General features: G+C 39.6%; 5 protein-coding genes and 1 pseudogene across 6 annotated transcripts in view; 5 read left to right on the top strand and 1 right to left on the bottom strand.

Moving 5' to 3' along the window:
• Positions 1 to 877, top strand: part of LOC146380126 (homeobox protein ceh-31-like) — a 1613-nt gene extending 736 nt beyond the window's left edge. The window contains exons 2-4 of the mRNA XM_084939927.1: positions 1 to 128; positions 220 to 303; positions 444 to 877. The exon at positions 1 to 128 is cut by the window's left edge and continues 231 nt beyond it. Of these exons, the coding sequence (XP_084796053.1) occupies positions 1 to 128; positions 220 to 303; positions 444 to 707 (476 nt within the window). The 3' untranslated portion in view covers positions 708 to 877. The remainder of the gene's footprint in view (positions 129 to 219; positions 304 to 443) is intronic.
• Positions 878 to 7545: 6668 nt separating this feature from the next.
• LOC146380125 (homeobox protein NANOG-like) lies at positions 7546 to 8739 on the top strand. The gene is made up of 4 exons (XM_084939926.1): positions 7546 to 7576; positions 7939 to 8288; positions 8379 to 8462; positions 8608 to 8739. The coding sequence occupies exons 1-4, from the start codon at positions 7546 to 7548 to the stop codon at positions 8737 to 8739; spliced, it is 597 nt and encodes a 198-aa protein (XP_084796052.1).
• Positions 8740 to 17917: 9178 nt separating this feature from the next.
• tm9sf1 (transmembrane 9 superfamily member 1) lies at positions 17918 to 27562 on the bottom strand. Of its 2 annotated transcripts, XM_084939014.1 has the most exons (10): positions 27434 to 27562; positions 27051 to 27320; positions 25716 to 25927; positions 24925 to 25056; positions 23703 to 23825; positions 23236 to 23594; positions 22205 to 22359; positions 21786 to 21971; positions 19452 to 19725; positions 17918 to 18969 (listed from the first exon to the last, which is right to left on the bottom strand). In XM_084939014.1, the coding sequence occupies exons 3-10, from the start codon at positions 25920 to 25922 to the stop codon at positions 18576 to 18578; spliced, it is 1830 nt and encodes a 609-aa protein (XP_084795140.1). In that variant the 5' UTR covers positions 25923 to 25927; positions 27051 to 27320; positions 27434 to 27562; the 3' UTR covers positions 17918 to 18575. The 2 variants fall into 2 exon arrangements, with proteins under 2 accessions (XP_084795140.1, XP_084795139.1); XM_084939013.1 differs by having other exon boundaries at positions 27051 to 27562.
• A 95-nt stretch (positions 27563 to 27657) lies between these two features.
• fen1 (flap structure-specific endonuclease 1) lies at positions 27658 to 33560 on the top strand. The gene is made up of 12 exons (XM_084939015.1): positions 27658 to 27790; positions 28216 to 28310; positions 28463 to 28565; positions 28718 to 28820; positions 28979 to 29042; positions 29381 to 29490; positions 29827 to 29963; positions 30213 to 30279; positions 30527 to 30658; positions 30754 to 30905; positions 32948 to 33062; positions 33305 to 33560. Exons 2-12 carry the CDS (start codon positions 28229 to 28231, stop codon positions 33380 to 33382), a joined length of 1143 nt encoding a protein of 380 aa, XP_084795141.1. The 5' UTR covers positions 27658 to 27790; positions 28216 to 28228; the 3' UTR covers positions 33383 to 33560.
• A 9323-nt stretch (positions 33561 to 42883) lies between these two features.
• On the top strand, positions 42884 to 50831 carry LOC146380122 (B-cell receptor CD22-like; annotated as a pseudogene).
• Positions 50832 to 51423: 592 nt separating this feature from the next.
• Positions 51424 to 55864, top strand: LOC146380121 (B-cell receptor CD22-like). The gene is made up of 8 exons (XM_084939002.1): positions 51424 to 51549; positions 51852 to 51911; positions 52432 to 52815; positions 53126 to 53431; positions 53551 to 53811; positions 54044 to 54119; positions 54712 to 54754; positions 55574 to 55864. Exons 2-8 carry the CDS (start codon positions 51869 to 51871, stop codon positions 55805 to 55807), a joined length of 1347 nt encoding a protein of 448 aa, XP_084795128.1. The 5' UTR covers positions 51424 to 51549; positions 51852 to 51868; the 3' UTR covers positions 55808 to 55864.
• The last annotated feature ends 15544 nt before the right edge of the window (positions 55865 to 71408 follow it).

The raw sequence follows: 71408 nt of genomic DNA, 5'->3' as shown, positions 1-71408 counted from the left end.
GAAAGGCCCGGGTGGTGTTCACAGAGAGACAGTTGAATATTCTTGTCCATCACTTTAATGCGAAACATTACTATGAGCCAAGAGAGATGAAACAGCTGGAAGAGATAACAGGACTGACCTACAAACAGGTGAGTGTTTTTGAAACGTACTGGAACATAAAAAATTGCATTTTGGGTCCATTGTACTCATGAAATGTTTTCTGTCTTCTTCCATCTTTAGGTAAAAACTTGGTTTCAAAATAGAAGGAGAAAGTTTAGGAGGAGGTCACATCCTCAGCATGTAAATCAGGGCGTCCCACTTCATGTAAGTATCTCCTATTAAACAGAACTGTTTCTGTCATTATCTGGGGAATTGATTATTTATTGAAATGTAATTCCAATAATAAAAACAAGAATTACAAAAGTATTCTGATTGTACTGATAATCCACCTATCTGTGATTCAGTTTCAGGGAGAGGGACAGCCCCCACTCATGAACTTTATGAGAATTAATAATCAGGCACACTATCCTCATTCTGTGGCTTTACCTCAATGGACCTTCCCCAACTCCCCCCAGATGTTTGGCTGGTCGATGCCACTTGGCAACAGCCAGTATGAATTCAGCCCCGTTATTTTAAACACTGGTATGAATGTAAAGAACTCTGGAATTCCCAATGCACGTTTTGAAGGAGCCAGTGGAGAGCCTTGCCAGCAGCCAATGCTCTTTTAATTACATATATTGTTACATTAGTTGTTTTTTTTGTTTGTTTGTTTTTTTTTGTTTTTTGTTTTTTGTAATAAAGTTTACATTTCTTGTCTTCATGTACCTCAAGATGACAGATTGTCATATTTGAACTCTTTCATTAAATGAAAGGAACGGGGTGAATTTCTGGCCGTTTTATTGTAATAATTGGACTTTAGAAATATTTGAATTCAGTCAACTCTGACTATTGTGAATATTTTAGTCTATCCAAAATACATCCTGGGAAATCAGAGAGAACACCATCAGAAGTTTTGTATAGTTGCATAACATGTAGTGAACGCCTTATGTTGTCCACTGTTTGCCTTTGTTAGATGAAACCACACTGATCCAGGTCTATTATGTCAGGTAAATATTTTTCAAGTCTCTGTGCCAAAATTGCTGTAAATAGTTTATAATCCAGATTTAATACACTAATCGGTCAATAACTGCTAGATTCCGTGTTATGGAACAAATAAACAGAGATGGCTTTTGGTGGGACTGGATGCTGAGAAAGCCTTTGATTCAGTCAGATGGCTTTTTCTTTATAGGGTATTGAACACTTCTGGTTTTCACAATAATTTTATCTCAATAATACAATCCCTTTATGATATACCAAGGGCTTGCATGAAGGTCAATGGAGATCTATCTGAATCCTTTACTCTAGAACGATGGACCAGGCAGGGCTGTCCAGTCTCACCACTTTTATTTGCACTCTATATTGAGCCTCTTGCTCAGTTTATAAGGAAACGATACTAAAATTAAAGGTATCGCAATTGCTGGGGACGAACAAAAGGTTGCAATGTTTGCAGATGATGTTTTTTGAGGGAACCTGAAGAATTATTTCAGAAGTTGATGTCCTCTCTATCTGACTTCGGAGAACTGTCTGCTTATAAACTAAACCTAAACAAAACCCAGGTAATGACACTAAAGTATACAGCATCTGAAACTTTACGAGATAATTATAATATAAATTGGGAAGCTGAAAGACTTAAATACTTTGGAAATATTCTTAGTTAGAATTATTCCCATCTATCACAAGTAAATTATGGTCCCTTGTCCCAGGCCATGAAATCTGATTTAGATAGGTGGAATCTGGTGCATTTCTTAAATTTAAATTCAAGGATATCAGCAGTGAAAATGAATGTACTCCCAAGATTCCTCTATTTATTTACAACTTCACCCGTTGAAGTAAGCCAAACACAGTTTGGGGAAAGGGACAAATGGATTTCGCATTTTATTTGGCAGGGGAAAAAACCAAGAACTAAATTTAGTATTTTACAGTTAAGCAAAGCAAATGGGGGGGCAATGCTTCCATGTTTACAATACTATTATTATGCATCTCAGGTCATACCCCTGTTGCAATGGTGTAACCCTGATTTGAAAGCTAAGTGGAAATCCATAGAATTTAATACAACCTCTAAATTTCAATTACCAGCCTCAATTCCGGATTAAAAAAACAAAACAAAAACTGGCAGACCATTTAGAAGGTAAAGGAACAGGGATAAGCCACACTCTAAAAATATGGAATAAAGTGATTAAAATATGTGGTAGTGAACAAATACTAAAAGAATTTAGATGGTGTGCTCATGATACAGATTTGAAACCAAATGAAAGTGATAAAAGATTTCAGTCTTGGATAGAGTGGACTAACAACATTCCATTCCTTCACACATAAAGGGACACTGCAGAGCTTTCACTCTTTATAAATAAGAAATGGCTTAAGACAAGTAGATTTCTTCAGGTTTTTTCAAATGCGGGATTATTTTAACAAACATTGCAATATCCCAAACTCGGTTGAGTCAGAAATTTTTAAGATGGTTAAATTAGCATATGCTGGTACTCTGAGACTATACATCAAACTATATAATGTGCTACTTCAGGCAAGGAAGGATAACACTCAAAACATTAGATTAAATGGGAATTGGAATCAGGGATCGGTATAACAAACGAGAACTGGGAGACTATTTGTAACTTTCATTGGTACAAGTTCATTATCTTGGAGAGACCACTTCTGGAAGAATATTATTCGATTTTTTTCAAAACCCTGATCAAACCAGATATAAAAATGGGACAGCGGAATGCTGGAGAAGAAGTGGATCAGAAGAGGCACATCATTACCATGTCTTTTGGGACTGCCCTAACTTAAAAATTACTGGCTGGGAAATCAAAACTCTGTGTGAGGTTTTTAAGATAAAAATTTGATATTAATTTTGTAAATTTGTGCTTAGGCCTGGTTGCTGGCTCGGGCCGGGGAGGGGATACAAAGCTCTTACAAGCGCTATTAGCGGACAGCAAAAAATCAATAACCAAAAAATGGCTAAATCCAACTCCGCCAACACTTGAGGATTGGTTTAATGTGGTTTTTGAACTATTTAATATGGAAAAATTAAAAAAAGACAAATTCTATAAAATATGGAATAAATGGATTAGCTTTGTGTCCCCCCTCCGCCCTGAATTTAGGTAAGACCAACCCTGAATTGGTGTATCTCCCATGTATTGTACAATGTCAGGTCGACCCTCTACTTCATAATATGTACTGGATGTACTTTATGTAAATAAGTTAAACATTCTGCGTTATGTAAACACTGTCAAGCCACCGAGTTCACTTTTCGTTACCTGAAGGTAAAACAAAAGGAATAAGAAAGTCGTTCTTTATTTTATTTTATTATTATTATTTTATTATATTATTTTTTTTTTTTGGACTAAATAAAATCAGTGCACTATTGTAATAAGTCTTTTTTTCATTAAAAATTTAATAGTAATAATAAAAAGAAGTTTTGTATAAAACATTAGGACATTAATTGATGAAAATGTTTTTCTTTATTTTGTTGTATCATCCAGTATTTGTAAATAATGTACACAAAGGTTGTCCAAGAAACCCCTCAAACAACAACCCTACCTCAAACTTACTTAATTTTTAGAAACACAAGAGATAAGATGCATTGGGAATTTTTTTGCCTCTGTGAAATACAAAGTGAATACAGATTAATGAATAACTCATTACCTGAGTGGCCGTGGATTGATATTGTACATTCAGCTTATTAGATGATGATGATGATAATACACCAGACTTGCCCAACCCAATCTAACACTATATATCTGAAACTATGACAGGCAGGAAGCCATTCATGCCTGCTGAAAATACGTTGAGTTTATCATCTAAATGTTAGAAACAAACTTGGTAGGTTCAACTACAGTGCTGTCAACCTCTTAAGACATTACAGCCAAAATGTCTGCTGTTGATGTCTGTTACGACCCAAGATCATGCAGGTATTATGTGTGTTTATGTTTGACCCCTCCCACCAGAGGATGGCTGTGGGATTTTTTATTATTATTATTAATTTCATTAAATTAAACTATCTGATAGGGGCAACTGAAATCAAACCAATGCATTTTTAAAGTGTTTAAAATATGCCAAATTATACCAATATTACTAATAAATAATGACTTAATTTAGATCTTTTTGATCATGTGGAGAACATTACTGAGTTTATAAGGTAGCAAATGGTAGTTTTCACCTTCTTTGAAATGCACCTCTACATTGTAAAAGTCTCTGACACTAAAACACCCACATAAGTCAATGTAAACAATAGCAAGGCTAACGATCCACACCAACGCTCGTCATAAACCCCACAGACACATGCATCTGGCCCCCTCTGGCTCATTCAGAATCAGAGACGCACCCAGTTCACCCAGTGACCAAGTACTTTCAAACACACAGAAGTCATATTGTTTGCAGATGACACAAAGTTTAACTAGAAACAGAGAATGAATTTAAGAAATTGATGACTTTTTCTATAATTGATGAACACTGAATCTGAGCAAACAAAACTCATACTGTTCAGGAGTCTGATGATAAATAACATAAAAGTAAAATAAATTATGTGAAAAAAAAACTTACTCCAGTGATAATGTATCACAAACTATCGTGGTCATCCCACATTACAAATATATCGATGACCTATAAAACACACACCCATTTTCTGCAACAAAGAGTAATAAGGAATTAAGGATCATAAATAAAACCACTTCAACAGAACCACCAAATCCACTTTTTAGCCTTTTTATTAAATACTCTTAAATTTAAAGACTTGGTTGACCTCAGAACTCTACACATAATTTATAAAGCAACAAACAAATCTTTGTCCCACAACATTTAGAACTTGATCAGGATAAAGACCAAATCATGATGACCTGAGAGAAATCCTTATGTTCAGCAAAGCTTCAGATGAGGATTTCTTCCACCTTGGTCTTGCCAAACCACATGCTGGTGGTTTTCACAAAGATTTAAAAGACTACCATGTCATCTGCAGTTTTTCAACATGAAAGCTACATACATGTTTTATCCTGTTTTAAAGGTTTATTTCTTGTAGATTTTGTTTTCTTGCCATTTAAATATAAAACATAGGCTGTTTTGACAAGACTCAGTGAATCTCAGTTAAAGTAAAAAAAGAAAGAAAGAATTAACATGTAATGTACGTCTGTTTTTGCTTTTTTCCTCAGAGTTGGTGCAGTAGATCAAGGCTCATGCAGGAGACTGATAAAGTCAACTTTTTATATGTTGTAAATGTTTCAGTCAGTGCCATCCATTTTCTTCCAACAACGACATTTCTAGGATTACATACTGGCTGCATATTTTGTTTTGCTTTCATTGAGACTCTAACATCATAATCTACAATATTTGATAGGATGTTAAAAAGTGCATGCTTTTTTCACTTTGGAAGTCATGAAATCTTGTGTTTAGCCTCTGACCCAGAATGTCACAGCAGAAATGGTGACTCATCAGACCAGGAAACATTTCTCCAATCTCTTATTGTCTAATATTTGTGAGTCTGTTTCCTCAGTTTGCTGTTCTTAGCTGACAGCTGTTGTAGCCAGTGTGGTCTTCTGCTGCTTCTAGCCCATGTGCTTCAAATTCTGACATGTTGTGCTCTCAGTGATGGTCTTCTGTATAGTTTGCTTTTAATGAGTGGTTATGTTTAGTCACTCCTGCTTTCCTATCAGGATGAAGCGTCTGGTCTTTTTGCTCTGACCTCTGACATCAAGAAGCTTGTTTCATCCAGAGAAGTGCTGCTCACTGGATGTATCGCTGAGTTTTACATTCTTTTGTGCACTTTACATTAAGTTTATTTAATTTCATCTCTTTGATTCACCACTCACTCTTTCAAGTTGTTTTCTATCTCGGTTTTCCACACAAGCCCTGATCAAGTCCTAAATGTCCTAAAGATTTGTTTGTTGCGTTATAAATTACTTGTAGAGTTCTGAGGTCAGTCAAGTCTTTAAATTTAAGAGTATTTAATTAAAAGGCTGAAAAGTGGGTTTGGTGGTTCTGTTGAAGTGGTTTTATTTATGATCCTAAGTCTGTTATTTATCATCAGTTTATTAATGATAGAATTTGTACAACTCCCAAATAGTATGAGTTTTGTTTTGCTCATATCCAGTGTTAGTTCATTATAGAAAAACCAAGTCTTCAATTTTTTAAATTGATTTTCTAGTTCATTCAGAAGTTGTTCCAAGTTACTTCCACAATAACTTTGTGTCATCTGCAAACAATATGACTTCTGTGTCTTTAAAATTACTTCAAATTAAGACATGTTAACACAAACACCTTTACCCTCATTTATCTCTCATGGCCCTGGTGCCATCTGTCTGCATTGACTTGATAATTAATCAGAGGTAGCAGGGTGTGATACAGGAACTCTAAAACACACATTAGCGGATGTTTAGTGGTCACTGGCTGAACTGGGTGCGTCTCTAATTCTGAATGAGCCAGAGGAGGCCAGATGCATGTGTCCGTGGGTTTATGACGAGCGTTGTTGTGGATCGTTAGCCTTGCTATTGTTTACATTGACTTATGTGGGTGTTTTAGTGTCAGAGACTTTTACAATGTAGAGGTGCATTTTACAATGTAGAAGGTGAAAGCTACCATTTGCTACTTTATAAACTCCAAATGTTCTCCACATGATCAAAAATATCTAAATTAGAGGTGTAAGTCATTATTTGTGTGTAATATTGGTATAAATTGGCTTATTTTAAAACATTTTAAACATCAGGTTTCAATACTCACTGAAATAATACAGAACGTATGCAAAAATATATTTAAAGAGCAGCTGTATTTGCTCTGAAACATTTGAAATTATAAACTATGTGCACAAATCTTCTGATAATAGAAAGTAAATTAAACATAGGTTCAAAGATCAAACTGGTTGCTTGTCTGAAACAACCAGAGCAGGAAGTTAAATCAAAATCATCTAACACAGATCTAGTTGACATGAAAGCAGAACAAGCAAAACTGTTCTCAACTCACCAGTGAGAAATATCCATAAAATCATGATTTACACCAGCTGCAGCTCACAGTCAGCAACTCATTAGTTTTGGTTTTCTTTACAAAATGAGAATTTTTCACATTATATAGTCCATCATGTATTTCAAACACATGAGTAAAGATGTGTTTATTTAATTGATTTAAGTGCATTAAGTGTTTCATATTTTATAAAGTGTGAGTTGGAAGGATTTGGTAAAGCTCATTTGTATGGCTGCTTTCTAACTGTACTTTCTTTTTTCAGACCTGAGAAACAGCATTTTAAAGAAATGTAAATGATGCCAGTTGGTAGAAACAGCCTGACTGCTTGTAAAGAGACTCACAAAAGAAGAAGCTCAACCCCCCACATTCCTGCCCACACCCACAAACCTCCTTAAAAGCCCAGGAGAATTGCTCTTAAGTTTTAAGTCCGTCAGTCTTAAGTTACTATCCTGCTTGGTTTGGAGCTCTTTCAGCAGAGATACTTTCTCCAGCTTTCCTGTTTTAATCACTGGGACTTCAAAGATGGAAGATTATGGGATGCACTTTTCTCCAGGTATGTACTCAGCATTGTTGACTGGTGAGCTGATATGAACAGAGTTTGCTAACTTTTAAGACAACATGCAGAAATATTCATTCACTCTGTGTTGTAAGTCCTGATTGCAGAAATCACCATTTCTCCCTCCACAGCTGAACAGAGAGTCCACTTTAAATCCTTTTTGGTTTTAAAGAATCTACAAATATCCGACCACTTTTCTTTCCCAAGTTTGTGTGAAACTGTTGTGTTTAAGACTCATCAATATTCCCTTTTTATTTTTTCTGTTACAAAGTCAGTCGTGCCCAAACATATCAGCAACTGACCCATGTGGACCATATAGACTTGTGATTACTTCTCCTCTTGTGTCTTTACCCTCACAGACTCGTGGAGTTCAGGCAGCGGCCCTGAAGGAAGTCTGCCCTTGGAAGAACTCGCTATATGGGCAGAGACTGCTCTACAAAAGGAGACGGGCAACAAAACCTCTGAGACAGTTTCCAGCTCTGTCTCAGAGCAGAAACAAGATTTTGCTGTCCCAAGAAGCCAGGATGGCAACATCACTGCCACTCTGCACCATCCCAGCACTGCTCCAGAGAAACCTAAAGGAAAGGCCCGGGTGGTGTTCACGGAGAGACAGTTGAATATTCTTGTCCATCACTTTAATTTGAAACATTACCATGAGCCAGGAGAGATGGAACAGCTGGCACAGATGACAGGACTGACCTACAAACAGGTGAGTGTTTTTCAGCTCAATAGAACATAAGAAATTGAATTTTGGGTCCATTGTACTGATTAAATGTTTTCTGTTTTCTTCTATCTTTAGGTAAAAACCTGGTTTCAAAACAGACGGAGTAAGTTTAGGAGGAGGTCACATCCTCAGCATGTGAATCAAGGCGTCCCACTTCATGTAAGTATCTCCTATTATTAAACAGAACTGTTTCTGTCATTATCTGGGGAATTGATTTTATTTATTTAAATGTAATTCCAATAATAAATACAAGAATTACAAAAGTATTCTGATTGTACTGATAATCCACCTATCTGTGATTCAGTTTCAGGGAGAGGGACAGCCCCCGCTCATGAACTTTATGAGAATGAATAATCAGGCCCACTATCCTCATCCCGTGGCTTTACCTCAATGGACCTTCCCCAACTCCCCCCAGATGTTTGGCTGGCCAGAATGAATTCAACCCCATTTTTTTAAATACTGGTACGAATGTAAAGAACTCCGGGATTCCCAATACACGATTTGAAGGAGCCAATTTAGAGCCGTGCCAACAACCAATGCTGTTGAAGCTGTAACCATCTTTCTTTTTTTTTCTATATGTTCCAATAATTGTAATGCCATGTGTATACTGAATATTATCTGTCTTGAGAAGCTGTAAATAAAATGCGAGTCCCACACCTTAAAAATTGAACATTGTACATGTCTCCAAACCTTCTGTCAGAGACAGAAGGTTTGTACCACCAGATTTTCATATACTTAAATTTAAAAGTGTATTCCTCTCCCGCAATTAACTCCTGCTTCATCTGCGATTGTTATGAGAAAAATTCTCCTATATCACCCGCAATGAATCCTTGGATAGGGTGGGCCACGAAGGATATATCCGACCCATCTTTCACATCTGGGGGAAAAAAAAGGACGCATTTCTCACCCCATTTGGAGGACTCTTCAAATTTGGACAACCTTCGTCACGTCACTGTGACATAATTGCCTACAAATGCCGCCTTCAAAGCATGCTACCCCTGAATTTGGACACAGCCACAGTCTGCAGGTTTTACCTCCACCTGACAATTAAAGCACTCTGCTCCACTGAACACAAGGTTGGGGAGCAAAGACTCACCTCTGTGCTGTAGCTTCAGTTGTGAGGGTGGAGTGTAGATTGAGTTTTACTTGCACTTTGAGCTCCAGCCATTGGTCATCTTTAGGACAACAGAGCAGTAAGGTCTGACAGACTGACATACCTGTGTGCACCACAGAAAAAATGAATGTTGATATCCTGATTGTTGCTCTGATATGTATTGTTAATCAGCACCTCAGCCTGACTGGTGGGCCTGTTTGTGCTTAACCCAACTTGTTGTTTTGTTTTCTTTAATCTGCTTTGATTGCAATGTTGGTTAAAGTTAGCACCTAGTTTTCTTTAGATCTCTGTTTTCTCAGGATTAATAAATGGGTATGGTGAAAAATTTTCCCCTTTGGCTCTGCTTTGTCTGTCCTGACTTAGCCGGGCATTTCACTATTCCACCCAGCATATATATTTCTGGTGTGGGCTTTCCCACCAGACACTGCTTCCACGGCTGATGCTGTTTGTTAGCACCTCATAAGGAGAAGCATGTCCTCACCTCACCAAAAGTGCTCTATGACCACTGAATTTAGTTGGGAGCAGAGAGTTGGGGTGATGGAGGTTTACAAGGAAGTGAATTGGAACAGGTACATCCTTTTGCAGTTTATGAATACATCACTGATTATCATGCCTATGTCTTCCACTCACACTGAGCTGACATCAGCATGGTTGGTTATGTTGCAAAACATCATAGTTTAAACAGAAGCTCTGCAGCCTCTGCAACAAACTACCTGCTCCAGCAGAAATACTTAAACCAGTTTTGCCTTTTAGTCTTAGAATTCTGGCAGCAGCCTTAAAGGGAGTCGTCCCCTGGTAGACCTTACTACATGGGCTGAGAATGCTCTTGATAAGGTGAGTTACCATGACCCATCGAAAATGAAAGAGGTGGTAAAGATGGCAGTACTATCCAAACAAACAGTGTTTTTTTTTTTTTTGATGTTTCTAGAATACAAGTGAGAGCCAGCCCCCACTCCAAGAAATTCTACAACCAGCGCATGATAGAGGCAAATTTGAGGACGAAAAAGGGTGGACTAATTAGAGGAATTGTGTAGTAATAACAATAATGTATACTTTATTGATTCCCGTAGGCCAATTACTCACCCAGTGAATTATGGGGCAACCACTTTACCTACTGAGCTATCCCTGCCCCAGATGACACAATCACACATGCACGTCTGTTTTGAAGTCAGACATGCATGAATCACCAATGATTTTTCTTCCAAAAAAATTAGGACTTTGGTAGAATGAAATACTGCTTCATGTGTCTATGTGAAAATCTATAATATTTTTTAATAGTGTTAAAAAGTTCATTAATCTTTCTGATTTTCTCCAGACGCCAGAAACACTCCATGTACATGGACAACAGTGACACCTACTGGTCCAACATTATATAACATGTGTGTGTGGTCAAAGTCGCAGCAATGTCCTCGCTGCACACACATACACAAAATCAAAGCTACACTTGAACAATTAGCATTCTCATTCGCATATTTAACAGGCAAAATAAAATAAAAAGATATTTGATGTACAGTGTGTTCTTCTTGCAGGTTTATACAAATTTTATTTTTTTTATTTTTTAAAAGAGTGGGACTGCCAGCCAGGACAGAAAGAATGAAAACCAGAGAGGAGGTTCATGGATGTAGTGAAGGAGGACATGCAGAGGTTTTGTGTGACAGATGATTAACCATTGAATTCAAAAGATTCCAGAAACACTTCATGTACATACTCAACAGTCCAGTCTAGTGGTCAAACATTAAACAAGTGTGTGTAGTTGAAGTCACAGCAACAACAGATCATCTTCGTCCTCATGGCATGAAAACTCAGTGGGCAGATAAAAGGAGGAAAAGAACAGGAAAAAAAAAAGTCAATGCTTCACTTAGTTCACTTGAACTGTTTCTCATCACACATGAACTGGATCAGGGCATCATCCCATCGGTCTTCACTTCAGCTCCAGCAAGTGAAGGCCGATGTACTGCAGGATGGAACTGAAGTGCAACTCCTGAACGTAGACCCAATATGTGATTAAAACATATTTAAGCTTTAAATTTGCAGTTTGTCAAGCGTCACTGAGCACTTCAAATCTACCTTTAAATCTGTAACATACCAGCTGGACCTCAGCTTGCAACACACTGTGTGACAAACGACACAAAAACATTGTCAGCTCAGACATCAGCAAACGCACAACCTTTGAATTTGAAATTATCTGACTAAGTTTTGATTCATGTTACAGCAGCTCATGAGTAAATGAACATGGTGCATTAAAACGACTTTTAGAAGTACATTTTTCCAAATGCATTTACTTTAATTTACTTTCGTAGGGTTAGGGGTTGCCACCTCAGCGCACAGTCAAGTTTCGATACCATCTGTGATCATTAGCGCCATGTGTGATGTGGCCTGACAAACCAGTTTTAGGTGACCCTAAAACTTAATGTTCATGGAATAAAAATACAGTCTACTGGAAATCCCTATGAAAATCAAAACAATATATTTCACCATTCAGTGATCAAGCAAGACCCAATGTTCTCTCCAAGGGATGGAAGATACAAAATAACATTTAAAAAAAAAAAAAAAACATTGCTGTAGGATGTTTCTTTCAGCCACATTACATTATCAGAAAAAGTCAATAAGCCCCTTTTTCTTCCCTTTGTCAAAACAGACTGTCTGATTCTAATTATGAGCTTGAAAGTGCATTTGACATGCCCACTTTTATTTGTCAACACTTCCATCTAATACCTCACCCAAAGTAACAACTTTTAAAGAAAGAAAAGAAAAAAAAAAAAAAACCCACACACAAAACCCCACAAAAAACAAACAACCCACGATACACAAAAAAGGTTGTACTTAATTTTACTGTGGTCATAAAATAGTTACGTTAAAGACAGTCTCCGTTAAGTCAACATCAACAGAACATTAAAATGGCTGTCAGATAAAATCCACAGAAAATCTGATACACTCAGCTCAGTCATTGTTAGTAGCCGGCGTCATTTACAATAGCTGTGATGTTTAGTGATGTTCCCTCTTATCCATGAGAGTGTAAACACTGGGAGATGTGTATAAACCACCATTTAGGTGGTTGTGTGAGTCACGGGTGAGTAACAGGTGGTACCCCTTGGGGAAGCAACGTAGAGGAAGGAGTGCCAAAGTGGCCAAATTAATAAACAGTTTTGAGCTGCTATTTTAAATAAAGCAGCAAGAGGCCACAAACCTTGTTCTTTTAAGCAATGTGTGGTTATTAAGAGTTTAAATTAAAAGGTCTGGTGGTATTGTAAGTCCCGCCATTTAATTTGCTGCGTTTTTCTTTTTGTTTGTTTGTTTTTTTTAACACATTTCCCCGCAGTTCGATATTCTCAGGTAATTGAATACATTTTATATTAATTTGCCACGCCTCTGTCTTGTCAGTACAGAGTCTGTGTGCCTTTGTTACTGGAAAGCCTTTGCAATGGCTAATGTAATATTTCCTGAGGCATAACTGCACGCCCAAATGGTGTTGTCAGTACCATTTAGTTACCCTTTCCTCTTCTCCTCCTTCAGGCCACCACACTTGGGACAGTAAAAACCTGTTTCTCCTCTGTGACAGAGCTGGAAACAGCTTCAGTTTCAATCAATGAGTCAGATTGACCCAAAATTAAACATGAATTCACCTGTTTGTTGGTCAGTCCTTTCACCTCCTGTGGGTCATAATAACATTCCAGATTAAAGTGATGGACAAGAACTTTTAAGTTAAGGTTAGGGCTAAGCTAGGGCTCATATGTAGCGCTTGTCCTCTGTGGACCATGCAAAGTGGCATTTTTGCTGTGGTCCTCCTTCCTTCGCACAGAGCTGGAAACAGTTCAGCAGTCTCAAAGATGTTGTTCCTCATCTCCTAATCAAGAGCTCTCTCAGCCCACATAGTGAGGTATGCCAGGGGGAGACTACCTTCAAGGCTGCTGCCAGAACTCCACAAGTCTGTGAGGATAGGAAGACACAGGCCAAGTAAGCACAAGTCTATATGGTCCACATGGGTCAGCATGGTTACTGATGTGTGTTGGCATGAGTGACTTTAGATCAGAAAATACAAAAGTAAAACCTCAGAGCTTTAAGGTTTTATTCGGGTGGCACGCTTTAAAACTTTGCCACCAAGTGTCGCTATTTGGGGGGAAAAAAAAAACAAAACCAAAACAGTGGTGGTATAATTGGAAACAGGGATAGACCCCCTTTTCTAGTCTGGAAAGTACTTCTGGAAAAACTACTGAAACATGGCCTTACAACACAGAGGGTATTTTTGTAGCAGGTCATAGGTTAGCTAACTCTGCTAATATTAGTTCATATTACCAAAGGGGGAAAAAAAAAAAAAAAAAAAGTCTTCTTTATAATATAAAGCACCGTGAAGTGACTGTTATTGTGATTTGGCGCTGTATAAATAAAAAATGAACATGCATACATACTTGATGAGCCACTGGCAGACAGCTTGGCCTGGCTTTCCTTTGTGTACACTGGCTGAGTCCAGGTAGTGAAACTGGCCGTCCGTGGTTTGCTGCTCAGGGCTGTGAGATGGGAGCTCTTCCTTGGTTCTGGCAGTAGCAGCAACATTGTAGTACTTGGGTTCCTGTCTCCTGAGCTCCCGTGGTTCTCCTCTGGAAAGATGTGATGCAGGTAGCAATAAGCAGGATAAAAGGAAAAGCTGAACATCATCAGCGTCTTCCAGTCCACCAGCTTTGCAGCCGTGTATTAAAACTGGCTTCCATTTATCTGCTTGCGATCAAGCTGCAGGAAGCTCTGTGTGCTAAATTAGACTTAAGGAGTAGCTTTTGAGGCGTTCAGAGGGCGTGGGGAAAGACATAGTTTTCTCATTGGTCCCTCATTCTTCATTTCAATCAAGCAGATTTTTTTCAGGTTTGATGGGAACCCCCCCCCCCCCCCCCCCCCCCCACCCCCACCCCCCCAAAAAAAAAAACAACCCAGAAAATGAACTTAGAAAGTAGACATGTAAATGGGCTTTATTAAATCTTTCCATCTTAAATTTTTCTGGATGTTAATCTCTGGATGTGTAGAATTTATATGTCAAGCAAGGACAGAAGTGTAATCTCACAGATAATGACCAGTTTGTAGTATTGGGGGTCATCGTTTTCTATTTCTTTATACCAGTGATATCAAAATGTTGGCTGCAAGATTTGTAATCAGCTGTGTAAGATAATAGACTGGTATCACCTGCATATTAACTCACCTCCACATTTGCTGTGGGAAATGGCCACTTATGTGTGAGTGGGTTTGTTTCACAACTGCTGTGAGCCAGTGGCTGTGATTGGGCTGGGTTCATTGAAGGCAGGTGTATTTGATTGCACTCTAGTCTAGTCTAGTAATACACCACACTCCAAACCCAGCTCGTATATTTTCTGTCTGCACAGATTTGTGACCCAGTATCAAGACTGTTTAGATAAAAAAAAAAAACTATGGAATGCATTTCCTGAAAAAAAAGCACTGCAAATGCTGATGCATGATTTTTTTGTTGTTGTTGCTGAAATCCTGTAATTTCTTAAATATTTGGGAAGCTTGTTAAATTTAACTGAAACACACATAATAATAATGCCAGTTTATGGAAGAGGCTGACTGCTTTATGAATTGGGTCACAAAAGAAGCTTAGCCCTCCACATTCCTGCCCACACCCACAAGCCTTAAAAAACCCACTTGGGAGCATTGCTCTAGGTCAGTCTTAGGACACATAGCACCGTCCTGCTTTGTTTTAAGCTGTTTCAGCAGAGAAACTGATTTCAAAGATGGGAGCTTGGGGATGCAAATCACTCTAAGTATGTACTTGCATTGTTGCTTATGAGCTAATATTAATAGAGTTAGCTAACCTCTAAGACAACTCGAAAGTCCTGTGTTGTAAGACCATGATGTTAGCTGTTATTTTCTCTCTCCACTTCAGGTTCCTTTGGGTTTTAAAAGGTGGCCCAGATATCCTGCCACTTTGGTAAATTTCAATTTTAAGGTGGTGACATCTGGTAGCAAATATTAAGAATGCAGTCAACCTAAAATGGAGACAGTTTGTAGGAGCAGGAAACGGTTCTGTTTAAGGCTTGTCAGGCTACTATTTTTGGTTTAATTTTCTGTTCTAAAATCTCTCATGCAAACACATATTAGTGACCATGCTGACCCAGGCGGATCATATAGACTTGTGCTATAAGTCGGGCTTGGAATTCATTGCACCATCCTGCTTGGGTTTTAAGGCGTTTCAGCAGGTACTTATCCCAGGGTTCTTGTTTTAATTTGTATCCCATTCAAAAATGGGAGGGAGATCTTAATAATCAATACATCGAGGATGATTGGAAAGGAGCCATTAGCATAGTTAGGTCGACTTCTACCGCTTGCGAGAAACCCAATACAAACTTTTGCACCGCCTATATAAAGCTCCTAATGTTTTGCATAAGATTGCACCTCTTATTTCCCCTTTATGTATCAAATGTCAAAAAGAAAATGTTATCTTTTTTCATTACTTCTGGGAATGTAAACTAATTAAAAGGTTTTGGAGTTCCATATCTCAAGAATTGAGCAATATTTTTAAGAATCAGATCCAATGGGACCCTGGATATTTTCTTTTTGGTTTAGCCTCAAAAGAAACAACATCAACTTATCCACAACGTAAACTATGTGATAAACTATTGTTGCTGTAAGTGTATTCTTATTAACTCGGTTAAGGATAAACCACCTACTGTTACTTTGTGGTACAGTGAATTGTTTAGAGTTATTCCTGATGAAAGAGTTGCTGCTATCTTAGCAGGAAATGAGAATTTGTTCCTCAATGTTTGATCTCCCTTGCTTATTTATTTGCCAGATGATTTGTCCCAACTGCGAGGGGCCGGTTGTCTTTATGATGCCTTCAGGTAATTAGGAAGTGAGCACAAAGGAGTTCACTTTTGTCTCTTCTTTTTTAAATCTGTGGTTGAATAGTTGGTAAATATTTGTCTTTTTTCCTCTCTCTGTCCTCCCCATATCTGTGATTGCAAATGTGTGTAATTATTTTTAAATGTTTGTCATTCTGTGTTTTTGCTTTGTGCTGACAATGAATAAAAAATTAATCTTAAAAGAATTAACACTACAGTGTGTGTACTTTCTGTAAAAATAAATGTTTACTGAAGTAAAAGTACAAATGTTCTCCATTAAAATATACTTCTCTAACTCTATAAAAAGAGGTTTCGATGTTCTGTGTGTTTGTCTTTGGCGGGTAAAGAGCATGCAATATATTCAGTTTTAAAATTTATATAATATATAATTACATTAACTGTAGTAAGGCTATAATTAATGCTAGCTTATTTTAGTAAACGACACAGTCACTCCATGCCACCACAGTAAAGCCGCTCCGGTTGTATAACGGCTATCATCTGCAGGGAAATGGTTTATTTTCAGTGTTATTTTCAGCTAGCTTTTTGCTTTGAGTTAGACAAAGCAAAAAGCTAGCTGATACACTCCCCTTAGTTAACCTGTGTGTCTTAAAGACCTGGATTACCTGTAATTTCCTGCTTCTAAATTCAGATAAATCTTAGGTTATTGTTATTGTACTCCCTAGAAAGCTTAGAAACAGAAACCTTGATTATTCAGGCCCAGTCTTATCTTAAACTAGTACCATCTCACCCTATTAGAGCACTTCGCTCTCAGACTCCTGGCTTACTTGTGTACTTACTAGGAAATTTAAAAGTAGAATGGGAGGCAGTCTTCAGCTTGCATGCCCCTCTTCTTTGTAACCAGCTCCCAGTTATGTTTGGGAGACAGACACTCTCTCTACTCTTAATATGGGACTAAACATGTTCCTTTTTGATAAAGCATATAGTTAGGGCTAAATCAGGTGATAATGATAATCAGGCCTCAATCCCAAGGTAGGATTGATCCTGCAATTAGCCTAGCTTCTTGTGATGAGTGTTTCTTCTTCACTCACCATGTGTCTTCTGTCCCGTCATCCTCCTCTAAGCTAAACCACTTACGGCAGATGGTTACCCCTCTCTGAATCTAGTTCTGCCAAACATTTCGTCCTCTTAAAGAATAGTTTTGCTCTTCCCGCAGTCACCAAGTACTTGCTCATAGGTGCTTGTCTGATTATTGGGGTTTTTCTCTTTTAACGTAGGCCTCTTACAGTACAAAAAGTCTTTAGGAAACAGTTGTGATAAAATGGAATAATGAGTTATGGATTGGCCTCTCCAGAGTACAGACCTGAACATGAAGGAGTGTAGCATCATCTTGACAGAAAACTGAACACAAGGCAACCAAAATCCAAGAAAGAGCTTTGAATGTCGTTTGAGAAGCCTGGAGAACTATTCCTGAAGACTTCTTAAAGAAATTAGAAGATGGCTCAGTTCCATGTACGTTTGCACTTTTCAAAACATTGCTGCAACCATTTCACATTTTTCTAAAAAGAAATTAGATTAGCACTATAGATTTTGAGGTTATATAGCATTTCTTAGGATCTGGTGTGAGTATGAAGAAAGTTCTACTCAACAGTTGTGACAAAACAAGACTGAAGAGGGAAAAATCCAGAACACTGGCACTATTGTATTAAAAAGAGTTTTACTGTAAAGACTATATTTACATCAGAACCAAAATCACAGTCAATGGAGACCACAGAATACAGTTACAATATTGCCCCCTTCACCACCAACTTCAATCTAAAAGGCATCATTCTTTTTATCCGCTGCAAGGCCATGTGGAGCTCAAACAGGCCAGTGCAAAACAATGCGTTTATTAATAGCTCTTGCACAATAAGCCAAAACTACAGTACCATTCTGCTGGTCTCAGTAGGTAAAGTATATTGTGGGAAATTTAGGACATATAGCTCCAGCATAACTGTGATGGACCATGAAGCGGGAATCAGATGCTGCAGTCTGAAAAAATCCATTCACTCACGTAGCAAATCCAACAATTTACCTATTTATCCCTGATGGGAAGCAATCATCCCTTTGTGTTGAAATATCCCCTTTTATCATAAATCTATGCGATTCCAGCCCCAAACTCATCTGAGCTTTCACCAATCCAGCACGCTGTCCAAGTTTAACTATTAACCCCTTTTAAATCAAGGAAAAGGCCCCTGTTTCTCCTCACTTTAATGCAACAGGTGTGTATGAGTGAAAAAGCAAAAGAGGAGAATGAAGATTGTCTTTGTGTGCTAAGTGGAAATGTCTGTTTTAAGTTGCGTGTTTCAAATTGAATTTCTAGTCCATCTTGAGGCTACGATAGATGTAGCGAATAAATGCCAATGAGGACCAGAAGGACACGCTGCCCAGCATCAGGGAGAAGACCATCGCTGTGAGCAGGGAGTACCCAAAGAACTCAGTGCTTTGCACCAGGCCGCTCATAGAGGACCGGTTCCTATAGTAGAAAACAGAGTAGACAAAGATGAAGATGCCGGTGGATCCCGTGCTCAGCACACTCCTCCACCACCATTGGTAGTCTTCGCCAGACAGCAGGAAGTAGGTCAGTGCCACAGAAATGCAGGCGCCCACAGACAGGAGAATGGCGAAGACACACAGCAGGATACCGTACAGCGTGTAGTGCTCTCTTCCCCAAACAGTGGCAAAGATGTAGTACAGCTCCACTGAGATGGCACTTAGGGAAAGATTGGATGGAAAACAGAGTTAAAAATCCAAAAATGAGAGGGAGTAATTCTAATAGTTTATTTTACGGAAGTCAATCAATCTAAATTCAGCTTCAATGTATACTTATGTAAATGGTGCATTAAAAAAAAGAAAGAAAAAAAGAGTGAAGTGCAACAGTTCCTGGATATTTTCCTGTTTAGTTTTAATTACAGGAAACATTAGTGAATAGTGAGCAGTGATCTATAAAACATGTGAATGCAAATGAGATGACAATTAAAAAAACAAATAAACAAAAAAATTCACTTTTGCAATAACTGCCTATTATCTTCCTAGGGCTCTGGATGATGGGTTTCCCTTTAATAGTTCACAAGTCTGATGTTAATTACTTGTGAGTAAAACCATAAAGTGTTTTATTGTCACCTTTTCTAATCTCTGATCTATGACTACACTTCTACAAATCTCCCCTTATCTAAACACCTGAGGTCAGCTCACCTGAAGGGAAGGAAGCCGCCGATGGCCATGTGCACAATCGTATGTTTGTACCAGGGCTGAGTCGGGATCTGTCTGGGGATGTTACGGGTGCGGCACGGTGCCTGGAAGCTGCCAGCTCGGTTCTTTCCCACAATGCCACCAATGATTGTTAGCGGGAAGCCCACCAGCAACCAAGCGCCCAGCAGCAGGAGCACGGTGGTGGCCGGCAGAGCCTGAGTAGAGCCGCTCCACCAGTGGACAGAGTTCACTACACTCCACGTGAAGAACAGTGGAGCTGGAGGGATGAATAATCAAGTTAATAAAAGAGAAGCATCTAATAATCCATGTAATGTTTCCTTTGAGGGTTGCTAGAAAGCATTATGCCATAAGGAACGTGAAAAAAATACTGCAAAGTAGAGCTGGGCGATAGAACGATAACGATATGTATTGCGAAATAACTTTTTCTCGATAGAAAAATTTAACTATTGCAATAGGCCTCACCGCTCTTGTCCTCTTAAAAAGAATTAAAAAAAAGAAGAACAGCCAATCCAAATTAAGTAGCGCAGAGCCGAACCAATCACAGCAGCAGCGTCACGTCACGTGACTTGTTACGTACAGCACAAGTGCCAAGCCGCACACGTGTATTTGTTTGGGAAGCAGCCAGCCGGGCTGCCCAGGTAATGAAGGAAATGAGTGTGCCGACTAGAGAAAAATCAACCGAGAGTGTGACCGAAGATTACCAAAGAGAAAACAGATGATGGTTCCAATGCCGGAGAGATTGTCGAACGGAAGAGCCATAGAAGTTCCGTAGTGTGAAAGTATTTCGGCTATTTCAAGTCTGACAAAAAACAGAGTAGCGCCCACTGTAAATTGTGCCGAAAGCAAGTCTGGAAATACAATAAACCGGCGCATGCTCAATCTCTGACTGGAAGCGCTAATTCGTCATTCGGCTTTTGTCAGACTAAAGTAACTGTTAAAACTGTTTGAAAAGCTAAGCTATACAACAAGGAGAGATTGAGAATTTCCTTTTAGTTCTCAGTTTATTTGATATTGACAAAAGTTAGTCAATTTTGTTTGTTCTTCTGTAAAACAAACTAAGATTTATTTTTAGAATTAATATTTTGTTTCTAAGTGGAATTGACAATTTAGTAGTCTGTTTAGTTTGTTCTATTTTGAAACTTAAACGCTTTAGCGGCTACCTTTTGTGTAGTTTGCAATATTTGCCTTTATTTATCTGAAAAAGTCTCATGTTCCTTAAGTACATCTACCCTGTTGAACTTATTACGGGAAATAAATATTTAAATCAAAACAAGCTGCTGATTATTTAACATTTTACTTGTGAGCAACGGCACATTTAAATCTTATAGTTAAATGTGCCGTTAAAAATATAGTTATTTGGCTTATATCGTGATATATATCGTTATCGCCTGAAATGAAAAAATCTTATATCGCCCAGCTCTACTGCAAAGTGAACACAGATTCATGAATAAATAATTTACTGGGTGGATTGTACATTCAACTATTACAACTAAGTACCTTTTATTTACTTTGAGGGTTTTTAAGCTTATATTTAACATAGTTGTGAAAAACTGTGACAAAGAGTAGGTTAATGGCATTCAGCACAAAGCCCAACTGGGAAACAAACCAGAGATCAGCTGGTGAGACCATCTGTACCCACATGGTTTATACCTTCACCATCAAGTCATCCCGCAAAATACTATCAAAATCAATTATATTGATTGTTTAAAACAATTTTGCAAAATGCACATGGAAACTGACCACATCCAAGTGCAGATATGAGAATGGAAATATCTCATTATCTAACTAAATCAGACATTAAGTCTTTAACCTGCCAGCTCCTTTGTAAATGGTCAACATGAGGTTTGAGTGCGGCAGATAACTGTTTCGTATTTCAAAAGTGTTGCTACTTGATAAAAGATACGCTGTGGATGTTATGACTTTAGTTAAATATAATGAACTACGTTTTCTAGTAAAGAAACATGAATGCCAATAATGTAGGATTTTATTAACACCCCCAGCTTTCTTAGAGGTTTTTTTGAGGAAAGGAAATGAAATCATAAATTGCTTTAAACATCAGAAATACAAACAATCCAATCTGCTATCTGAATATATTCATGAATAAATTCACAATTAATTTGAAAAATGGTTTCAGGAAAATGCTGTAGATTATGTTTAGAGCTGCAAGTACACACCTGACGTTATGCTAATTTCACTAACTCGTCCTTCTTTATCCAGGAGGCCAAAAAACACGCACAACAACCGCACAGCCTTTGATGAGAAACTGACACGTGAACATGTGCTTTTAAATGCCGGGTCGCTTCCATTTTCACTTACCGGAGAAGAGAGATGATGTGAGGATGATGTTCCACACCCAGCGCTGGCCGTTGATCTGTGTGTAGAAACTGCACGAGACGTAGCCTGACACACAGCTGGTCAGAGCATACAGGACGATGGATGCTGAATTGATGGCGCCATGGCGGTGCACATTGAACATTCCCAGCAATGCCATAAGGATTATCGCTAAAGCAAACAAAGGACATATTTAGGTGATTATCACATGCCCTTTATGTATATACAAGTTTCAGGTTTTCCCTTTTACTCTAATGCTTGGGACAAAGACTGTTGTTATGGGATAGAAGTGCTCAGAAAACCAGAATGCTCCATTTCAAAGGGAACAAAAAAACAAGACACCTCACTGGGATTTAACAGGCCAGTGTTTCATTGTGTTTGTGAATTTGAGAGTCAATACTCACCTGTGGCAAGGGTAAGGAACTGAGCCCCAACTCCCAGCACAGCACAGAGCAAGCTTTTGAAAGGAGGAAACCTAAATACATCAGTATGGATGATTTTCCAACCATTGTCTCCTTGGTCCAGATCATCGCAGCCACCCTCCTCTTCCACATTGTACCTGAAGGTGAAAGCAAAGTATTTTTATGACTGGGAGAACCAAAACGAGAGCAAGAAAAGTCTCTGCTATATTTACAGGTCTTGCAGGTAATAGAGGTCCAGGAATTGCATACAATTTTGCACATTTAGGCCAAAAAGAAACTATATTAAGGACTAAACTTCAAATTAAAGCTTTTATTTAAACATAGTAAAATGAGAGCTTGGAGACAGAAAAGACAACAAAAGCCCTTAAAGTGTTCGACAGATAAAAGGATATAAAATAAAGAAAAGGAAAATCTCAGATTTTCCTGCACACACATCTCCTGGTTTTACAGAAAATGGTCTGAAAAAGAGAATATCCAGTAAGTTGCTCATTGCTTTGCTTTGAGCTGGCAGGAAGGCAACAGTATCTCAAATAACCATTCGTCACGACCAACGTAGAAGAGCATCTGAATAAAAAACATGTCCAACCTTGAAGCAGATGGGCGTAAAGCAGCAGAACTCACTTGTGCTACTCCTGTCAGCCAAGAACAGGAAACTGGGGCTACAATCTCAATCAGCTTACCAAAGTCTGATATGAGAAGACTAGAAAAACTGTCTGGCCTTTTGATTTTGGTGTTAACAACGTGAAAGCATGCCTTATATCAACAAATCAGGCTGGTAGTGGTGGTGTAATGCTGTGGGAGATACTTTCTTGGTCCACTTTGGCCTCCTACAGTATTGTGCCCAAGGGTTCTTTGGCAGGCAGACTGAAGCAGCTGGGAACTGCACCTCCAACCTCCTGTGCTCAGCCAACCCATTATTAAACCACATTAAAGGCACAAAGAGACCTGACATTTTGTTTTGTCTTTTATATTCAAGCAATGCATTATTCACTGTCTTTGCGTCACTTACTCACCTAGCAAAGTCATTCTTAAGGACTCTCATGAGAATGATGATGACGAAGCCAAGAAGCAGCACCACCAGCACCAGTGAGTTAATGATGGACAGCCAGTGGATCTCCAGTGTTTTGGGGAAGAACGAGTAGTCTCTGAGACGCTCGGCTCTCCGGGAATAGGGCAGAGATGATTCAAACCAGTGCACGCTGTAGGTATGGGTCACAGTCAGGCTGCCTCCGCCTACTCCGACACCCCCCACTGCTGCACCTGCCCCCTCCTCTAATGGAACAGGCTTAACGTCTTTTACTGAGACATTGGCGAAGATCACATAGTCGCCATTGTACTCAATGTTGAAATCCAGGTGAGTCCACAAACCCACCTGATAGAACAGAAAAGAGGCAGGAGGAGTTTAGAAGTAAGAGGAATGATGCTTAGTTTGGTTTACCAAAAGCTTAGCATATCCATAAAACATTTCTATAGTTTCTACCTTGTGGCTGTGAGGCAGGAAACCACTCTCCTCTATGTATCCTACAAAACCCCAAATTGGAATATCGTCCAGGACAAATTCAAAGTAGTACAGCTCCTCAATGGCCTCACGAAGATCGTCCACCTACCAAGGAAAAAAAACAAGCACCAACAGTTAACAGATGACATATTTTAAGCAGTAGTTGTTGTCATTATTTGTTCTAATATGATGGGATCACTGTTTTTTGTCCTTGTCGATATACATGGTCTAGAAATAGTGTCTCTGTATGTTGCTATTAACTTGTATGTAACATCAACCTGGCAGAGAGTCTACAGATGGAAATTAGCCAAGGGCTATAATCTAGCACATTTACATTTGTTAAAATATTCATTAATATGTATTGTCCCTTTTTTTTTTATTAGAACAAGGTTGTGGCCTCACATAATGAAACAACTGTGCAAAAGTTGTACAGATGTTTATTATGTGAAACTGCTATTTTACAGACTCCAAGGTTCAGCATACAACAAAGTACATTTGTAACAGCAAATATCAAGAGGGATTCGATCCTGATACGGATACATGTATCCAAGGTAACAAAGGATGAAAGACTTCCATAAAATGCAAAAAAAACCCAAAAGTTTTAGTTTTATTATCTTATCCATGAAAAGAAAAAATAACTGCTACAGACCAGCAGATCTAAAAAGGAAATCCGTTTGCACATAATTTCTGGCCAATTTGAGAATTGCCTTGATTTCCATTAAACAAGGTCCAGGAAACATTCTTCAGAGATTTTGAGCACAGTCAGTGCGATGTTTATTTAAGCTTTGTGACATGGTTTGTTAACCTCCTTGAAGCAGAAGATGGTACACGGAGGTGGTCAGCCAGTTCTGACTCATCAGACCAGGAAACATTTCTCCAGTCTTTGGTGAGCCTGTGTGAACTGTAGCCTCTGCTGTCCTGACAGGTGCTGTAGCCCATCCACTCTACTGTCATTTTATATGTCCAGAGATGCTCTTTTGCATACCTTGGTTGTAGGGGCCATTTTTGGGTTAATACCCCATGTTGCCGCTAGAGGTCACCTTTTTCAGTTTTCTGTATGGGAAACTCGAGTTGAGGAGTAGAATAGCATTTTTGTTTCATTTGTAAGCGGTGCTGGTCAAAGCTTTCAGTGTTTGCAGTTTATTACCAACCAGTTTTCTGATGTTAAGCATGTTAACTATTACAAATTTACTCATGTAAATACCTGTTTTTCTGAAAGAGTGAGCTGACAGAGAATTGTTTTCTCCACATTCTTTTTGAAGCGGATGTTATATAAAGACTCAGCCATTCTGTCACCATCCAGCACTTCTCCCAGGCTCAGAGATTTATGATGCACCTGATGAAAGAAGTATTAGCATTTAATATACAGGATGTTTAAAAAAAGTGCCAGATTAGTTAATCATAATTCTGAGAGCAGTTATTTTAAAACTGCCAGCTAAATAAAAATCAATACAATGTTACTCCTGCCTTTGAAAATGCAGGCTAAACTGCTACCAACACAATCAAACTTCCAATAATGACTTTTCCCTTAAACCTGTGAGCCATTAAATAAACTATCAACTTAAAGAAAAAGCTTGTGTTTTGGTGGAATGTGTGAATTCCTAACAGCAAATCAGTTACACAAAATTATTATTATTACTCTTATGGTTCAAGATGTCATTTTTTATCACATTTTTACAAGAAAATGCCATGATCTTTCTATAAAAAGACACTTCTTTACTCAACATGAATTAATACGTGTTTCCAGATTTTTTGGTTGGGAGTAACACTTCACCTCAATATCACATCCTCACGTAGAAACAAACAGATATGGGATAAAATATAACATAGTAAAGTCTTTTCTTTGGACTCTGAGATAAAAATATGTTCACAGGAACTGGAGATGTAAGCCCTGAGATTTAGATATTATCATTACACTCTCATCTACATGTCTCCAGTTCCTCTGTTTTGTTACAACAGACCAACACCACGCAGTGACACAGAACTAACACTGACCTTCTCCGGCCTGCAAACAGGCAATGTGTAATAGTGATATGTCTCCTGGGGGTTATGATAAGGGCCCACTTTGTTGACATAAAGAGTCACATTGTCTCCAATCTTGTAACCAAGGGCCCAGCCTAAGAACAAGAACAGGATCAAGACAGAGTGCAGCACCATCATCCTCTGACAGCCACCTGACGTGCCTCCTGTTCCACGACACATGGCCCCTGTTGAAAACATGACAGCTTATCAGTTCAGGTTCATTTTAAGCTAGCCTGTCTCTCACTTTTGTGCACTTCAAATGTGACACGTAATTATCTTAACGCAGAGAGGTAGAACTGCACAATTTTATGCAACGTCATTCCTGCGATGCTTCAACAAACACAGCAGAAAATGATGAAACTGGCTCAAACACAGATGCTGTGTAACCACAGTGAATTGCAATGCATTTCATCAGTTTCATCAGCCCAAAAGAGGGTTTGGAATCAAATAAGCACCGTCAATTTCTGTATGTTGGAGTTTACAAGAGCAAAAAATAAGTAACATTGCTCAGAGCTTCAGTTTTCATCCAGGTGCAGAGTTTCAGAGTTGCTTTCAATTTCAAAGTATATTAGACAAACATTAGTGTCCATGGTATGCTTAACTTGCATATGAACATGTATTAAGTTTGTGTTGGAATGGTGACGCATTATGATACAATGCCACACCTCCCCTTTCATTTGCATACTCTAAAAAGCACACAAATGTGTTCCCTATCAACCACATTTCCTGAAAAATCACAATCCTCACATTTTTTATGCAAGTGATAGAAGGAGAACTTCAGAAGGGCGACCTAAAGTTATTGCTGATGTGGCATTAGTGTTGAATTTCACAGCAAAGCAAATTTGGTCTGAGTGGTAAAGTTGCAATGCCTTTGACATAAGCCAGATCACTTTTTGATCGTCCCCTGTGACGAACTACAGAGTAGCGTCACAGCTCTATGCACATCTGAACTTTTTACTAATTACAGGACTACATAAGAAGCCCATAAAGTATTTAGAAAGACTCAAGCCAAAAGAGTTAAATCAGTTGAATGAATAATAGCAGCAAACAGGCAGAAACAGGCAGAAATGACTCACACAGTGAGATAAGTAATAGTATATACAAGAACTGTAATAAGCAGTAAGAGCAAGGTCGCAACACTACAAGCTCTGTCCTGTTTCTGTGGACAGCAGTATGCTTATAATCAAAGGGGGCCTCCTTAAATTAAGTAAGGCAAGCGATTCATCCACATCAACACTGTTTTACTCCAAATAAGCACATGCTCGCTAAAAAAAGACTACAACAACGAAATCAACACAGTCGATCTACCGTTCTCTCCGTCGTCAGTCCCGATGCTCCAGATCCAACAAAATCTGTCTGTCCGCCGGCTTCCTTGGACTTCAGGCCCCAGTAGGCTGCTCTCTTCTCCGCTACACTGGAGCTCAGTGTGAAGATTCAGCCTTACAGCCGAGCATCTTGGAAATTCTTGATACTTTGTGTAAACGTAATATCACTACCTTCATATCCGGGTACACTGAGTACTTTTATTCACACATGGGCCAGTGTGGAAGAAGAAGAAGAGCTCCGACTCCACGTCACCTTACAAAATAAAAATAACAACGACTCGGCTGAGTTTTCCGGATTGGGCGGGGAAACAAGAATACACCTGAAATGTTACCGGTTAATCCCAGCCGGTGACAAATTTCACTCACAAGCAATGTAAAATAAACGTGGAGTATTTACGGTCTTTAACGCCTCGGGAAATTATGAACTAAAAGGTAGGAGTTCGCAGCTTTCGACGGTGTTATTTTTCCCCCTTTTTCCAATAAACCGGATTTCCTTCAACGGTAAATAACCAATCAGTGCCTTCGCGGGTCTTCCGTGTCGGAACTCAGGCCTGATTAATAAACCCTGCACTATCGATGCACGGGTTTTAGGAGTACCTGGACGTGCGGCGCTCGATAGATCGATAGAAAATGCCTGCTATTTGATTTCCCGCGAAACAGTCACAATTCCTCGCGCTCTAGGACGTGGAGTAGCTGCACGAGCTGAGGCGTTTTACTAAATTGGTGAGTCCTTTGTAAATGTTAACATTATATAACCTGAAAGCTAGCTTTGATAATAGATGGCTACATCCTGTGGCATTTTCATTGAGGTCAGCTGGTACACACTAGTAGATCAAAGCCAGGACACATTTCTGCTCTCCAGTTTGCTTACATGAACCCGTCGATTTAAAGATCATTGTAAATTCACAAACCTGGCACACACATTGCTGAGAGATAACAAATGACGCGGAGCTCGTCTTTTAATTGACACGAAGCCTCCGTTAAAAACAAAAAAAGGTTCGTATTTGTAAATAACTTGTACTGTGACCTCATTGTTTTCTCAAGCTTCTGCAGACCTGTACCAGTGATGGGGCCTTTGTGAAATGCAGTTGGGATGGAAATGACACAGCATGTTAATCCGAGAGCTTCACTCTCTCTCTTGTTCTCAGATATTCTGACACAATGGGAATACACGGACTTGCCAAGCTAATTGCTGACCAGGCCCCTGGTGCCATTAAAGAGCAAGACATAAAGAACTTCTTTGGTAACTGTTCCAGAATACACTCCTTATACATAAGTGATGCATGAGTGTCGGTCTACCCTCAGTTTGTTGCAACATACAGTCTGTATGATGCATGATGGAATGCTAACTCTTTATGTCATTGTTGAACAAGCACCTCTTTTCACCTTCTGTAGGCAGGAAAATTGCTATTGATGCCTCTATGTGCATCTACCAGTTTCTGATTGCTGTGCGACAGGATGGTAACGTTCTACAGAATGAAGATGGAGAGACAACAAGGTACTGTTGCAACAATAAACATTTAAAATTGAATAAGAAGACCTAATTGTAGATCCTTTGCAGATGCAGTAGTTCCTCTGTTGAAACTTAGTGATTTTTAGCTCAGGTCTGAGTACACAAGAATGATTTTTGCCTTTACTCCTTTCTTCAAGCCACCTAATGGGAATGTTCTACCGCACCATCCGCATGTTGGAACATGGAATCAAACCTGTGTATGTCTTTGACGGCAAGCCCCCACAGCTCAAGTCAGCAGAGGTGAGTAAGGATTTCCTCTGGTCCTCACCCATCTGCAAATGGAAACATTTGTTTTCAGTGCAGTGGATTTCTGTCACTCATTTATGTCAGCAACTCCTTACATGCTCTGTTTCATACTGACAGCTCTCTCTCATTCTGATCGTGTCTTCATCTTCTAGCTTGAGAAAAGAGGGGAGAGGAGAGCCGAAGCTGAGAAGATGCTTGCCCAGGCCCAAGAAATTGGTAAAGACTTTTTGGGGGGGGGGGGTTGTTGGTTAAAGAGTTTAAAGTCAGCATGGTTTGTTGGAAGTTGCTAGGTTTTAAACCAAACTTGAACTCAGACTATATCACAAGTATTATGGGAAAGTCTGTGAACATGTTTTCCTTTAGGCATGAAAGTCTACCGTACTATAAGCCGCTACTTTTTGCGCAAGCTTTGAACCCTGCGGCTTTTAGTCAGGTGCTACTAATGTATGTACAAAACAGGATTTTCCCCTGATTTTAGCTCGTGCGGCTAATATTCAGGTGCGCTTTGTAGTCCGGAAAATACGGTAATTGGATTTTATTCTCTCTCAAACCAGGGGAGCAAGAGAACATTGACAAGTTCACTAAGCGTCTGGTTAAAGTCACCAAGCAGCATAATGATGAGTGTAAGAAGCTCCTGACCCTGATGGGAGTGCCTTACATTGAGGTGAGATTTCTATTTCTACACATTTTTGTGGCATCAAGAATATTTCCACACTTATTACACAGTTTGGAGACATCCCTCCCATGAATGATTTGTGTTTTAGTGTTTTTACAATATAACAGGCTTCTTATCCTCTTACCCTTACTAAGTTACAGTTACACAGTCCAGCTGGGGTCAATCACAGAGAAAGACAGAAATGTAATGAAATTATGCCTAAAGTTTAAAAATATACATGAATTGGGATTCTGCAGTGCAGTTTGAGGTAGTTGCATTAAGACAGATTGTGTGTATCATTCTGTTAGATGTAATTTTATTTATTTATTTTTCATTTCCTTAAAGGCTCCATGTGAAGCTGAGGCCAGCTGTGCTGCTCTGGTTAAAGCAGGGAAGGTGTTTGCCACGGCAACGGAGGATATGGACGGGCTGACCTTTGGGACAAACATCCTTCTCAGACATCTCACGGCCAGTGAAGCAAAGTATGAACTGGCATCGCCTTTGACATATTAGCAGAGTGGAAATGACTTAAAGCTGTTGCCTTAATTCTACATCAGATTTATGTTTACCATATGAATATATGTGTATATGAGATGGTTTAAAGAATAAGTTCACGCTTAAAATTCATAAATTTGAACCAAGTTTCGAGGTTTTAGGATTTGGTAGTTTGATACCCACTATAGCAGCATAAATAGTAGTCATTAACTATAAGCTGTTCATTATTGTTTCAGGAAACTTCCTATTCAAGAGTTCCACTTCAATCGCATCCTGCAGGACATCGGCCTGACCAATGAACAGGTACATTTTTTTTCCTGACTTTTACAAAGGTTTATATAAATAAGTTTCTCTTTAAATCTGAAGCACTTCCCGTGCTTCTCTCATGATGACACAACTATCACCTGGTGCGTGTCACCATCCTGTGCTGTTTGTTCAAAGATATGTGGTGGTACTCTCCTGGCTATCAGATGTTTGTGCCGTGGAGCTTTAAACACAACATTAATCTCAGTCTTTCTTGACATTTCCTCCTTTCCGTACTCCATCCCAGTTCATTGACCTGTGTATTCTGTTGGGCTGTGACTACTGCGGCACTATCAAGGGGATCGGCCCAAAGAGAGCAATCGACCTCATCAAACAGCACGGCAGCATCGAAGAGATTCTAGAGAACATTGATTCCAATGTAAGTTAAAGGTTGCTGTAGTCTGTAGTGCAGGTCAGCTGAGCGAGGTGCTGGTTCTGATTCTGTGTGTGTGCGCAATGCTTGTCTTTATGCAGAAGCACCCTGCTCCAGAAGACTGGCTGTACAAAGAAGCCAGGGGTTTGTTTTTGAAGCCAGAAGTGGTGGATTGTTCTACAGTGGAGCTGAAGTGGAACGAGCCGGATGAGGAAGGACTGATGCAATTCATGTGCGAAGAGAAACAGTTCAGGTGAACTAAATATTGACTCATTCTTATCTTCTGCTTTACCTATTTACTTAGTTTGACTGAGATGATCTGTTGTTGTTGTGACTTTGACTACACACACTTTTTGTTTAATGTTTGAACACTAGGTGGCACTGCTGTCTCTGTACATGAAGTGTTTCTGGCATCTTTTGCGTTCAATGGTTGATCATCTGCCTCCATCCAATACTATCGTCCTCCTGTCAGACAAACCCTGTGCATGTCCTCCTTTACTACAAACCGGATTCCAAAAAAGTTGGGACACCAAACAAATTGTGAATAAAAACTGAATGCAATGATGTGGAGATGGCAAATGTCAATATTTTATTCAGAATAGAACATAAACCACAGAACAAAAGTTTAAACTGAGAAAATTTATCATTTTAAGGGAACAATATGGTGATTCAAAATGTCATGGTGTCAACAAATCCCAAAAAAGTTGGGACAAGGCCATTTTCACCACTGTGTGGCATCTCCCCTTCTTCTTACAACACTCAACAGACGTCTGGGGACCGAGGAGACCAGTTTCTCAAGTTTAGAAATAGGAATGCTCTCCCATTCTTGTCTAATACAGGCCTTTAACTGTTCAATCGTCTTGGGCCTTCTTTGTCGCACCTTCCTCTTTATGATGCGCCAAATGTTCTCTATAGGTGAAAGATCTGGACTGCAGACTGGCCATTTCAGTACCCGAATCCTTCTCCTACGCAGCCATGATGTTGTGACTGATGCAGAATGTGGTCTGGCATTATCTTGTTGAAAAATGCAGGATCTTCCCTGAAAGAGATGACGTCTGGATGGGAGCATATGTTGTTCTAGAACCTGAATATATTTTTCTGCATTGATGGTGCCTTTCCAGACATGCAAGCTGCCCATGCCACACGCACTCATGCAACCCCATACCATCAGAGATGCAGGCTTCTGAACTCAGCGTTGATAACAACTTGGGTTGTTCTTGTCCTCTTTGGTCCGGATGACATGGCGTCCCACATTTCCAAAAATAACTTTGAATCGTGACTCGTCTGACCACAGAACAGTCTTCCATTTTGCCACACTCCATTTTAAATGATCCCTGGCCCAGTGAAAACGCCTGAGCTTGTGGATCTTGCTTAGAAATGGCTTCTTCTTTGGACTGTAGAGTTTCAGCTGGCAATGGTGGATGGCACGGTGGATTGTGCTCACTGACAATGGTTTCTGGAAGTATACCTGAGCCCATTCTGTGATTTCTTTTACAGTAGCATTCCTGTTTGTGGTGCAGTGTCGTTTAAGGGCCCGGAGATCACGGGCATCCAGTATGGGTTTACGCCCTTGACCCTTACGCACAGAGATTTTTCCAGATTCTCTGAATCTTCGGATGATGTTATGCACAGTTGATGATGATAACTGCAAAGTCTTTGCAATTTTTTGTTGGGTAACACCTTTCTGATATTGCTCCACTATCTTTCTGCGCAACATTGTGCGAATTGGTGATCCTCTACCCATCTTGGCTTCTGAGAGACACTGCCACTCTGAGAAGCTCTTTTTATACCCAATCATGTTGCCAATTAACCTAATTAGTGTTAATTGGTCTTCCAGCTCTTTGTTATGCTCAAATTTACTTTTTCCAGCCTCTTATTGCTACTTGTCCCAACTTTTTTTGGATTTGTTGACACCGTGGAATTTTGAATCAACATATTTTTCCTTTAAAATGATAAATTTTCTCAGTTTAAACTTTTGTTCCGTGGTTTATGTTCTATTCTGAATAAAATATTGACATTTGCCATCTCCACATCATTGCATTCAGTTTTTATTCACAATTTGTTTAGTGTCCCAACTTTTTTGGAATCCAGTTTGTACATCTATGAACCTCCTCTGTGCTTCTCCTCTTTTCCTCCTGCCTGACGCCTCCACTTCTTTAAAAAAAAGAAAAAGATATTTGATGTACAGTGTGTTCATCTTGCAGGTTTATACATTTTTTTGCCTGTTAAATATGTGAACGAACATGCTCATAGGATAATGTGTAGCTTTTATTTATTTTGTGTATGTGTGTGCAGTGAGGACAGGATCCGTAACGGCTGTAAGAAGATTGTGAAGAGCAGACAGGGCAGCACGCAGGGACGTTTGGACTCTTTCTTCACTGTCACTGGGTCTCTGTCGTCCAAGCGAAAGGTACATGTCAGAAAACTATGGTACTGAGTGTGTGTTCCTTTTTTTTTGTTTTGTTTTGTTTGTTTGTTTTTCTGTGTTTAAAATTCTTTCTATTTCCCTTGTAACTATAAAAAGCAGGCAGAAGTGTTTGACTGACATATTTAATTTAGATCTCATTATAAAAACAGGAAACTACTTGTGTAAAGACTCATTTCTTTTCTTAGTCCTGACACTTTCTATACTGCTTTCTTTGTCTTTGTCAGGAACCTGAGATTAAAGGATCAGCAAAGAAAAAGCAGAAAACTGGAGCCACACCAGGCAAATTTAAGAAAGCCAAATAGACTGAATGTATCCATAAATTAATCTGAGATGTTATTGTGATGAGTGATGTTTGGAGTTAAGACAAAAGGAAACTGCTACTGTTACTTTTTTGTAACTTTCTGTTGTATCACCTAAGGAAACCTGAGCCAGCTGTATTTTAATGAGTGTTGGACATTTTTATTTCAAGTGTTGGAAATAAAAAAAAAAAAAAAAAAAAAAAAAAGATTTTTTGTAAAGATCCTCATTTGTTGCCCTTTAACAGTACTGTGCAAAAGCCTGAAACTTCCCCTCTTATCTTTTATATTTTGCTACCAATGAGCTAGCCAATAGTTCTCCAGACTTCCCTAATGTCTTGCAAGTGTTGTTGTTTTTTTTTTTTTGTCCTCTCACTTTCAGTCTACTCCTTGCATCCAACCACCAGGCAACATGGCAAACAACTAATTTCAAACTTTGCAACAAGGTGATTTCCAAAAAAATGCTGTTCTATGGCCATGATACAAAGAGCTATTAGGTGAAAATCTGGCATGGTTCATCCATCAACGAAGTGTCATCAGAAATTGACTGCAGGAGAAAAGGATAAGCTCTGCCAAATTACAGATGGCAATAGGTCTGATGGAGTGATGACACCAAATTTCCAATTTTTGGTTTAAGTATTCAGCATAATCCAGCAGTATCTGTAGACATCTGTAATACATGGTGGTGGCCCTGTTATGGTTTGGTCTATTTTAGCCAGTGGTGTCAGGGATCTTGTTAGAATTGGCAGAATTATGAAACTTAATGTCAGATTTTGATTTGCTATGTAATTCCATCTGAAAAGCATCTGATTGTCAAATCTTAATTTTTCAGCATGACAATGATCCCAAACACACTGCCAGTACATTAAAACACTACTGGCCAAAAGTTTTAGACCACCCCAATGTTTCTAGATATTTATTGCAGTTCAGGTCATACAAGTCCAATTAATAACTTGAAATGGTACAAAGGTAAGTGGACTGCCAAAGGGGAAAAAGAAAAGGTTATCTAAGATTAGCTAAAACTGAAAAATAATGTACATTTCAGAGTTATAAAAAAGGCCTTTTCAGGGAGCACAACATTTTAAGCTGATCTGTAGCAGTGGAGGTTGATCAAGCCTTGAAAGCTGGTGCTATTAATTCCTACAGGTGTTCCAACTTTTCTGGATTACTCACGCCCTCTGTCTGCAGAAAAGCAGTGTTGGAACACACTGTGGTAGTACCATACCCTCGTGAACATTAGTTCAACAGTGTTGTACTGCAGAAAGTAGTGAGTTACTAAAAAAAGGTCAAGAAATAGGCAACTAACAATAGAATTCAAGCTTCAAGCACAAGTTAATAGAGGTCATAGTAAGCAAGTCTCAGCTCAACTGCGAAGAGAAGACTGAGCTGCAGGTTTGACAGGACGAGTTGCAGCAAGAAAGCCATTGCTAAGAATAAGACAAAGATGCTTTTCTGGGCCATGAAACACCGCCACTGGACTAATGAAGACCTGACTGGACTGATGAATCAAATTTTGAAATTTTCGGTTCATCATGCAGGATCTCTGTACGCCAGGGGTAGGCAACCTTTCTGATGGCGAGTGCCATTTAAAATTTCCTCAGAAGTCAGTGTGCCATATGATTGCATTAGCAATAAATTTAATAACGCTCTATATTAACAGTTACACACTATATAGAACCACTTTATAGAATTATATGTTTGCAGATGTTGGCAGCTATCAGCGAATAGTTATCAGCTATTTTGAAACAACAAAAAAAAGACACTTTTTATCCATAACAGCAAATAAACTGTACAACAGAAAATACAAATGCTATTTATGGTCTCCTCACAACAATGATAAGAAAAATAAACTGAGCCAATATGGCATGTTTGTTAATACACATGTTAATCTGATCTCTGGTCCAGCATTCAGATGGCTACCTGAGGACACACAGATATGTAGAGCCAAATACTGTCAATAAGGCCTCTGCAATGTTCTGAAGACAGTCAAACTTGTCAGGTAGTGATGTCCAGCAGGTGAAAATGCAGCTCCATGAACACGCACAGCTATGGATTCCAGCTGCTTCGATGTTGCATTAACTGGCATTAACTCAGGAAGTTAATGCGGGACAAATCCAGCTGCTCATTAAATTTTTCTGGTTTGATTAGAAAATAAAACATTGGTCCATACACCTGAAAGTCCCAAAAATGCATTGTGAATTCTGTCTCGAGTCTACGGATGTATCCGTGTACTTCCGTGGTGCTGATGCTGTGCTGAGTGGAAAGCTCCTGAAGCTTTTGAAGTGTCGGAATGTGGAAAGCTAACAACGACCCTCTCACCAGTAGGCTAAGTTATTTTTAGCCAATTACAAGTTGAATCTGGTAGTTGGGGTTGTTAGCTAAAATACTGTCATAAAGAAGAGGAACAACTAATGTGTGTATGCGAGCTGATTTGCGATGTGCACCGCTGGCGCAGCCATTTATTTTTTGATGCACCTTCTCAGATTATTTCACTGCGTGTTGTGCCCAGGGCTGGACTGGGACAAAAATACAGCCCGGGCATTTTGACTAGAGACCAGCCCACCAGGTATTAAAGCCATAAAGCCTTTGAATGAAAACAAACGCTGTTGTGACAGTAATGTACAATCTTGTTGGTTTTTATGTCAATTTTATGTCAGATAAAAACTTTGGTTGTAAGCTTCAGAAAATTATTTAATAACAGCCAGACATTTTAAATGAGAATAAGAAAGTAAAGTGTTTCTTTGTGCCCCCCTCTCCCTGTTAATGCCCCGCCTGGCCCCCCTGGCAAAACTTTGCTAGACCCGCCCCTGCACAGTTACCAGCTGTCAGCTACTCTCTCAGAAACAGTTCATAACTTCCCTTCAACTCATTCATGTCACCTAAAAGGTAAACCTGTTTCTCCATCACCTGTTCAGCTCTGATGATTCAGTAAAGACATCTCCTGGTTTCATCTTCATGTTTCCCTCTCACCAGATATCCAAACCGATATCATGACCAGCAGCTTTTCCAGCTGTGGCTCCAGCAAACATCTAGAAATTAATATTAAATAAATTCTAACAACAGCTGATCAAGCTTTTCTGGCGCAAAGTGGGTAATAAACAAACAAGAGAGAAAAGCCGATCAGCTGATCATTGATCAGTTTCATGATTGAAGTAGCAACAGGAGAGGGAGGGGGAGAGAATGAGAGAAGAAGAGGCGGCTGCAGCGTAATGACGCAGAATAAGTCCAGCTTTGTCTTTTTTTCTATTCTAGCTGAAGTACGGGACAAATCGCGTTTCTTTTCAGCTCAATACGAAACACGTAATATTTTCTCTGAATACGGGACGGTTGGCAACTCTAATAATTAACCTTATGAATAAAATAAAGTTCACTATCAGTAAAATCATAGCACCCACCCAGCTGTATATAAACTCCGTCATGCTAGCTAGTACGCAGTACAAGTCATTAACTGACTGTAAAAAGTCAGCACAACGAAAATAAACTCCACCTAAACTTGGTTTATATCTGACCCAGATAGACTGCAGGTCATAACTTCTTACCTGAAGTTCAGTTCACCTGACACTCGGACCGGCCCCGCCTCGGGTCTCTGCTCCTCCTGCCTCCCCTTTCCCTCATCCACCTGCTGGCCTCCACCACTTACTAATGTTACTGAATCTGTGGAAGCTCCGCCATAGCCACCACCAAACAACTGAGTTATTTTTACACATCAGCCAGCATCTGGCCAATCCATCACCTCTCATTGTTTATACCGTTACAAAAAAAAAAAAAATCATTGGCCCATAAAAACGAAAATTCACCATCGGCCCACCGAGCAAATGCCCGGTATGCCCGATGGCCAGTCCAGCTATGGTCGTGCCATCAGTTAACCCTTCGCGTGCCAGCTGTGGCATGCGTGCCTAGGGTTGCCGACCCCTGTTATACGCTGTCGAACAGGCGAAAGGATGATTCCACAGTGTGTCGCATCAAGTGTCAAACATGGAGGAGGAAGTGTGATCATCTGGAGTTGTTTGGCTGGATCCAGGGTTGGTGAATTGTACAGAGTGAGAGGTATCCTAAACCAAAATGGCTACCACAGCATTCTGAAGCACCATGCAACACTCTCTGGTCAGTGTTGCCAACTCCTCAGTAAGGAAAATCGCTATTGGTTGTCCTAAAAGTCGTTAGAAGTCGCTAAATGACGTCATCGCCTAATTTGCATAATTGGTCATGCTAATCTAATTGTAACCTATGTTGTTGGAGAGAGAAATAACATCGTGGAAGAGACATAAAGTGAGTAAAAAACGTCCTAAATGCATTTAGAGTTTATTTAGAACTACAAATTAAATTTCTTTTAGCAATTATTGTTTTTTTTAATGTCACAATTCCAACCCTGCTCCTTTACCCGGGCTTGGACTGGCAAAAGTGACCCGAAATAGGCACTCTGGTGGAGTTACTTTGTGTGTGTGTGTGTTTATAAGTAGTTTTAAACCTTGTGATCCACAAAACAGCATAAGAGTAAAAGAGTAAAAGAAGAACTGACTGCGTTACAGCACCCGCTGCTTGTTGAGAGTAAAAGCGATACGCGCTTTCACGTCTTTTTTTAGTGACTTTTTTTAGAAAAAAAGTCGCTAAGGGGTCTGAAAACTCGCTAAATGTAGCGACAAAGTCGCGAAGTTGGCAACACTGTCTCTGGTAAGCGCCTAGTTGGTCAGGGGTTCATCCTACAGCAAGACAATGACCCAAAACATAAGTCCAAGTTATGCCAGAACTACCTCAGGAAAAAAGAACAAGATGGTAAGGTTGAAGACATTCCAGACTGTACTGTCTGGAGTGGCCAGTACAGTCTCCAGACATGAACTGGACAGAAGAGTGAAAGCAAAGCAACCTACAAATGCTACATATTGATGGGAACTTCTGCAACAGATATGGGAAGAGCTTTCTGAAGAATATTTGATTTTTATTATAGAAAGAATGCCACCGGTGTGTTCACCTGTTATATCTGCCAAAGGTGGCTACTTTGATGAGTCAAAGGTTTAGAATACATTTTGGTTTATAGATAACATAAGATAAACCTTTATTAGTCCCAAAAGTGGGAAATTTACTTGGTCATGGCAGAAAGTGGACAGTATAAAGTTAAGAGCAGCAAAAATTAAGAAAAAAACAAACAATCAAATCAATTTAAATGAAATAAAAAAAATAGTTTGTCACAGGCAGTGGAAAATAAAACGTTCAAATGTACAGTCTAAAGAATGTACCATGTAAAATGGAATATAAATATGGACATCTGTATTTTAAGAATATAAATGTATGTATGGAAACTGAAAGTAAGACTAAATGTAGACTTGGCCAAGTTGTATACATGTATACAGCGAGCGTATGTGTATAAATACACAGAGTGGATGTGTAAATAAAACGAGAACATTGAAGATACACACACGCACACTTGCACATTCGAAACTGCACATTCTGACCAAGCAGTAATAGCTTCACCCAAAAATTGCATGGCATTAGAAAAATTGCACTCAGTAATATGGCACATAAGAGAGACTAAGCGAAGGCTACCATAGTGTATTGGAATTGTGTTTGTCCGTGTGTGTGGTCAGCAGTTAGAAGGAAAGTCCTGTGGAATCTCTCTGTCCCACATCGTGGGTGCTGCAGCCTGCCACTGAAGGAGCTGCTCAGTGCCTTCAGAGTCTCCTGCATGGAGTGGAAGATGTTGTTGTCATGGAGAAATATATTCCATGATTTCTTTTTTTAACTCCAATTGCTTATTTGTACTATAATTTAATTTCAGAGTGCAATAAGAAGTTAAACTGGGGTCTTCTTTTGACCAGTAGTCTAATTTGATAAAAATCCAAAAAGAACAAAAAAAAAAAAAACCCACACAATCGAGCACTATCAGTCTGAATTGGCCTCTCTGAAGTTCAACATAACTGTGGGATCAATTGGACAGAGCACAAAAACAAAAGGCAGCCAACATCCAAAGAAGAGCTTCGAATGTCCTTCAAGAAGCCTGGAGAACTATTCCTAAAGACTACTTAAAGAAATGTCAGGAAAGCTGCCGAACAGAGCTCAGGTACTGATGGGCTGATTGATCCAAATATCAATATTGCACTGCTATGTTTAGCTGTGCTGCAGTTATGTGACTCGGAGGCACTGAGAAGAGCAGTAAAGCTTTATTGTTTTATTGGAAATGAAAAAACATTCCTCAAACATGAACAATTTCTGAACTTCTTAATAATAATGTATGCTGATCCCCATGGGAAAATTACTCCTTTACATTTGACCCATTCACTCAGTGAAGCAGTGGGCAGCCACTAAGCAGGCGCACCAGGGAGCAGTGTGTAGGGACGGTACCTTGCTCAGGGATACCTCAGGGTTGTCATGTGAGGGCTGTGTGCAGGCAGGAATGGTGGACCCAAAGTGCAGACACTCGGAGGCAAAACGTGAACTCAAAACAGCTTTAATGCTGAACTCAAAAGTTACAAAACTGAGAATCCAAAAATAAACTCAGGCAGACAGACAGAACACACAGCACGGACACAGAGAAACACAGGGCTTAAATACACAGAGGGAGCAATCAGGGAATGGGTAACAGGAGGGAAACAAACAAATCAGCAAAACCAGATACATTAACATAAGACATGGACCTTCAAAGTAAAACAGAAAACATAACACAGAGACGCAGACTTGACACAGGGATACAGCAACTATGGAACAGAACAGAACACCAGAACACTAACAAAACCCACACAGAAAACCTAAACTAAGATTAAACCTATAACCCATAAGGCAAAGCTAGAATAATGAAAAAAACAAAATCAAAGAACCAATAAAAGACAAAACACTGGGTCAACGGCCCAGGCACCCTAATAAGGGTAGCCATTCAATGGATTCTAACCCCCGACTTTCCGATTATGGGGCGACCACTCTACCCTACTGCGCTGTCCCTGCTTTTTGTGTTGCTTGGCTGGTCAATTTATGTTATATAACACTTTAAAGCCACCGCAGCTGGCCCGAAGTGCTTTAGAGACAGGCATATTTACATTCCAGGACTCTTAAAAAAGCAAGAAAGGTTTGTTTTATTGTGAATTATTATGGAGTTCTCAGTGATTTAGTGGTGATTAAAATGTGTCCAGAATTTGGCAAATTGATGACGATTTATTTCAGAAATCATGACACACATAAGCTGTCTTTATAAGTTAAAAGTAATGGTATTGGCAATACTGGACCTCTGCTTGGTATCAGATCAATATTGAAATTTGCAGTATTACACAGTCCTAAGTTCAGGATTAACAGTGATCATAACAAATATTGACTTTCAAGCTCCTTAGAATTGTACAAAGTCTGTTTTTGCCTTATATCCTCTATTTCTATGCATATATGCATAAAGCCTTGCTTCATGCCTACAGCTGAAATACTTATCATGTGTAAAAACTACATATCAGGGCATCCACACCATGCTGAGTGCAATTTCTCTGCAGGGCATTTGGGTTCCTGCTCTAAATAGAAAAGGGTTGATTGCACTTGCACACACATGTGTTGACAGGAAATCTTATATATTTATATATTAGGTTAAAGAATGCGTAAATCCACATAAAACAAACAGAATGTTAAAAGGAGAACAACATTACAGCAAGAAACACACAATGCGTGTGCTGCAAGTTCCTCCTGAGAATCCCACATTCGTGGCATGACAACTAAAATGTGTGTGAAACAGTACCACTTCCTTTGTGCTTAACCCTGCAGAGTTTAATGGTTTGTTTGAGCTCACCACTTGATGAAATTGCAGATATGAAAAAGTGAGATTTCATTTTGTGGCCATCTAAGCCACAGTGAGATGAAGCTTCTTGTATACTACACTGCCAATATGTCGTTTCATGCAGCAGATTCAATTTTACAGTTAATGAAGTTTTATCATCTTAAATATTATGGACAAAATTTCATGGCTTGCTATTGATATGAAAAAAAAAAAACCTACAAACACGATTGACTTTTATGGCACACAGACAAGTAAACATTTGATCATCTTCAAAACAATACTAATTAATAAGGTGGTACACATAGAAAAATGCTTAAAAGAAAATATGATTTCAAAAACATTTATTCAATAAAACTATAAAAAGCTGCAATGCTGTGAAGAAAAGTGTACCCATGATGTCAGAAGCTCTCATTTCCTTAGCAGTAATAAGTGTTGCACAAGTTCCCAACAGTCTTTGACATCAGCTTCCTTAAATTTATAACTACCGTCTTACACAGGAAGTGATTGTGAACTCAAAGTTAAGTCCAAGGCTGCAGCCTGCACACTGCCTGAGCAGCATAACTACAGCAACCACACAATTTGCACCCACAGCTGCTGTTCAAGACACACATGTGTTATTCTTGACTCTAAACTTTCCTTTGACAAACAAATGTGTTCTGTTGTTGAAGATAGCAAAAGATAGGAAAAAGTCCAAAACTTTATTGCATCTGGATAACTGTAACTCCCAAGTCTCCTCCAATCGCTTTTGACATCGTTGGAGATAGTATGAAATTCAGCAGCAAGACTGTCAATTGACTCCAAAAAAATATAAATACCATTCCAGCCCTGGCCTCACTGCTCTCCATTTTAGAAGTCAGTTTAAGATTTTATTTAGTGTTTCTAAGGCTCTTAATGGTCAGGACCCATCTGCATAGCACCAGTCTCATTCATTTGCATTCTTTACATGTCCTGGGGTCATGCCTCAAACTAAAAGATATCAGAGCTTATGCAGTCACTGCTCCACATTTGTGGGATCAGCTGCAAGTTGATTTTGAAGTCTAGGCACAGAAATCCACCTTTATTCTCCAGCCCACAGAGAAAGGGCATGTGTGTATTAGTATCCTAGATTCCTACAGTTTTAAAAAATAATTTGGTGTTGTTGCTCCAAACAAGGCCTCACCATTTATTTTTACACAGACTTTCATAATGAGACACTAAAAAACATTCTTTAATGAGATGAAATGGATCTTCATCTCAGGGCATGCGTGATGTAGACTGACCAATCAGGCTAACATGTAGCTGCAAAAACTATGCATCTTTGGAACTGATTTTAAAGAAGAAACATAAATAAATGACTAAAAACACGAGTTGACATATTGCAAGATATTTCTAGCACTTGTAGCTGTGCTCTTATCAGAACAACGCAGAAACTGACTGTGGTGACACAGTGACTGTATGACAAACAATGAAAACCATGAGGACAGGAAGATGAAATTGTCTGGTTAGCTAATAATGCACTGGTTGCTTATGTTGGTGTGCAACTTAAACAAAGTTGTTTTTTTTTTTTAATGTATGTATTGTGCCCTACATAAAGAAGGCACAGCTTATAAGACTGCTTTGTGATTTTTTGATTGCTTTAATGCAGAATTACATTCTTTCAGGTCATCATACTGAGTCCCAAAATGGGTTTTTCTTTTACAAAGGGAAATTCGTTCTTTCATTATTTCCCTTTGGCAGCTGAAATCCCAAAGTTGCTACACATTTGCAGAAATATTACAAGACATCAGATGATGAGTGTCATGGCAGCACTGTGTGTGAACATGTTGAGAACCAACATGTCACTGAGTATCTTCATTCTTTCAGGTGAGTTGTTTTTATTTCAGAGACATTACTCCAACATTTGAACATCTGCATGCATGCTAATATTTTCCACATTATTTTAATCTAGACACTAAATTCCTAAATTCACAGGCGCTCTGGCTGCTTGTCCTGAGGATTCAGCTTTACTCGTCACTACACCAGAGCAGATGGAAGCACTGAGTGGATCTTTTCTCCAAATCCCATGTAACTTTAGAGCTAAACCAGAAAAGGCTTTTAATGGGAGAAGAGCAGTTGCTGGAGTGTGGATTAAAAGTGACAGTAGACTTTTAATAGATCCAAACAATGTGATCTACAACAGTAGTGGAGCAGTTAGCATCTATCCAATGAGAATTACTGGGAACCTGAGTCAGAGAGACTGCACCACTCTGTTTTCTGATTTATCCACCAAGTACACAGACACATACTTCTTCAGAGTAGAGAGTGAACCATTCAAGGCGACAGCTTACTGTGATCGTCTTCAAATTACAGTTAGAGGTAAGAGAGTTTATAATAAATAACAAATTATATTATTTATATTGTTATAGAAAACTTTAAATCATCATCATAAATCACAGGGCTGAAAGTTAGAGTAGAGAGAGGGAAAATGCTGTGCTGGAGTCATAACCAAGAAAAGAACTAGGTATAAATGTGGAAATCCAGAACATATGTCTATTTATTTAGATGACACCACCTCAACTTCACAAAGAGTGTTTGTGTTTGTTGTACCCTGTCCCAATGTGCGTGATTGGCTGGAAAGAAATATGATCCACATTTTACAGCCCTGAAATGAGCCCAGAAATGTTATAATCATCAAATCTCAGTTGTAGAAAAGAGGTTGCAGTTTAAAAGTAACAACTGTGGTGGTGTGACAGCCAGTATACTGTATTCCAAAGCAATGTGTCACAAACCTCAGCGTCAACAACTGACAGCAGAAATGTACTCATGTGTTTCAGCACAGAACTTTCTCCAGAGCATGTGAGGTGCAATAATGAAGCTCGATTATATATTTAAGAGTAGATTTAATATGAAATGCAAAACTCTGTCATCTGGGACCAATCGGTTTACTTTAGTGTGCCTAAATTGTTTTCACAGGGACTGAGCACAAGTACTTATTTGCTTCAATTCTAGGCTTATAAGATGTATCAATGCAGATGGCGATCCTCATTGATAGGTTTGTATTTTCAAAAAATCCACAGGAAAATGAAGGTGGTTTGAGTACTTGAGTAAAACGTAGTTTTTGTCAGCACAATAACATCATCACTGCTGAAGATCCAATCACAAAGATTTACAGGGTGAGTTGAAAGAGTGGCGTGAACTGAACCACCATCACTGAGTAGCTTAAAAGTATTTTTCCTCAAATTTATCAGAATTGGTTTATTTTTTCCACTGAGCACAATGCTATTTTTTGAGACATTATTGTTCCCAAGTATAAAGTAAAGTGTGTGTGTATGTCCCCATAGGGAAATAGTTCCTCTGCATTTAACCCATTCACCCAGTGAAGCAGTGGGCAGCCACCAATGCAGCGCCCGGGGAGCAGTGTGTAAGGACGGTACCTTGCTCAGGGTTACCTCAGGGTAGCCGTTCAGTGGAGTCGAACCCCCGACCTTCCGATCATGGGGCCACCACTCTACCTACTGAGCTATCCCTGCCCTATATTATTATTAAATAATGTGATGAGATTACACCTCTATGCCAATGAGTCCTCAAAGCGCAAAGCTTAAAAACTACACACTTGTAAGAACACAACTGTATTTGAATGGTTATCAGCCTTGTGTACTAAAATCCAAATAATACCTGTATTAATTTGATGTGTCTGTTGTGAAACCACAGATTCTCCTTGGAGGCCCAATATTACAATCTCAGGTGATCTGAAGGAGAAGGAGTCTGTCACTATAACCTGCTCAGCTCTCACTCCCTGTCCACACTCCCCTCCTCAACTCACCTGGAATCTCCAACAAGACTCACAACAAAATAGAGGAAAAAGCAGATGGAAGCTTTACAACTAAAATCCAGCAGAACATCACTCTGTCAGACACACATGATGGAAAGAAGATCAGCTGCTCTGCCAGATATCCTGTGAACCAAGGAAAAGACACCAAGACAGCAGAGACAGAAGAGACTCTCAATGTTTCATGTAGGACTTGAAGGCCTTATCTTTTAGAGAAAACCTTAATAAAGAGCCTCCTCTCTCTTTGTGCACCTTTATTCACTCTGAAATCTCTTCCAGACCCTCCCAGGCTGATCAGTCCCACTGGTCCTGTCTCAGTGGGCAGCATGGTGTCTCTAACCTGTTCCTGCCAGGCAAACCCTCCTGTTGACAGCTATGTCTGGTTCATGACCAGTGGTGATAAACTGGAGATGATCAAAGCTGACACAAAGGTTTACAGCTTTGAGGTGACCAAACTCGATCGAGACAAATTGTTTTACTGCAGCTGCGGGAATCATCTGGACATCCAGATATCAGCAGGCAGTCAGCTGTTTGAAGGTAAACACAGGAATTGCATTTGTGAGGAGTCATTTTCCATCAAGGAGTTGACTGTGCTGTCGCATTGCAGGTGATGAACACTGGGGGAAAATGACTGTAATGAAGACTGTGGGAATCATAATACTTGTCAGCACACTGGTCATCTTTGAGTGGTGAGGCAGCTACATACCAGCGTGTAATTTCAAATGTATTTACATGAGTTACAGCATTAATTATAATGTAACCAAATGAGAAGCTTTCCTCCTTTCTAACTTGTTTCCACCTTTTTCTTTCAGCTGGTTTAGATCGAGACGTCCCAACAAACCAGAGGCAGGAAGATAAGCAGAGCTTATAGTCTAACAACTAAAGTGTCTGCAAGTCTCATGAGGAAGTAAAACCTAAGGAAGTAAAAACTTAAAACATCCCTGCATTTACTGCCACGGTTAGCAAGAAACAAAAGCTTGTACAAGTTTCTAAAATTCTCTGTTGTTTTAATGGTAGTACAGAAGAAAGGTGTAAATACTAGTGTCCTCACCAAATGTAGAGCACACAGCATACCGAGCAGCCACATGATAGTAAAGGCAGTTGTTGCTGGTTTTGAAAAGTGCCACAGTGCAGCATTTAAAAGCTAAAGAAATATATATCACCCAATACTGGGTGGCAGAATCCTAATTCCCAAAAAAAGTGTATCACTGATGTGTAAATGCACTTCTTTTTTCTACCATCATGATCAGTTTGATTCATCCACAAAACCACAGAATACACAGAGCGCTGGTCATGTAACACTTGAAACTCTTAAAGACAAATTCATATAATAAACAAAAGCACTGATGAAAACAACAGATCTAACCAATTATATATATTTAGAAAAAGATTCATTACTATAGCTTTAACAATAGCAACAGAGAAACATTATCACCTTCATAGTACCAATGATGAATTAAGTAAATTCCGGACATTAGCAAACTTCTGGATAAAGACTGTGACCTGGATGATTTTGGTTGTCGTGTGTTTGTTCTGCTTTGTGTTTGTCCATGTCATCTTTCAAAAATAAAAACAATCTTTATTGATTTCATGATTTTCGACTGATTGCTGAAACCTTTTTTTCCTCTTTAAAGGTCCACTTTGTGAGTGAACTGGATGCATGTGTTTCACGACATGTAGTTTTAAAGAGAGGAAACTGGAGTAGGGATGGGTATCGTTTAGGTTTTATCCGATACCGGTGCCAAACCGGTACTTTTGAAACGGTGCAGGTGCTTAAACAGTGCTCAAACCGGTGCTTAAAGAATAGAAAACACAAACTTTGTCCAAAAACCTCTCATGTTTAGCTGTTTTTTTTGTAAAAAGATAACAATGTTAGCCTTTTCTGCAGCTATAGGGCATATATGGTATCACTCTTGGCTGGAAGCAGTGCTTAAACAATGGGAAAAAAAACACAAACTTTGTCCAAAAACCTCTCATGTTTAGCTGTTTTCCACTTTTTCTTTGGTCATTTTAGCCTTTTTTGCCAGGGTGAAGGGAGTATCTGCCATCAAACAAGAAGACAGCCGCATGTAACTACGACGGTGTTTGCTAGTTCATCTTACGTGCATTAATTTAATAACGTGGTTAGCCTACTCAACGTAAATTACGCACGAACAACATTAAGCCACTCACTCAGAGAAGAACGGCTGCTGCTGCCATCATCATCCGTCATCATTTCTGCTACACTGGCAGGGCTAGCGGCCAGGACTCTACTCTTCGGGTTTTTGGGGGATGTTGCTCCGGGTCAGATAACAGGCAACCCACCCGCACTCGGTTTGCGCAGTGGCGTGTCTAGAAAGTTTTTGTTGGGGGGGCCAGGTAGGGGCACAGATTTGGAAAAGGGTGGCAGATATAATTGGCAGATGATGTCAAAAAAAAATTCTACCAACTGTTAGTATTTTTACTGACATATAGTGCATATATGTTTTGGGCAAAAACATTTTTGAATATTAAAATACGAACATTTCTAACATACAATTGGCAAATTAGCCAATGCCAATGCAAAACTTTATCTGCCTATTAAAAAAAGAAGATAATCTTCTCACAAACTGGTGTTTGATTTTGAAACAGGAAAAAAGTGGGGAAACAAATGAAAAGACTAACATTTGAATGAAACCTGAAAGCAAGTAAATACTTTCCATGCTGCCTTATGATAAACTTTGGTAATACTGATGTATAAAGAACAACACTGGCTGATGATGAAATACAGTCAGCTGGCATGATGACACTGCCAGTATTAACCTGCAGGGCTGGACTGGGACAAAAAAATCGGCCCGGGCATTTTGACTAGAGACCGGCCCACCAGGTATTAAAGCCATAAAGCCTTTGAATGAAAACAAATGCTGTTGTGACAGTGATGTACAATGTTGTTGGTATATGTGTGATTTCTATACATTTTACATCAGATAAAAACGTTGTTTGCAAGATTCAGATAATTATTTAATAAAAGATAGATATTTTAAATGAAAATAAGAAAGTATTTCTTTGTGCCCCCCTTTCCCTGCTAATGCCCTACCTGGCCCCCTGGCAAAACTTTGCTAGATCCACCCCTGCACAGTTACCAGCTGTCAGCTACGTAAAAAAGGATCCTGGTGTTATTTGTCTCTCAGAAACAGTTCATAACAGGTTGCTTCTCCCCAAGACAAGAACCAACAGACTTAAAAACTCCTTTGTCCCACACGCCATCAGACTGTTTAACTCCTCTCTGGAGGGGAGAGGGAGGGGAAACAGGAGGACAAAGGAGGGGGGAACAACTAAGCTGTAGTGCCTCTTCACCTCACTGTGCAATTACCTTTGTGCAATACTTTTTGTTAATAGTCAACGGTGCAATAGACTCCATACTTGAAATGTGCAATCCACTTGTATTTTTATTTTTATTTTATTCCTATTTATTCTATTTATCCCCTTTGTATATTTTTATCTATATATGTCTTTGTATTTATATGTGTGTGTGTGTATATATATATATATATATATATATATATATAATATTCTGTAACTCTATAACTTCTGTCGGTGCTGTGCTTATTTGGAACCGAATTTCCCAGAGGAACCCACCCGAGGGATTAATAAAGTTTTATCTTATCTTATCTTATCTTAACTTCCCTTCAACTCATTCATGTCACCTAAAAGGGAAACCTGTTTCTCCATCACCTGTTCAGCTCTGATGATTCAGTAAGGACATCTCCTGGTTTCATCTTCATGTTTCCCTCTCACCAGGATATCCAAACCGATATCATGACCAGCAGCTTTACAGCTGTGGCTCCAGCAAACATCATATGATACTAGAAATTAATATCAAATCAATTCTAACAACAGCTGATCAAGCTTAAATGTGCTGCTGTTGTTTAGCACGACCTCAGCTGGTTTCCTCTTTCTGGCGCAAAGTGGGCGATAAACAAACAAGAGAGAAAAGCCGATCAGCTGATCATTGATCAGTTTCATGATTGAAGAAGAAACAGGAGAGGGAGGGGGAGAGAATGAGAGAAGAAGAGGCAGCTGTGCAGCGTAAACGCTCAGAATAAATCCAGCTTTGTGTCTTTTTCCATTGTAGCTGAAGTACGGGACAAACTGCGTCCCTTCTCAGCTCAATACGAAACATGTAATATTTTCTCTGAATGAGGGACCATTCCATTTTTTAAGGAGCCGTTGGCAACTCTACTAACTAACCTTATGAATAAAATAATGTTCACTATCGGTAACATCATAGCACCCACCCAGCTGTATAGAAACTGCGTCATGCTAGCTAGTACACAGTACGAGTTATTGTAACTGACGGTAAAAAGTCAGCACAACGAAAATAAACTACACCTAAACTTGGTTTATATCTGACCCAGATAGACTGCAGGTCATAACTTCTTACCTGAAGTTCAGTTCACCTGACACTCGGACCGGTGGCCGCCTCGGGTCTCTCCTCCTCCTGCCTCCCCTTTCCCTCATCCACCTGCTGGCCTCTGTGGAAGCTCCACCATAGCCACCACCAAACAACTGAGTTATTTTTATACATCGGCCAGCATCTGGCCAATCCACCACCTCTCATTGTTCATGCCGTTACAAAAAAAAATAAAAAATAAGTCATCAGCCCACCGGGCAAATGCCTGGGATGTAGTGATGTACGATACCACTGATTTCCTTTCCGATACCATACCAAGTAAAATTCAGGGTGGTATCGACGATACTGATCCGATACCGATACTTTGTACAATAACGTATTTTATTTATTGTATCTTTTATTGTAGCTTCATCATGATTACAGGACATGAGATTACTTATTCTTATCACGTAATAATGCAGAATTCATCATATAGAAATAAAATGTTGCCTGCCTGCAGCACTAAAGGACTCCACGAGAGACGTCTGTCTCGCCCTAGCAGCACCTGTCCCTGTCCACTCCTCCTCTTCAGTTCGCCTCAACATATGCTCGTCATATTGTGTGATATGATTTACTCTGAAGTGTTTGACAAGGTTAGTGTTGTTGCCATAACACCTCACTTTTTTGCCACATGTATCGCAAACCACGTCTCGGCTGTTTGTGGAGGTAAAATACATCCGCACATGACTCCATTTACGCTCAGCCATTGTTGTGTGCACACGGTAAAGTGCTGCGACACATTTATACAGCCGTATTTCGCACATGACTATGGAAGGCGGAAGAGGAAGTAGACAATCCGAATGATATAGTTCCTTTCCACTGTGTTCCTGTTAATGATAAACTACAAATTTACCCTAAATTACTTAAATGTCGATATTTTAATGTGAGAATCGATTCTAGAACATAAATAACTGGTATCAGAGGAATCGATATTTCAGTATCGATCCGCACATCACTACCGGTATGCCTGAAGGCCAATCCAGCTATGTTAACCTGCAACCAAATCTGCAGCTCAATACAGCAATGTTACGACTTGGATTGTATCTTATAACTTATAACTCTCATGCGCAGGAAAAAAAATAAAGCACAGAAATGTGCGCTGCTTTTCGGTCTGATTACTGTCTGGTTACTACCGTTTATGTCAGAACTGGTGCCATAATGGCACTGGATACCGGTACCCATCCCTAAACTGGAGGTTGAGATTAAAGCTTTCAGTTTTAACCAGTTTTAATCATTTGTGCTCATACATCTTCAGAATACTTGTGTGTATAATTACTGTTGATATTGTAAGGATCCGAGATGGGTGGGGTTTGCTTTTCCTGTTTTCTTGAGGTGGGTGAGTGGGCGTGGTCGCAGTTCTCGGGGTGTTCAGCTTGTGGTGTTTGGCATCGTCAAGCTGGTGATGAACAGCGGTGTGCCAGCTGTGCTTCAGCTCTGTGGTAATGGGCTCATTCCGGGAATCTCCAGCTGTAATCTTCGTCTTCTCGTCATCCCTCTGCAGAGCAACTCCTACTAAGATCACTCGTCTGTTTACTCCGTTCGCCCCCCGGAGAACAGCGTTAGGCACGGATTCCTCACTTCGGACCTTCACGCCGGTGCTTCACCTGCTTACCTGGATTTCTCCTCATCACCTTCCTGCACCTTTCGTCCAGCCACCTGCTACCATTAATCTAACGTTACTGTGTGTGCGCTTATCACCGGTCTTTGTCCTCTTCCTTTCTCCTCAGGTCCTTCCCGTTCCACCTGCTCACCAAGTGTTTCCATTTTTCTTCTTTAATTCACCATAAATCAACTTTTTCACGTGTTTGTACGACTGAGTTGGTTTGCTCCTTTGAATCCACTCTTAGTGAAACATGACAGATATAATTTCATTCATGTTATTAAATATATAGTATAAAAGCACAAAACCTTAGAATAACTCAAGTTAGTAAAGAAGTTCTTTGATGGTTTGTAAGTACTTTGAGACTTTAACGATGTTGTAATCTTTGACTTCCTTTATCACAGGATATTAACAGGAAGGACAGATAAGTGACTATTTTCCTGCTTCGGTCAGAGCATCATGTGATGCCATGCCCGTAGCAGCTTTGCAACCAAGCAGGCTGGCCTTAGGACACTTTCTTAAAGAGCATGTTCTCCTTCTGAACTTCCTTCTTTTTAACAGCAGTCAGGCTACATGGTTCACTGTAACTGTGCTAAAAAACCCTAATTTCTCTGTGAAATCACTCGTTCACTTGGTAAGGAAACATTTCACTGTTACTCTCTAAAACTAATAATTATTTATTCTTTTACTTAAATGAAAGATGCATTAAGTAATTTTAAATGTAATATGTATTAAATTTTACTTAGTTGTGTTGTTGTTTTACATGAACTGTGTGATTATAGATTCAGAGAGATCACTGCTAAGAAAAACTATGTTGTTAAATAGGGGAAGTTCTCTTGTGAAACAACTTTAACAGACTGTCAGTGCTGTTTTAAAACTTCATGTGTGGAATGATTAGATAAACAGATGTCTTTGTGTTTGTGTATTAAAATGCAGGGAAGGAGTTTGTGAACATGGTGACAGTCGGCATGTTATCGGTTCTCCTCTTTGTTTCAGGTGAGCCGTTTGTTCACTTATATTGAAATCATTTAAAATGTGAATTTTATTTGGAAGAAAAAGTGAACCTACAGCTACTTTTTCCAACTGTTATTGTTCTAACTTGAAATTGAAATTCTTTAATTGGTAATTTCTCTTTGGTTTGTTTACAAAACAAGAATTTAAATGATAACAGAAGAAGAAGTCAAATGACTGAAAGGGTGTTGGCTGAAGCTACAGCTTGTAACACCTACAGCTTATACAACGAAAGAAAATAAAGAAAGTATATTAAATCAACTACACTTTTAATGTCTAATTTAAAAACTGAATCATGACAAAAGAAAAAGAAATAATCAGTAACCCTTTATGTCTAATTGAGCTCTAGATGAGCTCTGTTAAAACCTGTGATTGTGTAATATACACACAGATACAAAAATCAATGTAATTGAATCATTTAATCTAAGATTATGTTTTAAGTCTCGCCTGGACTACAGTACAGTATTAATATGTGAATAACTTAATCCATGAATTGTATTTACAGGTGCTTTGGCAGACTGTACAAAAGAACCAGCACTCTCCATAACTGCACCAGAGAAGCTGGAAGCACTGAGTGGATCTTGTTTGCAAATCCCATGTAGCTTCAGACCCAAAGACGAACAGAAATTTATCAGCACAAGAAAAACCTTTGGAGTGTGGATTAAAAATGATTCTAGATTTGGCATTTATCCAAACAATGTGATCTTCAACAGCAGTGGAGCAGTTAGCATCTATCCAATGAATATTACTGGGAACCTGAGTCAGAGAGACTGCACCACTCTGTTTTCTAATTTAACCACAACATACACAGACACATACTTCTTCAGAGTAGACAGTGAAACATTCAAGGCAACAGCTTCTTGTGATCCTCTTCAAATAACAGTCAGAGGTAACGAATTCTTGCTTTTTCATAGTTAAAGCAAACAATAATTTTGTAGTTTTGTTCTTGATTGTTAGATTTTTTTTCTTTGTCTATATCTTTTGAGGATATACTATATTACAGTCACAATTATTGTCTTAATAGCCTGAATGGTGTTTATATTTCCTTATTTATAATGTTTGCTCTGCTCAGGATCTGATTTCTAAAATTATCTATGAATTTTGGATAACGAGATCACAGGATGAAGTTTGAAGATTTAAACATGTATAAAGTGTAGTGTGCTCTTCATTTCTAATATGTTTGTGATTTGAAACCACAGATTCTCCTTGGAGGCCCAATATTACAATCCCAGGTGATCTGAAGGAGAAGGAGTCTGTCGCTATAACCTGCTCAGCTCTCACTCCCTGTCCACACTCCCCTCCTCAACTCACCTGGAATCTCCAACAAGACTCTCCCAACAAAATAGAGCAAAACACAGATGGAAGCTTTACAACTAAAATCCAGCAGAACATCACTCTGTCAGACACACATGATGGAAAGAAGATCAGCTGCTCTGCCAGATATCCTGTGAACCAAAGAAGAGACACCAGGACAGCAAAGACAGAAGAAACTCTCAGTGTTTCATGTAAGACAATCAGAGTTTGTTGTTGGATCCTGTCAACATATCATGATTGACGGGATCCCCATTATTTATCATTCTGTTTATAATGAATAATGGGGATATGTGTTAATCTTTTTCTCCAGATTCTCCTAAAGACACCTCAGCATCCATCAGTCCATCAGGTTTGGTGTCAGCAGGCAGCTGGGTGAACCTGACCTGCTCCAGCAGAGCCAAACCTCCAGTCAGCAGCTTCACCTGGTTCAAGAAGAGCAGAGATGGAGCTGTGAAAGTATCTGAAGGAGAGATTTACAGCTTCAATGTAACAGATGGAGGAGTTTATTACTGTGTGGCCACTAATGATCTGGGTAATCAGACATCAGCAGAGACTCATCTTAATATTTCAGGTAAATGTAGAATGATAGATGAAAAGGCTCAATTCTAAACAGATTAATCAAAAATAATCAGGAATGGGATAAATCTTTTCAGAAAAATGTAGGTAGTCAGCTGTTCATCACGGTTGAACATCTTCGCAAAGTACAAGTGCAAACAGCAGGGGAAAGTAAAATAAGGAGGCTGGACATATATGAATGAACACTGAGTATACCGAGCAGAAAGACTCAACATGTGTTTCCTTAGGAACTGATACGTGGTGGGCTGCTGTTGGAGGGATCCTTGGGATCATCACACTTATTTTTTTGGTTTTCATCATTTGGTAAGTGTCTGTTTCTTAACCTATTTTAATAATTTTTTTTAGCATTGTGAGTAGCTTGTTCATCACTTTGTTTATTTGTTTGTATTAGGTATTTTACAACATTGTCTTATATTTTGCCTAAATACTGTAAATTGTTATATTTTGGGTGAATGTCTCAGACAAAATTAGGATATTTTGGTGTGCATTTTACATTTATATGGTCGCAGAAGTAGATTTTAAGTTAACATGACATCAAAATCAAACGTAAAGTTGGACAGCTACTCAGGGTTGTGTCATTCCTGCTGGTGGCCACAAGGTGGCAACATAGCACAACATGAGTCCGTTAATGAGTCAGATAATTGTTTCTGCACTGAAGAAACTTCAGGGTTGAGTCACTCATACTTGAACGTTTCAGGAAAGTAATTTTACTTTACTATACTTTACTATAGTAAAGTATAGTAAAGTGTATATATATATATATATATATATATATATATATATATATATATATATATATATATATATATATATATATATATATATATTTCTTTTTAGTTCTTTTTAGTTCCGTTTTACTTCTACAGTTAAGCTAAAAGTTGTCTTGTTCCTTTAGGCGGCTGAAGTCAGTCAAACATGGAGCTTCCGATCAGACACAGGTGGGAAAACTGAACTTTACTGTGGTTTTTACATGACTGCACAATAGTGACTGCAGTCTTTTCAATTCAGTTTAATTTTTTTCATATAACGCCAAGCCAGGTTCATGAAGAGCTTTATAGTGTAAGGTAAAGACCCTACAATAACAGACAAAAAACCCCAACATTCATATGAGGCCCTATAAGCAAGCACTTGGAAGGAAAAACTCCCTTTAAACCAGAAGAAACCTCCAGCAGAACCAGGCTCAGGGAGGGGCCACCATCTGCTGCACCTGGTTGGGCTGAGGGGAGGAAGACACGACAAAGACACCCTGTGGAAGAGAGCCAGAGATTAAACATAATTAAATGGAGAGTGGCATATAAACGCACAGTGAGTGAAAAAGCAACATAATGGGAATCATCCAGCAGACTATACCAACTGCAGTGTAATAAGGGAGGATTCAGGGTCACTGATCCAGTCCTAACTATAGGCTTTATTAAAAAGAAAATCTTATCTTAAAAATCTTAGAAAAGTAGAGAGGGTGTGTGTCTCCTGCATCCAAACTGGAAGCTGGTTCCACAGAAGAGGGGCCTGAAAGCTGAATACTCTGCCTCCCAGTATGTAAACCAGCAGTCTGAGGACAAAGTGCTCTAATGGGGTGAGACGGAGCCGATTCCTCACTCACATGAAATGCGATTAAACGTCCTGTTTTTTTGTGTTTTACTTGCTTTCAAAGCATCAAGTTGCTACTCTGAAGGTATCAAATTATATCACTGATTGAGTCAAACAGAGTTTTCTCCCAGTTCTTCATTACATCTCAAGTTTGGTGTGTTTGATTTCAGAGTCTTTCTCTCCAAGAAGCAGCCAGAACAGCAGAAAACGAAGACATCCATTATGGACAGATTGACTTCTCCAAGCAGAGACCCGGACCTTCTTTAGACCGATTGCAGGAGAGCACACAGCAGCAGGATTTGGTGTATTCACAGGTCAAAATGTGTAAGACTCAAAGCAGAGACAGGCCATCACAGACAGCTGATGGCCCAGAGTGTATCTACGCTCAAGTGCAGAAGAAATGAGTGTGGAAGTGTCTGTTGTTGAAAAATGCTCTCTTCTAATTCATTACAAAGAACCCGTTCAGGATGTTCATATATATATATATATATATATATATATATATATATATATATATATATATATATATATATATATATATTTGTAGAATAGCGCTTCCATACAATATTTCTTTTAAAAAGGTACTTTGAAGTGAAGTTTGATTAGCTGTTTATCTCCAGTAAAATATTTATTATTATTTTTTATCATTTCGTGTATTTTTGTGTATTTATCATAAGTTTATCATATATATTTTATTTTTAATGTTCCTAAAATGAAGATGATGCACAGTTATCAAATTTTCTCTTTAATGGCTTGGCATTCAAGTGAAATATACTTTTGTATTTATTGAGCCAAAATATTGTGTTCTTGGAGGAGAAGCAAAACTGCAAAATGTTGCATGAAATTAGCTTCTTACAGTTATTAACCTTCCCAAATTAATTTATCATGTTTTACTCTGAAGTTTTACTTATAACCCACAGTAAATATCACACTAACACCCTCACAATTCCTAATACACTGTTTATTTAAAAAATGGGGATGTGCAATGTTTACTTTATTAGGTACACATTGTTAGTATTGGGTTGGCCTCCCTTTTGCCAGTCTTAATTCTTTGTGGCAGAGATTTAACACGGTGTTGGAAAAATTTTGCTTAATTTTGCAACATTTTGTATCACAGCTGCTGTGGAGGGCATTTGAGTAAAACTCATTCTATTATTAAAAAAACACAATCTGATATAATCTGAATATTGTGACATGGTGGCTTAGTCTGCTGAATATCCATTACACCACCAACAACCTGACCTGTTATTAGCAAGGATCACTCCATTCTTTCACGATGATCTTTATGTTGTGCTATCAGAGATGCTCTTCTGTGGGTGGTTATTTGCATAACTTTCAGCTTTCTGTAAGTTTGAAGTAGTCGACCAATTCTCCTCTAATGTCTGGCATCATCAACATGTTTTTTTCCCCCATCACTCACTGGATGTTTTCCAGTGAGAACCTTAGAGATGGCTGTGTGGGGAAATCCCAGTAGATCAGAAGTTTTGAAATACTTGGAGCAGACATTCAAAGTCACTTAAATCACCTTTCTATCTATTTCTGATGTCTCCATGCATGAATGCTGCTACACAACTGGATGATTAGATATGTATGTTAACGAGCAATACATGGGTTTGTTTGTTAGTGAAAATGAAACACGGTCAGTGAGCCGATGCAAATGTTTTGATGTATGGCTTAACTAGCCAGTACACCTGCAATATCATGATATTTCTGTAAGTGACATCCGTACCCTAAACCTAATTTCAGGTACTGGATGTTAACATGCTGCCATTAGGCATACTCAACTAAGATACTGTAATTGTAATGTTACAGTTTCATAAACAGAGGTGCGTTTTGTGCCTCCATTTAAACTTTCACAATTTTCATGATTGTTACAGTTTCTTTACTGACCTGGTCTTTTATACTCTGCTTTGACCTCTGGTGTGCCTTAACACCACACGGGCGGAAAACAGTTGGTAAGCAGGTTAACAGGTCTGTGTGCTTCATTCTTGTAGACAATTTGTCACATAGTAATCAAGAAGATGTGACAGATAATGATAAAAGTGAAGAGAGGAAATGAGAAAAAGATGATGAGAGGACAGACTATGTTAGAAATGTGTTAGATGACGACAACAAGAGCAGCAAGGCACATATAGCCTTAAAGGTGCAAGTGTTTAACTATAAAGTAGTAGAAGACTGCTGTCCTGCATAAATGTTTAAGAGACTTTGTGAATCACAGTGCCGCCATCTGTCACATGGTGTGACTACATCATATTATTCCTTTACCTTGTTGCCTTGGAAACACTTTGCCTGCCAGTACTGAAATTTAGTTTAAGTTGAATAACTGATACCTGGTCAGATGTAGAGTGACTATATTATATTTTCTGGACTGTCAAATACAAGAAACTAAACCAATAAACTGAACATGACACACACCAGACAGGAGACTATCAAAGTAAAACAAACGCATAAAAACAAACGCACAGAGGGGGACACAGAGGACAGAGATACAAGGGGAACCTAATGGACAAGGAACCAAACAGAGAACAGAAGAACCTCAAAACAGACAAAACTAAACACTACTAATGAGCCTAAGACATAAACCATAATACAAAAATGACACCAAAACACACAAAACTCAAAACACTGGGTCAAATGACCCAGATACATGATAATTCCTTCGTGAAATTATGAACTGTATAAATTACACAACAACGTTAATATTGATATTTTCAATGTTTTCTGATGTTTTACAGAAAGAGGATTATTACTTATGAGAAGGTTCAATAAAGTCAAGATAAGTTACACCTTTTGTTTGGAAAAGTTCATAATGTAAGTCACCTGTCTGTCACGGGTAGGGAGAGGACTCAGGCGCAGACTGGAATTCAAAGTTCAATATGACAGTTAATTTACACAACACCAAGTGCACAATATATACATGTGGGGGGAAAGATCCAGGGGTCCAGGGAGGGAAGGGAAAGGTCCTCTCACACACTTGTGCTCCACCACATAAATCCACACACCAACACGCTCGTTATCCAAAGCAGGAAAGTGGGCAGCAGGTCCAGGGAGACTATTCACTAGTGATGGGCAGATGAAGCTTCATGAAGCACTGAAGCTTTTCATCCAATCGGTTCACCCCAGCGCAAAGCTTCTTGAAGCTTCATTTGCTCTAGTAGGACATCTACTGGACGTAAAAATATTAGTTGCCATGAATTTGAAGAGTGTGGCATTTTGCACACAGCCTGTAAACGTCAACAACAAAAGGAGTGTGTAAAACATCTATATTGTAGTGATGGCAGTATACTGTGTATATTTATACTGGCAGTATGGAAAATGATTATTTGGAAATGCTTAAAATGGAAATGATCATTTACTGTGAGGTGAGGTGTGGTTGGGGTGTGGACAGTGGATGTGCTTTTGTAACGTTGAGGTATGGACAGCTACACACTGAGGCTTTGAGCCTCAGTCCTGCCCACATTTTATTCTGTAAAAACAAAATTTTCACTGCTTTTATGGCCTTTTAGTGGGGAGAACATAGCTAGGATTTAATGATTTAACAAATCTTTTAAATCCTTTGTCCTCCACAATGCTAAATGGCTGGGAGTCCTCAATCACCATGCTAACCAGGTTTTCATCTATTTGAGATTGTTCTCCTGAGGAAAGACAACAAAAACAAAGCACAAATATAAATATCACACACGTAACTTATTACAGTTGTATGATATTGTTATATCATTTAGTAACATTACTGCATGCTATATTATCATGGCATTTGATGGCTCACCTGGTCTTGCTCCACAATCGGTGTTCCCCTTATTCTCATGCAAAGCTCTGTAGTGCCTAAGCATGGATGAGGTGTTGTTGTTATATCCCAGCTCCCTGGCACATAGCAAACACTTCACCTTGTACAAAAGTAAAGACAGCTTAACATAAATTGTATTGCACCATCAGTATTATGAAAATACATCTTCTGTAGAAATTTACATACCTTGTTGGGAGGAATAAAATCAAAATGTTCCCACACAGGGGAGGACATCCTCCTCTTCTTAGCTGGCTCCATTCTCTCCTGACTTTCTCTCCTCACTCTCCTAAACCTCCAAACTCTCACTAACCGCAACTCTCCATCAAACACCCACATTTTGAATGAATTCTGAGGGGTTTATATCGCTGTCATAGCTCGCGGCAAAATTCGAACCACTTCATGAACCAGTCACGTGGTACAGCCGGGCAGCGAGGCTTCGGACGTCATCATTTTCAGCTCCTCCCATAAATGAAGCAAGCCTCGATACGTGCATCGCGGAAACGCCCCCTCAATTACTCGACACAAGCTTTGAAGCCTCGATACAGAACGTCACGTCACTACTATTCACAAAGAGAGATAAATCTCAAAAGGCAAACTCACTCATGAAATACAGAAACTAACACTAATGCGTCTCAAACAATCATCCAGCGATGAGAAGATCCGAGCCCCAGCCATAAATAGCCATGGAGTAATCAGCTGAGGAATTAGAGCCAGGTGCGTGGGCCAAAGGCAGCCTGCAGTGAGCTCCGCCCAGGCAGAGCGACAAGGGGGAGAGAAAACACAGAATAACCACAGCATGTGGAGACATGAGATTTGAAATATGAGTGGATTTCAAACTGTGTAGACTGATGCACATAACAAACATTTTTATTAAATGTGGCGATTGATAGTGATGGCCAAATGAAGCTTTCTGAAGCACTGAAGCTTGTATTGAAAAACGGTTCATTACTCGAAGCTTTTCAACACAGTCCTCTCTGGTGACATCTGGTGGCCAAAAATATGAAGAGCAGCTTGAATCCACAAAATAAAACCAACTGCTTCATAATGACTGCTCACTCTACAGAGTGGAATTCTGTCTGATATTGGGCCGCCGTTGTGTTGCTTTGAACGTGTATTTTTTGGGGTTAAAAAAATGTGGTTTATTTGTTTAATAAATAATCTTGACCAGTAAACTCTCCTTGTTTAAACATGCACCATTGTGTGGTCTTTCTTTGCTTGTGACTTCTTGATGTTGGTAAATACAATAATTGAAAAATACCACATTACATATAATATACATATGATAATGTATAACACATTATGGAGTATTCTTCTGCTGTGAGGTCCTGCCTCCATGCCCTTATGCAATTAACCGCTAGACAGGTATATTAATAAATAATATTATATTAGGGAAATTTTCCCAGACATATTTTTGACCTGGGGGTAGAATTGATTGTGAAATGGAAAGGGAAAATGCTTATGAACTTGCAAATTAAAAACATGATGCATTTAAAGTAGCCCTTTTTCATTTTTATTTAAGAAGAGAATTTGTTCTAGTGTGCGATGGCCGAACCCGTTCCTTTTCGTGGAGATAATTTCTCCTGCCTTAAGGGAAATCCCTTCACATGGCACAGAGGAGGCTGGAGTGCAGAGAAACTGGTAGAGATGCAGTTATACAGTCTACCTGGGCCCCACAGGTTAGAACTAAAATTTTAGTTCTAACCTTTTAGTTCTAACCTTTAGGGCCCTACATGGTCAGGCTCCTCAATATTTATCTGACCTGCTGAAACCACATACATCTTCTCGGGCTTTAAGGTCATTAGATCAGAGACTGCTGGTGGTACCGCGCACTCGTTTTAAAACTCGTGGTGATCGGGCCTTTCAGACTGTGGCACCACGGTTGTGGAATTCTCTCCCACTGTCTCTTCGCTGCACGGACTCCATTGATTCTTTTAAGAAACAGCTGAAGACATTTTTATTTAGAAAAGCATTTGATTAATTTCTTCTTATGCTGTTTTTATAGTTTTATTGTTTTACATTGTTTTATTTACTGTTATATTGTTTTTATATTCCCATTTCCTGTGTTGTAAAGCACTTTGTGATTTTTATCTGTGAAAAGCGCTATATAAATAAATTTTACTTACTTACTTACTACTTACTTACACAAACTATCAGATAAAGAGAATAAATAAATTCAATTGCTGCACATTTGGCAGACTAACATTTTCAGATTAATTAAACAATAAAATATATATTTTTACAACATTACATGTAAAGAGTCAAGTGGAAGTTTTTCAAAAGTTATTTAATGATATTTATATTATGGAAGCAGATTTTTGACATTTTACCTTTTTCCCGTTTTCAGATATAATAAACACGCACAAAACAAAAGCAAACGGCCAGAACACAAAGCTGGAAAACCCACCCGATTGACGAAAATCAACTCAAAATTCTCCCACACAACAAAAACTCCTCTATTCCTCGCTGGCTCCAAATCTCTCAGTGGAATGATCAGTGGTTCGCTATCTGTCACCATCAAAACGCTCCACAAATGATTCGCTTCCTTATAAACCATTGAATCAGACACCGAAGCAGTTACGTTCTAAATGAAGCTTCGGACGTCACTGATCACGTGACTCTGGCCAAACGAATCAAGCTTTGACACAGTGCTTCTGAAGCAGTGTGTTGATTTTTTTGACACACGCACCGGAGCGTCAGCTTCAAGCGGGCCATCACTAGAGATTGAACATTTCTTACTGGCTACCCTAATTACTACAGATTACTGCTAATGACTTAATTATTTACTTAAAAAATCAGGTGATGATTGAGCAGTATGGCTCAAGAAATGAAGGAGTTGAAAAGAGACCCCTTATGTGTATGTCCCACTGGCTTGAGGTCCCAGTGGTGTTAAATGGGGTCTCTGTTCATGTGTTCAGCTGCTGTTGGGGTGAAGAACTGGTTTTCTGCCTGTGTAAAGCTGTGTGAAGACAGCACAGGTGGTTTTGATATTGTTGCAAATGAGTAATCACCAATTTCGTATTGATGATTCAGTATTGATCAGTATCTGAGGTTTTTTAGAGGAAAAAAGTCACACTGATGATGAAGAAGTATCAGAACTTACAAAGCCAAATATGACACTTGGCATTACAGCCAGAAATATCTCACTTCCTCTTTCAGCGGGTTATAAGCAGGAAGGCCAAACATAGTGTATCTCGTGGTTTAGTCAGTGAGTTTCTCAGTGTTTGCTTCTTTCTGATATGATGATCACTAGTTTACAGGGTTTTTTGTAATTCTGCTTCATTTCACTCTAAAACTGTGAGACTAAACTGGGACTTGTTTGGTAAAAAAAAACATTTGATGCTTTTGTAACCTGGACGTGTGTCCCTCTATCTATAAAGAGATGATCTATACTGCTCGCCCAAGTGCAATGTCTGCAATATCCGAATCTAGGTTTGGGAAGGAGATTGGCGGTAGCAACTAGTGATGGTAAATTTGATTCTTTTTACTGAATCGAGTTTTAATGAGTCACTCACCAAAGTGAATCGGGTTTTTTGAGTCATTTGATTCACTAAGTCAGTTGACCAGAGAGTGCAAAAAATGTACATTTTCACTCAAACTTAATTTGTTTCTCTTTTCATGTAAATCCCACTGCTAAGATGAATGATTCTAAAAAAAAAAAAGTATTTTATAGAGAAAAAAAGAGCAAAAACATTTCTAAAATTAAGCAATTTCCTATCAAAATTGCTTAATAAACATTTATTTTGTTTATTTTTATTTTATTAGTATTTCCCTTAAATGTGTTAAATATATATTTTCTTATCTAAATGTCCACTGAAATGTGAGCCAGGGGGCGGTAATGCGCCTTAACATTGGTTGCCAACCAAGAAGAAGAAGAAGCTGTGAGCCAGGAGGGAGGGGGTGAGTGAGTGAGTGATTCGTTCGCTCTATGATTCAGCACAGGAGGGAGGGGGTGAGTAGCTCAAATGTGCTGTTAGCATGTTAGCAGAGCGATGCTACTGTGAACCAAGGAGCTATTTTTTTGATGTGAGCTTCGACTCAGGGTTTTTTCTTCCAGTTCAGAGCAGAAATTTTTTTGTTAAGATACAGGATGTTGTTTTTCTCCACAATTTTAATTATAAGCTAGATACATTGCTGCTAACAGCAACAGGGATGAGTCAGTGAGTCAGTTGGGCTTGTGAATCATGATTCATGAGTAAGTAAAGTGATTCTCGAGTATTGAACGATTCGTTCATGATTCGCGCATCACTAGTAGCAACTTTGTAAGAGCAATAAGACTTCCAACCCACATAACACACACAGCCACAGATTTGTGAAACAAAGTTTGCTTTATATATATTTTCTTTGGATCAGTTCCCTTTGCTCATCCTCAATGTAGGGATACCTTCAAATGCAGTAACCATCTCAAATGCATCACAAAAATAATTGAAACAATCAAAATAGATGTAAGACAAGAAAGAAAACACAATATTTCAACACACCAAAGAAAAGGAAAAAGAAAAGAAAATAACATGTGAGTGTCCAGTTCCTTATGGCGTCAGTTTATTCAGTCACCCACTGTCTTGGGTTGAGAACTGAAAACGACCTGAATCTCAGGCGGGGAAAAAGTAGCAAAATAAAATGATAAGGTATCTCTCAGGTGGGCTTCCTTTTGTTTTTTTCCCTACCGCCCTCCTGGTAAGGCAGGCATCAACGTGTCGGCGTCCTGACACACAGAAGGCCTCCACAGCAGCAACAGTGTCTTAGACCCACGATACCAGCTCCTCACTCGGCACACATGGAACTGTTCCTCAAAAAAAAAGAAAAAACAGTCAGAACAGTTCAAAAAGTTCATAGAACCACTCCGACTCCTTTGAGGTAGGTACCCGTCTGTGGTTCACCGCTAACGGCAGCTCTCTCACAAATGTTAATTGAACCTCTTTTTTCTCTTTCAACTGGAAAACCGTGCTCCGCGGCAGCATGGAGTTTTTTCCTTGCCGTCTTGTTCCCCTACACCACACCTTCATGCGCACCAAGCTGCAGATGATTCCTTCAGGGCAAGCCCGGAAATTAAACTATCAGACAAGAACTACGATGCATTCAAAGAACCCTGTACTACTGTACTAGATTGCTGTAAATCTTACCAGGGTTACATTCTCCCCCTCTAGACTGCATGAGTCCCAGCATGCATACCTGCCCCTACAGGTACAGACACGTATGAAATAGCAGCCCCTAAAGCCTGAAAGAATGAACTGATGGCCAAGGTTAACCCTTTAAAGCCGGTCGGGGCGGACACGCTCCATTTTGCGTAACTATTTTTAAATCCCGGTAGCACTGCAACCAGGTAAGCTAGCGCAATAATTTTTTTTGCATATGAAACCGGAGGAGTTGTACTTACATCTTATGCCATCAGCTTGTCCTAGGTCACAGTTTCCTTCCACATATAGCTTTGCAAAAACTGCATAAAAAGCACTTGCAGCAACAAAAACATAATATTCCAGAAACACGCTTTGCCGATCCGATCAGCTGTTTGTAACACTTCCTACGTCCATCAGCGTGAACTATCGCATGTCCGGCATGACCTGCCCGAAACCGGAATGACGTCAGTATGCGGAAATGTAGTTTTTTACCATCGTGGCCTTATGAGCCTATACTTGTGTTTTTAAAAGTTATGTTTGACTTTATGACTTTCTGTGTCGTTTCTGGGATGCTGAGGACTCATATTGCACTGCTGGAAATATTTTATTTTGATGCATATGCTGTTATTTTGCAAATTTGCACTATAATATATTTTTTCATTTTTCCTGCAGCATATGAAAATTGGTGTATCTCAAAAATAAAACTATGAAGACACTTAAAATAAATTTCCTTTGGTGGGAAACTAGTTTGTGCAACTTTTTTGTATTTACAGTTTTGAGGGATAAGCCTCTTAAATTTCTCTAACTAGAAATATATGTTAAAAAAACAAAAACGATTTTCAATTTTTTTGTAGTTTATTGCACTTTTTTGCAATTTATGTAATTACTATGCACTTAATGCAGACATATTATTAAAATTTGGGCTATAATGGTTGTATTGATGTATAGCAACTTGAAATGCTCCAAAAAATGGCTCCACAGCATGTAAAAATATACTATAAGCTCTGGCGGACTTGGTTCTATGGTAGGTCTTAAAGGGTTAAAGGCTCCCCCAGCTCATCGTAGGTGAGTTTCCGAGGCGGACGTCTCTCCCTAGCGGAACGCCTGACACTTGTGTTCTCGGACTCTTGACTCCCAGATACTACATTGTCAGTGTCTGCAACTACAGGGTCTGTGGTGATGAGATCTGTGTTCTCTCCAACAGGTGAGATATGTGTCACATCAGGTTCAGGAATATCAATGACAATATGGTCTGGAGTCCTACAGTCCTACAGTAGGATGTGTAACTGAACCACTATTCTCAGAGCTAACAAGAGGAGTTCCTGGTTGAAGCTCGTGAGTAGGTCTCTCGGGTAAGTGTGCAGAAGGGGTGTCTGGGTTTAATACCCTGGAAACTGGCTGAAGCTCATTGAAGCCTCCTTCCCTCTGCAGGAAAGGACTCTTCGTGATGATTTCTGGCACCCATGTATTAGGATACAGTTCATCTTCATCACTGTATGACTCGTCCTCCTGACAATCAGTGTCCCCTTGCGCGCCTTTTGTTGTTTTGCCCCTCAGTCTCATTTTTCTCGATGCGTCAGTGGTAGAACTTTGCTCTCTGATCTCAGTTACAGGTAGGAACCCGCACGGCAAAAGAAGGTCTCTATGCAACGTACAGTGTGGCCCCTCCCCTGTCTCAGGTTTGACTACATAAACAGGACTGTTGCTAATCTGTCTGACAACAACATGGATTTTCTGTTCCCACTGATCTGCCAGTTTGTGTTTCCCCCTGATATTCACGTTTCTCACTAAGACCCTATCCCCTTCTAAGAGTTCAGCTACCCTGATCTCCCTGTCAAACCTAGCCTTGTTCTTCTCTCCCATCTTCTTGGCATTTTTAGCAGCTAATGAGTAGCGTTGACGAAGGCCCTTGACATACTCTAAGTGGGTCTTGTGACTTGCCATATCAGGTTGGATTCCCAGGTGTTACGTCCCCCCCGAAGGGGTCTAGGCATGCGAGTGAGGGGACCAGTAACAAATGAGTCCAGAACAGAATGAAAGGAAAACAGACAGGTGTTTTTAGTAAATAAAATAGTCTTTATTATAGATAATCTTAACATAAAGAGCCAGCAACGCCGTTTTACCAATAACACTTGGAAAAAGGAAAAAAGGTTGCAACAACAAAGAACACAACAACCAAACAAAAACTCCACACCACGAGGAGGCACTTCCAGGGGCCCACAAGCTCACCCTATCACTAGCAGCAGCTAGCTTTACTGCTGCCGAGGCCCACAAGCCCACACTACTAACGTAAAGTAGCTATACTGTTTCCACAACTCCACACTTCAGGCAGGATAACTACACACCAAGAACACCCCCACCCTGCTCACAGCTCATCCCCAGCTTATATGACCTCAGAGAGGTGATTGCTGACTGGGCCCAGGTGGTAAATGAGTCCAATGAGCAGCAGCTGTGTCCTGGGGAGAGAGAAGAGCAAGAGAGAGACAGAGGGGTGGAGCAAGAGAGGAGGAGGCGGAGAAAAACACCACACCCACACAAGGGACAAGATCAATTGGCAGTCTGGGCTGCCTACCAAACATTAGTTCGTAAGGCGAATAGCCTGTTGTATTGTTTCTCGTGCAATTGTATGCGTGGACCAAAGGTTTGACAAAATCTCTCCAATGATATTTGTCTCTCTTTTCCAGGGTCCCTAGCATACCAAGGAGGGTCCAGTTAAACCGTTCCACTGGGTTTCCCTGGGGATGGTGCGGACTTTGTCTGCTCCTATCAGTGTGCAGAGTTCTCTGATCGTCTTATACTCAAAGTCCCTGCCCTGGTTGCTGAGCAGACGACTGGGGAACCCGTAGTGAACAATAAAGTTCTCCCATAAAGCCTTCGCAACAGTTCTGGCTTTCTGATCCCTAGTCGGCACCGCCACAGCAAATTTTGTAAAGTGGTCGGTGATGACTAAAATGTTTCTTGTGTCTCTATCATCCAGCTCAAGGGATAGATAATCGGACATCATCATGCACTCCTTGCAGTGCCCTCTCTCTGAACTGTTTGGGTAAGACCAACTGATACACCAGTTCGCCTCGCTCAGACCACTTCCTGTACAGGACACCATCCCTGGACAGGCCGCTCTGAATGAGGGTGACGCTCCGATTTGCGTAACTATTTTTAAATCCCGGTAGCACTGCAACCACGTGAGCTAGAGCAATAATTTTTTTTGCATATGAAACCGGAGGAGTTGTACTTACATCTTATGCCATCAGCTTGTCCCAGGTCACAGTTTCCTTCCACATATAGCTTTGCAAAAACTGCATAAAAAGCACTTGCAGCAACAAAAACATAATATTCCAGAAACACGCTTTGCCGATCCGATCAGCTGTTCATAACACTTCCTACGTCCATCAGCACGAACTATTGCATGTCCGCCATGACCTGCCCGAAACCGGAAGTGACGTCATTTTCGCGGAAATGTAGTTTTTTTTTTACCATCAAGGCCTCATGAGCTTATACTGGTGTTTTTAAAAGTTATGTTTGACTTCATGACTTTCTGTGTCATTTCTGGGATGCTTAGGACTAATATTGCACTGCTGGAAATAGTTTATTTTGATGCACATGCTGCTTTTTTGCAAATTTGCACTATAATATTTATTTTCGTTTTTCCTGCAGTGTATAGAAATTGGTGTATTTCAAAAATAAAACTATGAAGACACTCAAAATAAATTTCCTTTGGTGGGAAACTAGTTTGTGCAACTTTTTTGTATTTAAAGTTTTGAGGGATAACCCTCTTAAATTTCTCTAACTAGAAATATATGTTAAAAAACAAAAACAATTTTAAAGATAACCCATCTGCATCGTGGTTGGCCTGCCCTGCTCCGTACTTGATGGTAAACTGGTAAGTAGAAAGAGCGGCTAACCAGCGATGACCAGCAGCATCTAACTTCACAGATGTCAAGACGTATGTGAGGGGGTTGTTGTTGGTAAGCACAGTGAAACTTGACGCATAAAGGAAATCACTGAACTTTTCACAAATGGCCAATTTTAAGGCCAAGAATTCGAGCTTGTGCGTGGGATAGTTTCTCTCACTCTTGGAAAGACCTCGACTGGCATACGCGACAACTCTGAGTGACAAGCGTCAGTATGTACAACATATGGTAGTTGTGGATTTGCAAAAGCAAGGATGGGCGCAGACGTCAATTTCTTGATCAGAGTTCTGAATGCATTCTCACACTCGGAAGTCCACTCCTCACCGATCGGTGCATTAGGGCTCACAAGAGGCGTGAAGCGCTCCCTCTTGTACACTTTGCCCCTTTTCTTTGGTGGATAGTGTGGACAAGAGATATTTTATTTTGTATTCTTAGGGTGACAATTTATAATCAGAACTATCATTGATCAATCATTCATCATTGTCGAACCAGTTGACAGAATAATCTCTGAATTATATCTATGGTAATCTGAGCAAAATATTAATGTATGTATATTATCATCACTTTAATTAGTCTATTGTTGTTCTCTATCATTCTTTCTATCTGCTTAAGCTGTTGCAAATGGTATCCATATCAGTGTATTCACACCTCTCGAAGCTGTGGGTCCAGTAGGGCCTTCTACATTCACTTACACACATATTCAGGCCCACACCAACATGCACATAGAGAGTCATGGAAAGTACGCACGTTCACTCCTGCACGTACTAAGAACAGGGAGGTCGTCTCAGGACAATCTCTCGGTTGGACACACAGTCTCACAAAATTGCACAACATATCACACACTTGTTTGTTTCGAAAGTAGTATCGGATGTCTATATAAGGAGAACTTTGGAACTGTTATCATTTCCAGTAAGATCTAGCTGTGATGTCATCAGGGTAATATAAGGATGGGGAGCGGTCTGCTCGAGGGAGATTGGAAGATTGTAGGGTGGCTGTTGCAAGTTTCTTCTCACACTGTACTGTGTGTTTCAATAAAATAATTTGTGTTGACCCACTATGGACTTCCAGTCGTATGTCTCTTCCTCAAAAAATCGAACCACGACAGTCTTGGTGCCGAAAACCCGGTTTGAGGAGGGACAAATGGAGTTTGGCTGAGGTATAGTGGTGTCAAACAGACGGACAGTCAGGAGGTCGACTGAGTGATGGGCCCCGAAATAGGAGGTAAGCACCACCTGTTGATTCAAGAAATATCCAAAGGTGCTAAATTGGAAATTAAGCTAAATTAAATGTTCACTCAGTAGAGCTTCTGGTCTGTGTCCGTGGTGATTTTGGGGTAATTAGTGATAAAAGTTTGGGGAATATTGGACTGACTAAATTTATTGCTGTTTATTTTGGGGGTGAATTTTGAGTTAAGAGGTTATGTGTTTAAGTCAATACGGTGTGTGTTTAAAGTGATGTGGGTTGACTGGGGAGGCCAGCCAGCCAACCAGTAGTTTAGGGTATTCGGTCTGATTGATCAGCAGAACGCGGTTCGGGCGTCGAAATAACCGCGGGCTAAGACCCGGGAGTGATGCTTATAATACACTTGAATAAATTGTCTTAGGACTGGGGCGCGGCCCCTAAGAGTGCAGTTGCTCAGCGTGTGGCGGCGACCCCTGATCGTGGACGCACGGTCAGGTTAAAAGCTCGGGTGGTACCCGGGGGATTTCGAGCCCCCCTTAAAAACTAAAGTGATCAAGGGGATCACTTTCCTTACTGCGCTGTTTGATTGACAGGGTGCGACCCGGCTGCGACTATTCAACGTCGGGGACTTGTGAACTTTAAGTAAAGCCAAAAGCGTGAACTGTGATATTTCACGTGGCTGGTGGAGGTCCTTGTTGCCTGGCGGGAAGCAGTTATAAATTAAGTAGGGCTTAGGAATCTGACCGCTCTCGGCGGGGGCGTCCTCGAAGCGGGTTTAATTGATTAGCAAGGCGCGGCCCTGGGCTGAAAGATGCTTTTAAATTAGTCGAAAAACTTAGGAACACCGGTAGAGAAATGAAGAAGATAAGTTGTTCTGGCATATGGTGTTTTCATACGTTTATACGGGCCCGTGTATGTAAATAGAATGTAAATTACCCGTGTATGTAAATAGAATGTAAATTACCCGTGTATGTAAATAAAGTGTAAATTACATTGAGAGCGCTTATATTGTTTAAAAGCTTGCATGTACAGGCTTGCTTTTGTTTGTGGTAGAGAAAAAAGGAAAAGCGTCTCTCTCTCTCTGTCTCAAGAAGCTGCAGAGAGGGGGGCTTGGTGAAGTGCATGAGAGCCGCGTGGCTCTGTGTTCCTGAAAGAAAGAAAAGGTGGGGGCTGTGTGTGTGTGTGTGTGACAGGAAGTTTGCATGCCCATATAAGGAGTGAGCACCCAGAGAGAAAAACAGAAGAGGCAGACTCTGGCCACATGAAGCAATGGAGGCTTTAAGGAAAGAAATGAAAATGATATTAATGCTATGGTTTAGTGTGTCAATATATATAGGCCCCAAATAGATAAAGGTGGACTTTTCTCAACCTAGAATTGTGAGCATAGCAGCAAAACCATAGATTAACATAATTGGGAGAAAACAAGCCAAAGTTTGGTTTAAAATTTTACAGCTTGACCTCCCACTTGTCCCGATCCTGAGAAGAAGCTCAAAGGACAGTTAATCTTCTGATGAAGACCAACAGAACATCGTGGATTTGGGAAGAATTAATAGCAGGCAAAAGATAGTGCAACTGAACCGTTAACACCGAAACCAAACTGACGGGACCAGCAGCATGGAAGGAACTACGAGATGGAAACGTGCACTGTGAATGACAGGCTGGACAGTTGAACGGTGGGAAAGCACTGGACACTGATTGTCAGATTTGCCATGCTTGGAGTAATCTTGAAATAGACGACTGAAAGGATCAACAGAGAAGAAGAAACCACGTGATGAAACATGGACGGCGAAAGTGCAGGCTGTTCTTACCCTCCTCGACTAAATTGGTTTCAGTTATGTACTGAAATATAAGAATGGACACTAGAGGCTTCTTTCAAAGAAAAACTCAGGCTGGGACTTAATCCAAAAGGAAAATACTGAAGAGAAACAGAGAAGAAACGGACTGTGTTTGCTGGAGACTTCAAGACAACAAAAGGACACTGAGAAAAGAGGACAGGGACCAGTGAGAGGTGAAG

Source organism: Perissodus microlepis, chromosome 9 (assembly GCF_051167445.1).
Source record: "Perissodus microlepis isolate ML-2025 ecotype Zambia chromosome 9, ASM5116744v1, whole genome shotgun sequence".
NCBI classification, from domain to species: Eukaryota; Metazoa; Chordata; class Actinopteri; order Cichliformes; family Cichlidae; genus Perissodus; species Perissodus microlepis.
The sequence above is the reverse complement of the archived record's forward strand: the minus strand, read 5'-3'. Positions and strand labels throughout refer to the sequence as shown.

Coding starts and splice junctions, on each gene's coding strand:
- LOC146380125 (XM_084939926.1), top strand. CDS start 7,546: ATGGAAGATTATGGGATGCACTTTTCTCCAG. Junction 7,577..7,938: donor TGGGATGCACTTTTCTCCAG/GTATGTACTCAG, acceptor TTACCCTCACAG/ACTCGTGGAGTTCAGGCAGC. Junction 8,289..8,378: donor CAGGACTGACCTACAAACAG/GTGAGTGTTTTT, acceptor TTCTATCTTTAG/GTAAAAACCTGGTTTCAAAA.
- tm9sf1 (XM_084939013.1), bottom strand. CDS start 25,922: ATGTGTCGTGGAACAGGAGGCACGTCAGGTGGCTGTCAGAGGATGATG. Junction 22,360..23,235: donor CTTAAGAATGACTTTGCTAG/GTGAGTAAGTGA, acceptor TTTCACCTTCAG/GTACAATGTGGAAGAGGAGG. Junction 21,972..22,204: donor GTTCCTTACCCTTGCCACAG/GTGAGTATTGAC, acceptor TGTTTGCTTTAG/CGATAATCCTTATGGCATTG.
- fen1 (XM_084939015.1), top strand. CDS start 28,229: ATGGGAATACACGGACTTGCCAAGCTAATTGCTGACCAGGCCCCTGGT. Junction 28,821..28,978: donor CACAGCTCAAGTCAGCAGAG/GTGAGTAAGGAT, acceptor TTCATCTTCTAG/CTTGAGAAAAGAGGGGAGAG. Junction 29,043..29,380: donor TGCCCAGGCCCAAGAAATTG/GTAAAGACTTTT, acceptor CTCTCAAACCAG/GGGAGCAAGAGAACATTGAC.
- LOC146380121 (XM_084939002.1), top strand. CDS start 51,869: ATGGTGACAGTCGGCATGTTATCGGTTCTCCTCTTTGTTTCAG. Junction 51,912..52,431: donor GGTTCTCCTCTTTGTTTCAG/GTGAGCCGTTTG, acceptor TTGTATTTACAG/GTGCTTTGGCAGACTGTACA. Junction 53,432..53,550: donor AGAAACTCTCAGTGTTTCAT/GTAAGACAATCA, acceptor CTTTTTCTCCAG/ATTCTCCTAAAGACACCTCA.